Below are 62,695 nucleotides of genomic sequence, written 5' to 3'. Positions count from 1 at the left end.
ATCACTGATATTCTTGGTGTTCAAATCACTGATATTCTTGGTGTTCATCTCCAACGAGATTTATCGGTGTTAACGCAGATTTTTTAAAAAAAATCACCATTTAATGGATTTTAGTGGATCATTGTTATTGTCCAGCCTCCTATGGAATTATCAATGAACTATAAAACAAAAAATACCCTTAATGATGGTTCATACATCTTATAAACTTAGTAACTGATATTGATTTTTTGAATTATATTAGCATTTATGGCAGTTGGCACATGAATTTTGCCAAATGCAATGTATTGTGAAATTTCCTGAAAAGCTCAAAGCTGCTCTAAAACAAGTATAAATAGTGCATGGCGAATACTAATCAGAATTTTGATATTGTGGTTTACTCTAAGGTGGGTATGCCCATCAAGACAGCTATTACAATTGTTGCAAGATAGAAATGACCATCAATGCAGCCCTAGCAGCTTTTCCAATCCTCAAAACGCTGGTCTTCTGGGCAGGGGAAGGATACTAAAATCCAGGAAAAAAAAATTCCTAACAAATTTAGCTGATCTGATGTTTTTCATTCGAAAGACATTGTGGCATAAAGCAACACCTGCACTTTATTTGTATAAATCCAGAAAGTACACACCAACTGATGGATGTGCAGCAATGTAAGTGAAAACGAGGGTGGTGGGAAATGCAACAAAATGAAAAACGTGCGATTTTGATCTAAAATTAGCTTTAAACAATTACCTTAAACAGACAACGTACGTACCATTATTTTTCCAAAACATTTCAGGACGTGAAAGTGTAATGTTCTTTTTATTAAGTAAAATTACAGGTCGTTCAGTTGTGTTTTGGAATGATGTTTTCCATTTATATTTTTCATTTCACTACTTCTGTTACAAGTTTTGCAAATACAAACTTGATAATTTTTTTCTTACCTCATCCGCAAACGTCTATCCCATTCAAGATCGGCCACTGTCGCCAAAGATAAGTCAGATTTTGTTTCCGAATAATATTAGATGCACAAGAGTGGCTATTTAAGTCTTAACTCTTACCGTGTGAGCAACTGGTAATGGGGATACGAGGACTAATAAGGAGTCAGGGCTATTGTCATTCTCATCGAGCCAGTTGGAAAATAGATTGAAACACCACCACAAACTTCGAGCACACAAATCAGGTTACCGTTGCAATGTAGTGCAGAGAATACTGCATTGTCGGAAATGTCATTCAGGTTAGACGTTAAACCAGTTCTGAGGAAGGGGTCACCGGCCCCGAAACGTTAACTGATTTTTCTTCACAGATGCTGCCAGACCTCCTAAGCTTTTCCAGCAACTCCTGTTTTTTTGCGATAACAAGGTGTAGAGCTGGGTGAACACAGCAGGCCAAGCAGCATCATAGGAGCAGGAAGGCTGACGTTTCGGGCCTAGACCATCGGCAGTTCCTACTATTTGGTTTTTTTTTGCCCCTGATTTACAGCAGCCGCAGTTGTTTCGGGACTTTTTTTTAAAAAAAAGACGTTACACCAACCAGCTCTCAAATGAAAGACCAGAATCCCCTGTTTTAAGTAGAGTTTTGCACTTCTCGGAGGTGAGGCAAACCACCTTATCACTCGCACTTCAGTTAAGTGCGAGATATTTTCTCCGCACCGAAGTAAAAAAAAACGCAAAATACTGCGGACGTTGGAGATCTGAAACAAAATGCAGAAAGCGCTAGAGAAACTCGGCAGGTCCCGAGCAGCGTCTGTGGAGGGAGAAAGGGAGTTAACGTTTTGAGTTGAAGCGACCTCCTCGTCGAGCCCATCCCCATGGACAGTGCACTTTCTGAACATTGGTGTTGTATCAGATAAACCCTGGTATCGATTGAAGTGACTGAAACGCTGTATGTTACCAAGACGACAGTGCGTGGTCGAGTCTCCCGCACATGCCCACTAGCCACCGGTTTAAAGGGCAGTAAGGGGGCGGGGCCTCTGGTGGACGCGGGACGTCAGTTCCGGTGGCGCGCGGCGCTCTGGGAAGGTGAAGCGGTTAAGGTCGGTTCCGCCGCCGGTTCGTCCGATTCTCTTTAGTGTTTGCCGTGTGTCGGCAGCGGGAAGCGGCTCCTCTTTCCTGCTTCGCAAGCGAATGGATTGACTCGTTTCTTCAGAAATTCGGCTTCAAGCTCGCTTTTTTGAAGAAAGGAGGTAAGTTTCGAGTGAAAAGTAGAGGCCGGGGAGGAGGCTACGGGGCAGCGGCCCCCAGCGCTCGGTCTGTCCCAGGACTTGGGACCCGGCGGATCCGGCCGAGAAGCTCTGGAGGAGGGCAGTCTGTTGCAGTGAGGATGACCAGGCCCCACTGCCATCTCGTGGGCCGTCTGAGATCCTTGTGAGGATCCTGCTCCTCCTGGGGCAGGCCACCAACTCAACCCGGCTGGTTTCTGAGTGCTGATCTGTCCCATATCACCTGGGCAGTCCAAACTCAGGGCCCATAGTTTTCCAAAATACTGACCATCATGCATCCATATTCCTAAAGTTGGCAAATCCTGTGCAAGTGTTAACACCACCTCTCCTTCCCCCGAGTATGCTAAAGAAATGTTATCTGTCCGAATGAAAATGCTTTAAGTGTTGTCATTGGCTAAATCGTGCTCTACAACTGAGAATATCCTAAAATTTGCAAATTCCAGACTTTTGGAGTGTAAACTTATCACATACCATCATTAGCAAAGTTCTTTACCCCGATAAATCAACCGTTTGTGTCTTTCCAAGCATCCTAATGTGGAAGTTTGGAACACAGTTCCCATCTTTTTTTAAACTTTGCTTACCAGTATTGGATGTCCAAACTGTGTTCCCCTGTTCATGTGCATTCCTGACCCTCAGATATAGTCTCCAAAGTCCAAGCGACTGCTTTTGGTTTTATTACTTCATGGTCTCTCTCAAGTTGTGAGCTTCGTTTTGTTTTAAGACACACCTTTTTAGTAATGCTTTTTTGGTCTGTAAATTATAATTCTGTTTTGGCTGGTTGGAATGTACACAAATTAACAGCTGTATGGATTTAAACTTTTGAGATTTTCTGCTTCAGTGCTGTCCAGATTGTTAATTTCCTGCTTGTGTTGATTTGTATATTGGTTTCATGGTAATTGTCGTGCAGGCATTATACTATAGAATTGTCACAGTTAATGCTTGTGTTAATTTTTCTTGGTATTTTGCAAATGTAAACTTCACTTACAGAATTAGGTAACCAGATGTCCCAAGTTACCATGTGTAGCAATTACACATTAGAAGCTTGTGGAAAGTTGGTGACAAATGGGAAGTTGAACATTATTGTAGAAGTTATGTATTCTGAATTTCTAAAGCTATTTGGCTAGGCTATGTGTCAGAGCCAAAAAAGTGGGATGTGCTCATTAAGTCTGGCTAAGATGATTATTTTAAGAGGCTTAAAGGATATGAAGAAGCAGGAATGTTTTGGGAAGCAGCAGTAAGGGAATGGTTAAATAGTCAAAGGCAGAATTGCTAATGATGATCAAAGGGACCAAAAAAGACACTAAACTAAAATTGGAAACCTCTGTGATGTGTTGCAAGGTTGGTAAGTGTTAGAGGAGTAGGGATGGGCAAAAGCAGAGCTTTTCAACAGTGAGGTAAGATTTTGAATTGTGTTGCATTAGCTAAAGTGTCTATAGATCAGTAAAGGTAGGATGGTATGCAAATAAAGTGGGGGATTGGATGTGGTCAGCAAGGGTTTTGAATAAGCTGAAGTTCTCTGATAGCCAAAATTTGGAGTGACTATGGCATGGGTGGGATTTTTTGAAGATCAAGATTTAGATTTTTTTTAGGTTCTTGCCAAGCATATTAAAGTTACCAAATCAAGGCAAGTGAGCATTGTGGTAAAAGACCAGCTATGATGCTGAATGATGGAAGAAACCTGAGCTGAATAGCCTACTCCTATTCCTGTTTGCTTTAAATACATAACAGGTGGTTGAACCTTTTATCTTGTTTTAAGTCCAGTAGTGTGTTTTTGCCGGCACAATCACTGAAAAAACCAAATTGCCCACTTGTACTTTTGATCACCTGTGCTTTTTATTGATGACTTACTGTGTCTTTTTTTGCTTATTTACTTCACCCCATTTCCTCTTGTAATTTCTAATAAATTTGCCATACCTCTTGGCGAGGGTTGTTCCTTATGCAATCAATTATTTGCATTTGGAGTGAAAAGTTCTAATTTTTGGTACAAAACACAACCATTCTCAGTTGTGATATTAATTAAGGACCAATATGTCATTTCAATGAATAAAATCTCCTGCGACAAAATTAAAAATGGAACAGAGAGCTCTCCTAATGCCCTACCAATATTCCCTTCAACCAAAGCTATCAGAAGTAAATTTAGCTATTCAGTCATTTGATATCTAAGAACATGAGAAATAGGAGCAGGAGTAGGCCATTCAATCGTCGAAGCCCATACAGTGAGATCATCAACCATTGTGGCTGAATCTTCCCCACACCATTTTCTTGCATTGTCCCAGTTTCCTTTGATATCATTAATATGTAGAAATGTATCAATTTCTGTCTAAGCTTCCACAACACTGGGACAGAGTATTCTGAAGATTCAGCACCCACTGAAGAAATTCCTTCTCAATTCTAAATGGCCTCCCGTTATTCTGCGACTCTTGTCCACTGGTTTTTGACCTCCCCTTGCAAGGACAGACATCCTCTTGAATCTACCCCGTCAACCCATGTGTATTTTATATGTTTGTATGAGACCATACTTCATTCTTCTCAATTCCATAAAATAAAGGCCTAGTCTGTTTAATCTTTCATTATAGTGCAATCCCCCATTCCAGAAATTTGGTGAACCATTGTTACACACACTCTTTGGTGAGAATGTCATTGGTAAGAGTACAAAAATGCATAACTACTCCAGGTGTGGTTTCATTTAAAACGTTATGTATTTGCAGCAAGATGTTTTTGTCCTATACTCAATGCAGTTGTAATTAAGGCCAGCACACCATTTCTCACCTTATTTGCTCACTATACCTACATTGTCAACTTTCAGTGACTCATGAAAAAGGATGCTGGAGTCCTTTTGACGTTCTCTACTTCCCAGCTTCTTGCTGTTTGAGAAATATTCTGTTTCTGTTTTTCCTACCAAGTGGACAATAATTATCCATTCCATCTGTCAATTGTTTGCCCATGCATTCAGCCTCTGTTGATGTGTCGTTGCGTGCCATCACGATTCCCAAGCAAAATTTTTGTAAATAATTTTTCTGCTATCAGTCAAAAGTAATCATGGGTTTTAAAATACTTCAGGATGTCCTGATGGAATGATAATTCAAGTTTTTGCTTATCAAGAGATAATCTTTCACGGTAGACTGACTTAGAACACTGGTGGAGGCAGTAGAGTGAAGCGTTGGGATCTTATGTTCGTGTGATTATGTTGCCATGTCAGAGTAAAGGCAGCGTCGTTCTGATTCGCATTTTTACAACTGATATGACTTAAGATATTAAATGTGTTATTTGAAAAGAGGCAGTAGGTACGGAATGCTACAGAAATTTGACCATGAACAGAACTAGATCAAAAACAATTCACTGACCAGAAATATTTGCCGCCGTTCTTTGTAAAAGTTGGTGAAAGTCATAATTGCAATAAAGATAACAGTTGAAAATCAATTTTGCAATGTCACAAACCTGGATTAGCCTTGTACTAAACTACAGTAGGGGGTCAGCAGGGCCACTGTTTCACCAAGACTAAACAAATCAAATTCAGTTTTTGTTGCAGTGTGATTCCAAAATTTTGTCTTTGTTTTGATGCTATATCCAAGTAATTTTTAACATAATTAATCCTACTGAACAGGGCCTACTTAGTTTGCACTCCAGGTCATAGGACTTCACTGCTGGTAGTTTTTTTTGGAGTTTCTTCAGAAGTGTCATCCCTTTTTTTTTCTTTGATGAAAACCCAGTCCTTGATAGTAATTAGTATCAAATCTACAGGAATATGGTGACTTGCCCTATGGATTTATGCTGGTATTTATGGGTCAAGGACTTCAGTGTGTAGAAAGTCTGGACCATCTGGAGTTTTTGTTGTTGGAGCAGAGGAGGTTAAGAGTTGATAGGACTGATCAAAATCAGAAATGATTTTCCTACAGGCAGTTAAAAAAAAAAAAAAAACTTTTGCATGCCAAAATGATCAGTTGTTCAGTTGTGCAGCGTCGTACATGGATTTAAGGTAATTGACCAAATGATCTGAGATGACATGAAATATTTTGTAAACCAATTCTCTTTTGTGGTTGGGAATGTACTGTCAGAAAAGATAGTGGAAGTTGATACGTCAGCAGTGTTGAAAAGCAAATTTGATAATTGAAGCGAAACACATTTGAGTAGTGGTTAATTTGGGTTATTGTACCAAAGGTTCGCAAGGCCAGACCACACCTTTCTATGGTGCAGTATATAATTCTTTGATCAGTCCATTTGGAGAGAAGACTAGATAGGCTACCCTTATTCTGAAAACACAGGAAAGGCAAATTGAAAGCGTATTGATTGCCATAATTAACAAATGATGACATATTGTTAGGTAGCGACCTGTTTTCTGATCTTTGTTTTGCTCCCTAGTATGAGAGCATCTAAGCTTTGATTTAATTTTTTAGCTGTCACTGCCTTGATAGTACGTATGCTGGTGAAGACAGACAAAGGTTCGTCGTGGTTGAATAGATTGCTGTGAATTAGAATGAAATTTTGGAAAAGAATGTTCCAAGTTCATTTGACCCTAAACCTGATCTCCTTACTGAATTAAATCAAGTACAAACAGGATGATGTTCCTACCACTTTTTTGCTCAATTTCTGCCCTTTTCCTCTCCTGAAGTTCCTTGGTATGGTATGCTGGTGCTCAGTACTTCTAGCAAGTGTTACCAGATAATGACCCAAACACATTAAGATCATTAATATCTGACACCATCCCAATTGAAATCCCCTGACTCAGCAAATTAAATCGAATATAACACCTTTATCTGTGGCCTGTTTACATATTGAATATATTTGTTTACTCAGCAATTTGTTTATGCTTTGATTTTTCATTGGAATTTTGTGTCATAGAGGTGTACAGCATGTAAAAAGACCCTTTGGTCCAACTTGTTCAAAGTTGCTGGAAAAGCTCCGCAGGTCTGGCAGCATCTGTGAAGGATAAAACAGATGCTGCCAGACCTGCTGAGCTTTTCCAGCAACTTTGTTTTTGTTCCTGACTAACAGCATCCGCAGTTCCTTTGAGTTTTATTTAGTTGTTCACGCTAGCCAGGTATCCTTAATTAATCTTGTTCCATTTGCCAGTATTTGGCCCATATCCCTCTAAACCCTTCCTATTCATATACCCAACCAGCTGCTTTTTAAATGTTGTAACTTTACCAGCCTCCACCACTTCCTCTGGCAACTCATTCCATACACACATCACTGTCTGCTTGAAAAAGTTGCCGTTTGGTCCCTTTTAAATCTTTCTCCCCTCCCTTTATACCTATGTTCTCTAGTTTTGGACTCTCCCACCCCAAGGGAAATACCCTGCTTATTCATCCTATTCATGCCTCTCATGATTTTTATAAACCTCGATAAGGTCACCTTTAGCCTCTGGTCCAGGAAAATAACCTCAGCCTATTCAGCCTCATCCTATAGCTCAAACCCTCCAATCCTGGTAACATTCTTATAAATCTTTTCTGAATCCTTTCAAGTTTGACAGCACCTTCTCTATAACAGGGAGACCAAAACTGAACACAGTATTCCAGAAGTAGCCTAACCAAGGTTCTGTACAGCCGTAAAATGATATTCCAACTCCTATACTCAATGACCAATAAAGGCAAGCATACCAAGTGCCTTCTTCACCTGCAAATCCACTTTCAAGGAACTGTGAACCAGCACCCCAAGGTCTCTTTGTTTTGGTTGACCTGACATTTATTCTACTTGCAGTATGAGACCAGGGATAAATCAAATCAAATTGGAATTGAGCTACTTACAGTGAATGTTGCAAAGCTTTAAGTTAATTTTTGAATCAGTCAAGCTGAAATCATATTACTACAGTCTGGATCTTGTAAACTGATTTAACATTGCACTTTTAGTGTTTGTAGAATAAATGTGAAATTATAAATGGTGTTTTCTGGAATGAAATTATTGGTGGAATAGTGTAGTAATGGAATCACCTTTCTTATTTGTTAATACACTGTGTACATTACTAAACAATGATATGTTTGTATGTTTTTCAGAGATCCTGCTACTGCATATTTCTGATCTTAACCAGCACCTCTGAATTCTTCCTATAAATCTAATCTAAGTTAATGAGTTGGAAGTGTGAAATGTCTCAAATTCAAGTTCATAACTCATCCTCCAGTCTATCGCAACCTCTTATGGGTAGCAATGTTGGCCAGAGCATTCCTTCTGGTATTGGTTCTCTGCCATCAGAAAATGCTAGTAGGCCCGTTCAAAGCTCCGCTTTACCTTCCATGTCTGCCACTTCCACTACCGCAGCTGCAGGTATGTACATATGTTAGAGTCATGGAGAAAATGCCTTTGGATGTGCAGGTTACTGATGAAAATTGTATTTAGCTGTTTATTTTGTTTTGGATTTGCTTGGTGGCAAGTGATGATAAATAACAGAATATTTTGTTTGCTTTTATGAGCAGTTTTGTGTTAAATATCTACCCGGAGGTAGCCATTATGCCCTTCACCTCCTTGCTGGCTCTCCAAGGGCAACTGATCTGGTCTTGCTTGTCAACTGTTTCTATAAAGCTCTCTTTTGAAGGCTTTGATCAAATGTATCTCCATTAAACTCTCAGGCGATGCATTGATCCTGCATAAAATTGTCTTTGTTTCTGTTGCCACTCACCCTAAATTGTTGTTTTCTGGTTCTCCATCTTTGCATCAATGGGAACAATTTCTCCCTCTCTACTCGATCAAGACTCCTCAATTTTGAACACATCTGTCGAATTTCTTAATTCTGTTCTTCAGGGCGAACATGCCTAGTTTCCCCAATCTGTCCACCTGACTGAGAACCCTGGGACCATTTTTATGAATTATTTCTGTAGTCTTTCTAATGACTTTACATCCTTTCTTCCTAAAGTGAGATGACCAGTACTAGGTGCAACTTGAGCTAAAGCAATATTTTATGCAGGCCTAAGATAATTCCTTCCTCTGCTGCTGTGGGCCCCAACTTAAGAACTCTTGAGATCTCATTTTATTAGCAGCTGTTTTCACCTGACCTGTCCCCTTAAATGATTTACGCACAGATAACCTAATTCCTTCTACCCCTGTACCCTAATTAAAGTTTACCTTTTTATCTTGCATTGGTTTCATCATTATTCCTATAATGTATATATACTCCTGCGTTATGTCTGCATTGAATGTCGGTCCATTCCACCATCGTAAGTTCTCTTGAAGTCTATCACTATCCTCCTCTCAGTTCACAATACCTAACTTGTGGCATTCAAAGGTTTTGGACTGTCCTCTCTCCTGCCAGGCTTGGGTGATCAAATAAATGAAACATTGACTTTTTAGAAACCCCAGTGTATATCTTCCTGCAGTCTAAAGACTAGTCATTCACCAGTAGTCTGTTATCTGCGACTGATCCAATTTCATATTCATGTTGCTGCTGTCTCTTTTATTTCATTGGTTTTACATTTGTTTAAAAAAAACCTGTTGTGCGACACTGTCCGATACCTTTTTGAAATCCGCATGCAACGCCGTTACTCTCATCCCCACCCTGTTACCTGACCAGAGATTTGATTGATTTAATTAAACACAGTTTGTTCTCAGCACATCTGTGCCAAATTTCCTTAATGCACGTTTGTCTAAATAATAATAAATTTAATAAAGTTAGTGTTTGAAATACCACCATGAGGCCAAACTAATTGGCCTACAGTTGCTGGGTTTATCCTCGCAACCTGTTTATTTTGAACAAATGGCCTGACATTTGGAATTCTCTGGTCTTTTGATACCACCTCTATAATCTAAGGAGGATTGTGGCCAATTCTCCTTCCTTGAATGCATATCATTTGGGCCTGGTAACTTATCGATGTTAGGTACATAACTGCTTGTGGACTACCTTTATCTATCTTCTTTTTATACAAAATGGCTAGTCTAACATATATTGTTCTTGAAACAGTGGCATTGAACCAGTACGTTCTGCACTATAATGTACAAGGATGGGTCATTGTTCTCTGGCCTTGTTCACCATATCGCTAACTTTGCTATTATTTTATAGGGACAGGCCCTTCCCCAAAAGTCAGTGTATTGGTAGAGGTTGTTTGGGTTGCTGATATTTGCCTCTCAATAGTGCAAATATGCTGTCCTTTTTCTGTTTTCTTCAAATGCTGCAGGAAATGCAGCATGTAAAGTTTTTCTTTGGAAAGCCAAATGTACTAACCAGTGGAACACTTGGCTGACGTCATGCTACATTAAGTGCAAAAAGCAGCTTGGATATCCTCTATGGTATTGTTTGTTACCTATGTTTTTGTCCATTTAAGCATTAACAATATCGTGGTTTATTTACTTGTGAAGTGATGACGAGGTATCCATTAAGTAATATACGTGTTAGGATTATATGAATTTGCTTAAATTTTAATCAATGAACGTGTATACTGCCTTCAGCATTTTCAAAGACTGTTTCCTCCTTGGGCATCTCTTGTACAATATTCTTTCTGGGTGTCAGACTCTCATTCCAATCTGAGTTGTCATTTCACCATCATTATATTACCTCAAGTAGTTTGTCCTTTTTATTTGTCTGCATGCTCACCTTAATTGTTTATTCCCTCTCCCATGTAACGCTGAATAACTGCTGTCTTTTGGTGACGTCGCCTGAGATCAAATGCACAGCCATGATTGGTTTTTCTGCTCTCCGTCGTCCAGAGCACCCTTTGCTGTTGCTGACGTCTTCAGATGCCTTTTCTGATGAAACAAAACTGAAGTCATTGCCTACAGATTTTGCAAATATTCAAGTACCATCCATGTTGGTTCCATGAATCTTTCCAACTGTTTCCTGCTTCAGTGTTGAACTTCTGTTAACTGCTGAACACGTGGTTCAGTCTCCTTTCTTAATCTACCTTGCCAGCAAAACTACTATTTTCACCTGTAATGTGGCTGTATCACCTTGCGCCCATCCCTGTCTTCCCTGTTTATTCAGTTTTAATAATTTAACTTTGAATAAAAGAACAATTTCTGGTGTACCTGTGTTTGAAGATCGGTTCACCTGAATATGACAATTTTGTTAATGAGATGGCAATTGGATTTTTTTTCAATCTTTTTACATAGTTAAAACTACAGTTTATACTGAGCAGTATTGTTTCCTTTGTTTTGTAATGTCTTTGGTCAAGTCCTTTCATTGGCTCTAATGTGATTAACGTAATCAACTTTATTTAATGTGATTGTCTCATCTAGTTTGTTATCAATGTGTTTGCACTACAGTTTGAACAATTCTATATATATTCATCAATGTGAAAATGTTTTTCAATATTTGAATTTTTAAAACTTCCAGCTGCGGAGATGTGAGCTAAAGTGGAGACAATTCCTTGTGCTGTTAATGGACAGCATAGTTTACTTCCTTTCCAAGAGTTTGTTGAGATAAATTTTGTGAAATTGCGAATTTTTTTAAATAATGGAAATGTAGTATCTGTTGTGTGAATTTGCTTTATTGAGGTGTCCAACCTCTTATTTTTGGTTGAATCAGTGTATACCATTAAATGTATTGTTGATTTATACTGACAGGTCTTAGTGATCTAGTTCAAAGTTAATATGCTAAGGGAGCAAAGAAACTAATGATTTGCCTTTTTCAAACAACCTTGCCACAGACTTCTTCATGAATTAATTTACAGATACGTAGGGCTGAAATGTCTGCTATAAAGGCCAGGTGGCTGGAATTGCTTTATGTGCAGTCAATCAACTTGCTTCCAAGATACCATAAAAATAGTTTGACTTTTATGGCACATTCTGACTGTATTCTGCTGTTTGCACAGCCACATGTTCTCCAGAATGCAATTTTCTCTAATCAGGGTTAATTATTAAATATAGGTTGTGCTCACCTAAATGAACAGAAATAAGATTATCTGTTTTATAATATTCATAATAAACTTGATCTACTCGTGAAAATCTATTACCCAGATGTATATAGGAAGAGTGTTTTGGGGATATGGAAAGGAAAGGCTGAATTACAGTTGTGCTGAGTTTTTGTGGGAGCCAACCCCATCCCAGATCAGTTAAACCAGAGCCAAACTGGCTGTGGTTATGTATCAGTTGGTGAGAGAAGTAAGTATTTTTATTGAAAGCATTATCACTTGTTCGCAAGGTCATAATGTCTTTCTTGGGCATATAAGAGTATCTTGAATATCTTGAATATTGAAGCATTTCACAATTTTTAATGTTTGTAAAATTAATCTGTACTGACAAATGACTGCTGCTTGGAAGATGTTGAGTGTTATAACATTTAGTAGCAATATTAAAATAAGATTGTGACTTAATTTATTTTTCAGTTCCTTCAAACATGGCAAACCCCAAAGAGAAAACCCCTATGTGTCTTGTGAATGAGTTAGCCCGTTTCAACAAGATTCAGCCAGAATACAAACTGTTAAATGAACTTGGTCCAGCTCACGCAAAGGTGAGTAGAAAACATTAATGTTTCTGTCCTCTTGGCTTTGATAGGTATCCATTCCCAACCTTTAAATAGCTTATTTGAAACTAAATTGTGTATTCTGCAAATTTTAAAGTTGAAAATGCTACAATTTCTTCAACTATTTAGGGTGAGAGCAATGCGAAGGCTTTGTGCCTTTTCAAAGTGCTGAAATTAACTTTTTAGCTCAGTTTCTTGTTTATTTTTTGTCCAGATACCCATGTTCTAGGTTGCAATTTTCCATTTTAAAATTTCTAACAATTTAATCCAACTTGGCAGGCTGGAAGATGCACTTACAAAATTTTGAATATTTAGTGCATACCATTGTATCTTGATGAGTCTGTACCTTGTTTATTACTAGGTGAGGTTGAGTGAAATTTAGATTTGAAGTACATTGACCTTTGTGTTGGTGAGAGAGCAAATGTTTAAGTAATCTCAATGTGGACACTGATGATGAGGAAGTACGTGGCTGAATAGACAGCTTTTCAGTACAAAATTGAAATTAAGTTCTCTTCCATCCACTTGGGAATAAAATCTTCCGCTGCTGCCACACCCGTGCGCTCCCCCGCCACCCCCATAAGCCTTTTGTAGTGAAGTCAATTAGAATTTAATGGACCAGACGTTCTTGGTTTCACTCCATTTTCAAAATTGTGGGAATTTAAGATTTACAGCTGTTTGTATAATCCAAATTAATTAATTTCTGAGATAGTAGGAACTGCAGATGCTGGAGCATCTGAGATAACAAGGTGTAGAGCTGGATGAACACAGCAGGCGAAGCAGTATCAGAGGAGCAGGAAGGCTGACGGTTTGGGCCTAAACTCTTCTGAAGAAGGGTCTAGGCCTGAAACATCAGCCTTCCTGCTCCTCTGATGCTGCTTGGCCTGCTGTGTTCATCCAGCTCTACACCTAATTAATTTCTGACTCCTGGCAATGAGCCAAAGTGCTGCTAGTAGGTATTTATGCCATTCATATCACTTCCTATGCATCGGCTACCTGTGATGAAGGGTGAATCAAGAAATATGGAATGGTCCATTATGATCCTCTTGGGGGAGGTAGTGGACCATCCTGTTCACTTCCCCATCAGTAGTTAATTTTCCACCTGTGTAGAATCTCTCTTTGGGGGGGAGGAAAAACACAAAATGGTTACAAAGCTCACCAGCTCTGGCAGCGTCTGTCGGAAGAGGACAGAGTTAATGTTCTGGATTTGGTACTCTTCATCAGGGTTAGCGGACTCAATGATAACCGCGCTTTCTTCCCACAGATACTGTCAGACCTGCTGTGTTTCACCAGCAATTTCTGTTTTTGTTTCAGATCTCCAGCATCTGCAGTGCTTTTTATTTAAATTTTGGTGGGGCAAAGGTTGATGATCTGATGAAATTGATTCTCTAACATATTCTCCTTAACACCGTCTCAGTCCCAGTAGCTCCCAATCAGTTTACAAAACATTCTATTGCATTCTAGTTTTTTCTCTTTTTTGTCCAACCATTTGCTTTTCTGCTTTTTATATACCCAGAAATTGGTCCTGTTGTACAACATAGGGTTGGGAGGGAAGCCTAAGCTTTTGTTCCCAGTCATTGGATTTGTTGGGAAGACAACATGCTGGACGTCAGAAAAATTAAAAGCTTGATGAACGTGTCTCCTGATTTCTGAGACTTGTACTTTCTTTTTCTAAAAGGAGAGAAGAATAAAGTCAGCAAAAGAAATCAAATTACAGGAGGAGTGTTTGGGTTCTGTCATGGCTGAATGGAGCATTCACACTAAGCTATACAGCTTTGCACAATGTTTTATTTAGTCCCTTGATTTAGTAGAGTGTTATCTGGAGAAAGAAATCACCTAAGGTTTCCCAAGTTATATTTGTCTCATGACTGCTGCTGATTGATGAATATGTAGTTCTCATTTCAGGGCATGGATTTGTTATCATGCTCTGGTTGAATGACAGATTGATGTTCATTGCTTAGATTTGTTAGAATTAACAATAGAGCGTTATCCTGAAGGGTCTGTCTCCAGTGTTATTCAATTAAATTGTTCTTTTATTCTAAGTTAAATTTGGGTTTCTTTGCACTGAATATCAAAATTTACTGAATGAGATGATAAGTGGGGTTTTTATCTTTTAAATAGCTTTTGGAAAGGAAGAAGAACATTTTGAGGGGGATTTTAAAATTTAATTGCAAGGAATTATTTTGTGCTAATTGACTACTCTTACTCCAAGTCATCCTATTTGTGTAGCCAAAATCCATCTGTTTTGAAGTTCAGAAGGTTTTTCGGTAATGTTATTGATTTTTGTTTTGAAATGAAACTTCAAATCTACACGCTAAATTAAAATTAATCATAATATGATTTAGCACTGAATTTTTTGACGTCTTGTAAATTTTGCTTTTAGGTTTTTACAGTGCAGCTGACACTTGGTGACCAGCACTGGGAAGCTGAGGGAAGCAGCATTAAGAAGGCTCAACACGCTGCAGCTGCAAAAGCCTTGATGGAAACCAATCTCCCAAAACCACCACCTCGTCCCCCACGTAATGATTCAAAAAATCCTGGTAAAAATTAGTTTTAGTAGAACAGTCACTGAAAGAAGCGATATTGATCACTGTTTTGACAAACCCTGGTAAAAGTCAAGATTAAAATCATTAGTATTCCTTAAAATGTAAAGTCGAAAGTAAAGCTACAGGTGCTTTATTTTGAGAAGTAACATTGTGAATTTGATTTGGTGAATTATTTTCACACTGTCACTTTGTGATAGTTGCTCACAAACCAATAACTCCTTGCCAGATATTGTACAGCAAGTTGAATAGTGTGTATGTAATCTTGAAGTCAGGGGTGACACTAAATTGACAATTTTATTTGTATTTTTAGACAGTGTAACTCCAACAGTAGAACTGAATGCCTTGTGTATGAAAATGGGAAAGAAACCAACCTATAGACCAATTGATCCTTATCCTGGATTAAGGCCGACCTACAATATGCTGAGAAATAATGCATATCCTCAAAGGTATCAATTGCTAAGTTTTGTTCTCTTCTACCTATCACAGCAAGGATGATTTATCTCTTAGTTATCCATACTATACAGTGCTTGAAGGGACAGTGCTATTAAGGTTTCTTAAGGTAGATTAAGGACTTTTTTTATTTGAAAAGGTAGCTATTGTTATCTTTCAGGACGTCCTTGGCCCATAAACTCTTGTGGAATGAATATAATATCAAAAGAGCTCTTCCAATAGCCAGCAGATTTTTAAAAAATTACACCATGCAGGTTAAATACTGCGGCGTTCAGTTCTTGTTCTCCACTGTTCTTGGTTAAGGTGTGATTGGATGTTACAACATGGCTTTTGTGGTAGGGGGATATCAGCTTTATATTTTGCTTTTGAGCATTGTTTGCTGTCAGAAAAAAAGCTGTTGTTTGCCAGATTGCTCATGACCTGTAGTTGTGCTGATCATTTCTCATAACCAGGTGCTTGGCTTGGGGAAGTCCGATTATGTAACACCTGTGGTCAGGGGAGGATACAGTCAAAGAAAATTTTTATCTATGTAAGATAAGAGAAGAAGCTTTGTGATTTAAAAAATCCCATTTTATGCCCTTGTGATATTCCAAAGGGTTTTGCAACCTGTGGCTTTTCAAATCTTGTCATTGCTTTCATGTAAGCAGCTAAAACTGCCAGTTTGTATAATATTTGGTGAAAAATTTGAGTTTTGTTTAGTGTTGGACAGATGAAAAATTTTACTAGGTCATTGGAAAAGCTCACTATTGTTTTTTGAATAGGATTGTGAGATCTTTTATGCTTGTCAGGGATAGTTCAGTTTGGTCCCTTATTAAAGCTGGCACCACTTTTAGATGCAGAGCACCCACTCTTTTTACTACAGTGTAGTGTGTTCAATTTTAGTCAAAAATCAACCAAGGCATTTGAAGCAAGTTGAAACTAGTTTAAGGGGAAAGGGGGAGAGACTAGAGATAGAATGTGAAATGTAGTATAAAGTGGCATGGTCTTTGGTTGAATAAAATCATGAAGTGATTACAGAAAGAGGCCTTTTGGCTTGTCAGGACTGCGCAAGCTTCCTCCTAAAGCTACACTGTTAGTCCTGTTTCCTGATTGCATCCCTGTGCACTAGCATTTTCTTTTCTCCTTCATTTTCCTTTGGAAAGCCTGATTCATTAGATAAGGGTGTGTATTCAGAATCAATACATTTTGGAAAAGAGATTTGCCTCCTCTCTCCATTGCTTTTGTTGATTAACTTGAATCGGTATGCATTGCTCTGAATTCTGAGGATCCGTTGTGATTTTTAATTATCCCAATCAAATCTGCTCACAACTTTGACTTCCATAAGGTGAATACTGCAAATTTGTCCAATCCGTCCTCTTAACTGAAGTCTCCCTTATCTAGAAACATTCTTGTAACCTTAATTGCATTTTCTCCAGTGCCTTTGCATTGTTCCTCCAATGAATTGGACACATACTCCATTTTCGGTGAACTATTGTCTTCTGAAGGTGAACCATAACTAAATTGTGTACCCAGTGCCTCTTTCTGAAAATCCAAATGCCCTGTATGCCTCAGACAGCTTTCCAATCTGTCCTGCTATCTTGAGCAATTCTTCTGCCCCTGAATTTCTGTGAGAATTGCACTCTTTATGTTTAATGTTGCTTCTTCTCAATTTCACTACCAAAATGTATCACTTTACAATTCCCTACATGAAACTTCATCTGCTATGTGACTCCACTTCCACCAAATTGTCTGATTTGAAGTTAGTGCTCATCACATGTCACAATACTTCCAAGTTTTGTCATCTACAAGTTTTCAAGTCATTTGGTACACCCAAGTGTATCCAATTGATAGATGTTCCAAGCAATGGTCAAAAATACTGACCCCGAGGAACCCCAATATCTGCTTTCCTCCACACAAACAATCATTCACCACTAAATAAACACTGAAAGAACTGCAGATGCTGAAAATCGGAAACAAAAACTGAAGTGCTGCAAAAGCTCAGCAAGTCTGGCAGCAACTGTGAAGAGAAATCAGAGTTAATGTTTTGGGTCTGGTGACCCTTCCTCAGAACATCTTTCACCATTACTGTTTCCTGTCAGTCAGACAACCTCTTGCCCATTAAGCTACTGACCCTTTTATCCCATTAGCCTTGACTTTACTGACACAGTTGCGATGTGGCATTTCATGCCTTTTTGAAGTCCACGTACATTGCATCTATTATATTATATTCTTCATCCCTCTGGAATTTGATCAAAATAATTCAAACCTGTTTAAATAAACACCTGTTTTCCTTCACAAATTTCTGCTGGCTTTGCATGATTAATTCATTTTTTTTAAAGTGACTAAATCTTTAGAAATGAAGTTCTGGACCAAATTCACCAATTATTTAAATATAAAAACAGCCATTTGGCCCAACAGGCCCACACCAATGTTTTAACTTGCCATCTGGATCTCTGATCTAACCCCATCAACAAGTTCTCCTATTTCCTATGTGTTTCAGTCTGACCTTTGTACCTATAATTTGCCTGAAATACTTTTCTGTTAACAAATTCAATAGTATAGTCATTCTCCACGTAAATAAACTTGAATTCACTGTTGAATTTATTCACAAATACCTTTATAGTTATAAGAACATAAGAACTAGGAGCAGGAGCAGGAGTAGGCCGTCCGGCCCTTCGAGTCTGCTCCGCCATTCAATAAGATCATGGCTGATCTTCTCATGGACTCGGATCCACTTACCCGCGTTCTCACCATATCCCTTAATTCTTTTATTGTTCAAAAAAAATCTACCTTATCTTTAAAAACATTTACTGAAGTAGCGTCAACTACTTCACTGGGCAAGGAATTCCATAGACTAACAACCCTCTGGGTGAAGAAATTCCTTCTCAATTCAGTCTTAAATCTGCTCCCTCTAATCTTGAGGCTATGCCCTCTTGTCCTAGCTTCACTTGGAAACATCCTCTCTACTTCTATCGCATCTATTCCCTTCATAATTTTATATTTTTCTATAAGATCCCCCCTCAATCTTCTGAATTCCAATGAATATAATCCCAATCTACTCAGTCTCTCCTCATAAGCCAATCCCCTCAACTCCAGAATCAACCTAGTGAACCTCCTTTGCAGCCCCTTCAATGCCAGTACAACTTTTCTCAAGTAAGGAGACCAAAACTGCACACAGTACTCCAGGTGTGGCCTCACCAGCCCCTTGTACAGCTGCAACATAACTTCTCTGCTTTTAATCTCAATCCCTTTAGCAATGAAGGACAAAATTCCATTTGCCTTCCTAATTACTTGTTGTACCTGCAGACCTACCTTCTGTGATTCATGGACAAGGACACCCAGGTCCCTCTGCATAGCAGCATGCTGCAGCTTTTTACCATTCAAGTAATAATCCTTTTTACTATTACTCCTACCAAAATGTATGACTTCACATTTATTTACATTGTATTCCATCTGCCAGACCTTTGCCCACTCACTCAATGTATCTATGTTCCTCTGCAAAGTTTCACAGTCCTCTGCACACTTTGCTCTGTCACTCATCTTAGTGTCATTTGCAAACTTTGACACCCTACACGTGGTCCCTAACTCCAAATCATCCATGTAAATTGTAAATAATTGCGGTCCCAACACCGATCCCTGAGGCACACCACTAGTCACTGACTGCCAGCTAGAATAGCACTCATTTATCCCCACTCTTTGCTTCCTGTTAGTCAACCAATCCTCTATCCGTGCTAATACTTTACCCTTAACGCCATGTATCCTTATCTTATGCAGTAGCCTCTTATGGCACTTAGCTGTGATCAGACCCTCAAATAGAAACATTTTGACTTGTACCTGATCATTCCTCAGTTGCCTTTACTGGAGAAAAGCATCTTTGTCTGTTCTGCTGTTACAGATGGATGTAATCTTGTCATTCTGGTATCATTTTGCATTTTTTTGCTCTTTGTCGACATCCTTATAATATAAAACAGGACTGTTTAGTCCTCCAACTGTGATCTAACCAAGGTTATTTCCAAGTGTAATGTTAAATTCAAGAATGAAATAATTTTAAAAAGCTAACCCCTGTGCTTTTTTTTTTTGCGAAGTCCTCTTGATCAGCCTTAAGGCCTTTATAACCTGCAATGATGCATATCTTCAGAACTGATATAAATGTACAATGATCGCCTTTTGGCTTGGTGTTTTTGAGAATTGAGATTTTAAGACTTTGAGTCTTTCCTCAGGTATTTTTACCCTTTTCCCCCTGTTGGACCAGTCACTTACCAAGTTGAACTTGTAATTGGAAATCAGCAATTCCAGGGAAAAGGAAGATCAAGGCAGGCAGCTAAACATGATGCAGCTGCCAAAGCACTCAAAGCATTGCAGAATGAAACCCTGCCATCCAAATTACCAACTGTAAGTATTTTCATTTTGATTGGAATGTAACTTGGTTTTAAAGAATCGAGTCAATTTAGCTTATATTGTTGGAGAATGTCATGTGAGCTGAGATTTATATTCATATCATTTATTGCAACTTGGATTTGGTTTTTAAGTTAGTAATCTGAAGGTTTTGTATGTTTGAAGTTAATTAATAACTTGTAAGTAATTCTGCAGCCGTGGTGATTTCTTTTAAGACAGTTTTTTTTAATGGTCTGACTTCAGTGTGAATGGGTTTGTGTGCACCGCTAATGGATTTTTTTGTTTTATTTTAGATTATTTTGTGACCTAGAAAGGTAAATAATAAGGTCTCATGGTTTGTTAGAGATTTCTGGATTTTTAAGCTTAAGAGAAGCACTTATTTCTCAAGGGTTGGTTTCAGTTTTTAAGTGCTGTGAATGGGATTGCTGTGTAGACCAGGAAGAGAGGAAAGGATATCTGATGAACTAGGTTGTTAGTGTAGTCCCAGACCAGAATTGTTGATAAAACCCTGAAGCAGTTACTTAAAACTGGGTACTTTTAAACAAGTGTACAATAACTCCAGGAATAAGCCATCTGCAATTCTGGTTTAAAGGTTGATGTCACAAACAGCTTAAACCTACAAAGGTGTTAAATACAGGTACTCTGATGTGAATGTTGAATGAGTCGTGCTTTGGGTACTATACAAAAGCTGTTTCTCTTCTCTTCAATTTATAAAGGAGTTTTGGAACTAATGGGATCTTACTTTTACTATGTTTTTAAAATCTTTAGTTTTGCTTTATAAATGGTTTTGTTCCTTTTACTACTTTTTTTTATTAATAAACTTGTTTTATTGTTAAAGCCGAATCTTATGTTTCCATGAGACCCCATTTCGATAAAACTAAAACAAATAAAAATATGATCTGTCACGTCAAGTTTCAGTCTGTGATCTGACGGGTCCAGTAATAATATCAAATGCTGCATTTATGTTTATAGATGTCAGTTTCCAGTCATATCTGGAATTGAGGTTCCAGATAGAGGCCTGTTTAGCCTATGTTTTAAATGGTTTGTCCAGTGAGATAGATACCCCCCCTCTTGAAATGTTAAGTGTGGGCGAACAGTTAAATCTGTATTCTATAAGCGTTGTAATTAGCTGCAGGTAGGATGTTTGAAAAAGTACCTAGCCACACTTGAAAATAGGAAAAATTCAATCCAGATGTGGGTACATTGTTGTCAAGAGCTCAAATGGATAGCGGGGATAGTAGGATCTGCAGATGCGGGAGAATCTGAGATAACAAGGTGGAGAGCTGGATGAACACAGGCCATGCAGCATCAGAGGAGCAGGAAAGCTGACGTTTCGAGTCTGGACCCTTCTTCAGAAATGGGGGAGGGGAAAGGGATTCTGAAATAAATAGAGGGATGGGGAGGCGAATGGAAGATGGATAAAGGAACAGATAAGTGGAGAGGACACGGACAGGTCAAGGACGTGGGGATGAGACTGGTAGGTAGGAAGTGGAGGTGGAGGTTGAGGTGGGACGCCCACCCCCACCTCTACTTACCAGCCTCATCCCTGCCTCCTTGACCAGTCCATCTTCCCTTGACTGACCAGCCCCCATCCTAATTCCCCACCTACACTCACCTTTTATTGGCTCCATCCCCGCCTCCTTGACCTGTCCGTCTTCTCTCTACCTGTCTGCTCCTTTATCCATCTTCCATCCGCCTCCACCTCTCTTTATTTCAGAATCCCCTGCCCCTCCCCCATTTCTGAAGAAGGGTCCAGACCCAAAACGTCACCTTTTCTGCTCCTCTGATGCTGCTTGGCCTGCTGTGTTCATCCAGCTCTACACCTTGTTATCTCAAATGGATAACGCCTTTCTTTAAACAAAATCCTTCAATTTTGCTATCCTGAAAGACAGCATAGAGCCAGGAAGTTATGTTGAACTTTCCAAAACGTTAAGCTTGCTGTTGGAGTTTCATTTTGAGGACTCAATTATGAGAGTATAATTGAGAAGTGACCTGATAGAAGTTTAGAAAATAATGAGAGGTATAGATAGTTAATGGTAGTTGCCTTTTCCTTAGGATAGGCAATTACAAGACTAGGGGACACATTTTTAAGGTGAGAGGAGAGAGGTTTAAAAAAGGCATGAGACAATTCTTTTGTACAGGGTGGTTTGCATGTAGAATGAATTTTCCTGAGGAAGTTGTGGATGCGGGTACAATTAAAACATTTAAAAGACATTTGGATAAGTACATGAATAGGAAAGATTTGGAGGGACGTTGTCCAGGAGCAGGCAGGTGGGCCTAGTTTAGTTTGAGATTATGTTTAGCATGGACTGGTTGAACCGAAGTGTCTGTTTCCGTGGTGTATGACTCTATAAAAGGAGTGGAACAGGAAAGCTTAGATTCATGAGAACGTCACCAGGTTATATTGAGCTGACAAGCACCTTTTTAATATTGAGTTGTAACTTAGTAGATGTTGATATATGTAGTAACCACTAAAAGGAGTAAGAATGTTTTCAAATCTGCAGCTCGGTGCTACGGCTCTTCATTATTTCTACTCTTAACTATCTGCTTATAGCTGAAGCATCTTTTGCAACAGCTTCTCTTGCAGCCCTGCTCTTTTACCTTTTTTGTCACTCAAGTTTGGTCGGCTTTCACGAAGGCTCAATTCAGCTTCAATGTTTTTGTCAGTACACACCTACTGCCTGTTATCTCATTGTTCTGCAATATAAGCCCTGTATACTCTCTGCCAATCCTTTCTACTCCTCCGATATTGTCTTGGACTGAACAAAACTGGTTGTAATTTACACATCTGATTCCAAGCTGATCTTCCAACTCCATATTCTCTATTAAAAGACTGCCTACCCATCCATCCACCTCTGACTAACTCCCCCTATCTGTCAAGGTAACCCTCATTTCTGCATTTGTCACTTGCATTGTAATAGTGTCCTCCTTGGATTTTCGTTCTCTACTCTAGTCATGACTCAGAAAAGCTGCCATAATCTATCACATGTGCTTGCATCCATTGGTTACTAATTTCCCTTGTGCCATCAATTTAAAATTCTTATCCTTGTGTTTGAATCCTTTATTACATTTATAGCCTTGTATTAAATTACCTTTCAATCTCTCTTTCTTAGCCTGCTGTCCCTTCTCTGCAAACTCCCTTGTCCTCTGAAGAACAAGCAGCAGAGTGAGATTAGATTAAATCTAACATCTTTTGAAAAAAAGAAACACAAATTTGAGTCAAATTGTTGAGTGGTGGCATTCCACGTCAGTTAAGGTAGTTCAGACACACTAGTGATAGTTTCAATATAATATTTTCAGAAAAAATTCTGAGTTGAATTGTAGTATCATAGAAGGTAACAAACTTTAATTAATTCAAATGCTTTTCATGCCCATGATCGTGAATGAAAGAAGTGTTTTAAAAATTTCTGTTATCACATTTCATGCTAGTAACTACAGGAATGTTTCCTTTCAGATCAATGGAAAAGAAACAGATGATGATGATCTCAATAAATCTGAAATAAGCCAAGTTTTTGAGATTGCACTGAAAAGAAATATGCCTGTGAACTTTGAAGTAAGGTTTTCACAAATGGCTTAATCAATTAGCATATCAATTAAACTTTCTGGTTCTTGGCAAAATCTAGCTGCATGAAACCTTTCATAAGTTGATATTGAAATGATTAAATTTTGTCCTTGTAATGTTTTTTTTGAAATGCAATGAAAGAAATTGGACACTACTTGGTTTAGGAAGTGAAAGCTGTGGAAACAATCTAAATGCTTCATAATTAGAGAAAGCATCTTACTGCTGGGTCAGCTCAAAAATTTGTTTCAACTGCCTCTGGAATTATCTGCCAGTGGAAAAATCATGATATTCAGTGTATCACAGTGTGGAATCACTTGCCTTCCTGGTCAATTATAGCAATTACAGCAAGATACAGGATGCCAGAAATGTTTTTTTCAAGGGTACTGAAGTTCCCAGTGGTCCTATGTTATTTGGGCCTTCCTTGTGTTGGTCAGGATTCAAATATTCATAAAAGTAATATGTTGGTGTTTAGTTTTGCTGCTTCTGCTTAGTCGTGTGGGCTGTGTGGTGAGACTTTCAGTACCATGTAACTTTTCCCTTTTGTATAAGTAGAATTCACAACAACAGTGGCTGAGATGTCTGTGTGCTGCACAGTTTCTTGTCTCGTGCCTATCCTCCACATATTAAATCTTTTAGAAGTGCATGGAACATTAACTGAAGCCACTGGACAGAAAGTGTTGGGAAGTGAAGAAAAATATTCCGTTGATACATCAATACTGTTTAGTCAGGTCCAACTGGAAAAGTTAAGCATTTCAAATTCCACAATCCAAATTCAGTTTGCCATTTTGGTTGTTAGATTGCGTCTTACATTGATTGTTTTTATTATTCATTATACTAAATTGAGGTGGGGTGCATCTTTATTGAAAACTCAGTTCTTGCAGCATCTATTAATGCTGAAAGTGGCAGTCTGAGTATTTTCGTTTAGTGAGTTTGTACCATCAAAGTTATATAATCTGACTGCTGAGTCCCATCAATGCTCAAGCTTTAGTTTTCTGAAATTAATGTCATCTTGCAGATTTGATTTTTTTTTGTTTTTTAAATGGCAAGTTCCACGAATTATTCTAAATATATCTGTTAGCATTGCCTTTGGATTTGACGACCTCTGCCTCACTGGTATATCAATGCCTGGGACTAGACTTTGACATGTTGTCCTCAGCATGTTCAAATGCTTTAATTAGATTTAAATATTTAAAGTATTTCTGGAAAAAAAATCTAAGGTTATATGAGCACCTTGCTTTTCTATTTCAAACCCACCTGCCTGTGCAAGGGAGTATACTAATTATATGCTACACTTCGATTTTATCTCCTAAACTATGCCCAACTGAAAGGAAGAAAGAGGCACACAAGTTGCACTTGTATTCATTCTTAATTTTAAATCTTCAGTTTTCAAGAAACTGTTCCCTGTCAATTGGGCAAAAGTGAATAATTTATGCCAGCAAAACCATTTTAGGCAGTGAAAGAGATGACCACTTTGCCTAGTAAATTCAAATATATTTGTCTTAAGCTGATTTTTAAAGTTAACATGCTTCTTTAGAAGGCAAGTTAAATAGAAAAGAGGAGGTAAGTGGAGAGGGTCATTTAATTAACACTTGTTGGTATTGAGAGATGGGGTATGGAGGGGTTATGGATTTGAGTTGGGTCTCAGAAGAAATTGTAAAAATGAGGTGATGAAGAAAGATTATCTTTATGGGACTTGATTAGCAAAGCAAAGGTGAAATTAGAGTACTAATTACCACATTCTGTCTGCAAAATCCCACACCAGATGCCACTAGTGCTGGCGGTGGTTCCTTTACCAGACGCTACTATAATCACCATCCAGTTTATTCTTGAAGGAGACAAAAAAGTCATCTGGGAGGGAGAAGAGACAGCAGAAGCAGTAAAAGTTGGACCATTTTCTTGCCTGCATTGCTGAGGAAGAGATGTGAGGGCATGAGGTATAGATAAGGGGTTTTTGTTTTATGTGAAGTAGATGACTGCATTTATTTCTGTTCTGCTTATCCACACTGCTTATCTATGCATCTTTGTCTCATTGGCAGCTACGCTGATTTGATGATTCTACCTGAATGACATTTTTGAAACCAAACAAAGAATTCATTGATTCAGAGAATGCAAAATTGTGGCCTATGTTGTCATTCCCTTTTATACCCATTAAGTGCAGTCAAAATATTAACCTTTTAGTTTTTAATTTCTCTTCAAGTGGATTTAGTTGGGATATGTTTTGGTACCTTTGATACTTGTCATTTTTTTTCAAGAAGCTGAAGCAGCAATATATTGAATTTGCATTGCTTGTCAGTTTGAATCTGTTATGTGTCATTATGCTGACATTTCTCTCAAATGTTATGAACACTTTGTTTTAATAAATGTACAAGGTCTAATCTGACTGGCAATCCTCCAACTTTGTTTAAATGTTCACAGTTACATTTTTGACTTTTCTATACCTCTACCTCTACTTTCTAAATCTCTGTCTTGCATGATTCTGTAACTCATCACCTGCAGAGGTAAGGTTCTTGTATTGTTGTGCATCATTCATTTTTACGCCACCTAGTATGAAAGTGACCTGCCTTTAAGAAGCATTGAATGCATGTCACTGACTTCCATTTTAGCATCATGGGTTGTACAAATACTTTTGATCGGGGTAGTTCCAAGAAATGTTTTCTGAAGGTGGTTAACATAACACAAAAGAAATTTAATTCACGAATGCATGTATCATGTTGGTTTCCAAAATGTAAATACACTGGATAAGTAAAGATGAGAATAGCTGCAGTGATGCTGAATAATGGCTTCTGGGTTGTACTTGTGATTCTCCACTGAAATTCAGTCATTTTTCAGTATAGGTTATGTAAGCAACCCTGTGCCCTTCTTTTTTTAAAAAAAAATAACATGACCATATTGAACAATGTTGTTAGTTATGAGCATAGGCTGTCTGCCATCCTCTTGCTCTTTTATGGATGCTGAAAAATGGGGATTTGAGCTTTCTATTGATTTTTGACAAAAATGAATGAGTACGAATGAGCCAATGAATTGCTCCCTTATTTCTCATCAGCTGGGTGAAAAAATGTAGGCTGTCGTTTGACCATATTGTGTTGAGTCTTCGCTCTCCCTCTTATGTTGCTAGTATGCAAATAATTAGTGTTCATACACAAGTTCTTGATGACTGCGCAACTGCATGTTTGTTACTATTAAGCTGAATAATACATAATATAGCCGTATCCCCACAGCTAATCCACTTATTGTCACAGTGCTCCCTTGAAGAAAACCTTTTTAAATTAGATGGAAGATGGGGGATTTTCATGGTTGATTGCTGCTGAAAAGTTTTTGAAATTGATAAGCCATCCTTGTGAATAAATTAAACATTACAAATAACTATGTTTAGTGTGAACTGTATTCTGCTAGTGAATTTGAATTTGCAGGTTTTAAGTGTTTAATATTTTGGATTCACAGGTAATAAAAGAAAGTGGCCCACCACATATGAAAAGCTTTGTTACTAAAGTAATGGTTGGAGAATTTTCAGCTGAGGGAGAGGGGAAGAGCAAGAAAATTTCGAAGAAAGCTGCTGCAATAGCTGTTTTAGAGGAACTGAAAAAACTTCCACAGCTTCCAACAGTAGAAAAAGTGAAACCACGCATAAAAAAGAAAACCAAATCAATAGTGAAGGTGTGTAGACCTTTTATCTCTATAAAAGAACATTATTTGCGGGGTTGGGGGGAACTGGGTGTGAAGAGATCTTGTGCCAAATGGAGGTTCATTTCATAGCTATTGCTGGACCTGATTTTCAGCTATACTTTTTCAAGATTCCATTAATTTGGTGACTCTTGTAAGTGGGAAATGGTTATGCTCCACCATAGTTTTGAAGTTGTATGCCACGCTGAGGTTTCTGTGCAGCATTGGAGGGATGGTTCATTATTAGAAAGAAGTCTCAACAAACATTAAATTTCCTGCAGTTTCAATATCAACAATGTCTGTCATCAAAGTAATCTTTTTGATTCATTTTTTTTGCTTGAGGTGCTGCCATACAGTGCCTGTATATTTTCTTTGGGGATCTATATTTTATGGATATAAGACAGGAAGAGTAAAGTTGAGACAAGTTCAGCTTTAATCTTGTGAATCTACATTCCAGTAAGACCATTTTGTATGAGGTGCTGGTGAAATACAAGAATTTTTTTCAAGGCTTAAACTGGTTTTTAGGATGGAACTGTCTGTTGTATTTTCTCATTGCATAGTTATCCAAAAGAAACTATGAAAATTTTTTTCATTGCCATCAAAAGTTTAGGAAAGGGATTTCCAAAAGTCTAATTATAAATGGTTATTAGCTATCAGAAGCTAAATGTATTAGAAGTGATGGCCCATTATTCAGCTTTTGTTTCTGGGACTAGTCTGATTCTTACATTTATATAGAACCTTTTAACATTGTGAAGCATAAAGCATTTCACAGAAGTGTCATCAAACAAAAATTTGATGTGGAATCACCCTCTGCCATTCAGTAAGATTATAGCTGAACTTGCACATCAACTTCACTTTTCTATCCTATCTCCATAACTGCATTTCCCTAAAGTGGAGGTAAGTAAAACAAGTAGGTATGAAGGAGTCTCTTAACGGAGGAGAGTTTGAGAGCAGAGAGCCTAAAGGAGGCAATTCTAGAACTTGGCAACGAAGCATTAACGGTATGGATGCTAATGGTTGGAGCCATTTTAAAATTGGACAGGTACAAGAGACTTGAATTGGAAAGCAGTAGAACCCTCCAGGGATAGAATGGAGGAGGTTAGTATTGGAGAGGGGCTGTGGAGAAATTTGAATGCTAGGTTGAGAATTAAAAACTCTGATTCCTAATCTGGTAATATGTTAAATCAGCAGAAGCTAGGACAGATAAATGAATGGGGCAGTGCAATTTAGAACTAGGGCAGCACAGTTTTTTTGGATGAGTTGAATTTTAAAGAGGATGGAAGATAGAAGGTCAGCCAAGAGAGAATTGAAATTATAGAAGTTAGAATAATTTAAGGTATTGATAAGATTTCCAAAGCATCTGATTGAGAGAGACACAAATGTAGTGTAGTGCAATGTAGGTAGCCAAGGTGATGGAATGGACATTTGATTAGGAGCTAGTTTCATGGTCATGTAAAATACCAAAGTTTTGAATGCTCTTATTCATCCTCAAGGATATGGCAATCGAGATATATGGGATTAGTGTTTATGATGAGGTCTTTAAAAGTACTTTGGTGATTTCAGTATGGTTGGTTCTGCTATAACGTGATCATTGCATTCCTGTGCAGCAACATGTTAAAGAAAATTGCACCATAGAAATAACGGGTCTATGGGAAAAGTGGGGTTAGAACAAAGAACAAAGAAAATTACAGCACAGGAACAGGCCCTTCAGCCCTCCAGCCCTCCAAGCCTGCGCCGATCCAGATCCTCTATCTAAACCTGTCACCTATTTTCCCAGGATCTGTATCCCTCTGCTCCCTGCCCATTTCATGTGTCTGTCTAGATACATCTTAAATGACGCTATCGTGCCCACCTCTACCACCTCCGCTGGCAATGTGTTCCAGGCACCCACCAGCCTCTGCGTAAAGAACTTTCCACGCATATCTCCCTTAAACTTTTCCCCCCTCACCTTGAAATCGTGACCCCTAGTAATTGAGTCCCCCACTCCGGGGGGGGAAAAAGCTTCTTGCTACCCACCCTGTCTATACCTCTCATGATTTTGTAGACCTCAATCAGGTCCCCCCTCAACCTCCGTCTTTCTAATGTAAATAATCCTAATGTACTCAACCTCTCTTCGTAGCTAGCGCCCTCCATACCAGGCAACATCCTGGTGAACCTTCTCTGCACCCTCTCCAAAGCATCCACATTTTGGTAATGTGGCGATCAGAACTGTACACAGTATTCCAAATGTGGCCGAACCAAAGTCCAATACAACTGTAACATGACCTGCCAACTCTTGTACTCAATACAATGTATTTCATTTACTTTGAAGTTGTATCTGCTGCTTTATTGTAAATTGAAAACCTAACTTAAATCCATCTGTTAATGTGGTTTTACACATAGCTTGAAGCAATTTTTAATAGTTGTGTAAGGTTTGATGTGAGAAAGCTGACATTGAAAATTAAACACCATGCATGCAATGGTGAAGATTGGCAAGAGGTTTTATCAGTGCATCTACAAATGTACAGATTTTAGAATGGGTAAACTCCAGGGATTGATGACTTTTTTTAATCTTGCACTGCATTTTTCCCAAACCAATGTAAGCTATGTTCATAGTGCATCATATCAAACAATTTTCTCTTCCCTTCCTCCATTACTCCCATCATGGCTGAGAAACAGCTCAATGGTGATTGCTGGCAGCATACTAGGAAACGTTATAAAACTATGGCAAGGTGAAATTTAATGTCATATCCACATCTGTAGGCTTGATCTGTGCTGGTGGTGATGCGTGGACTCTGCCCGTATGAAAGAAAACTGATAGCATGTCATGTTGTGCTATGTATTTTGCAGAGGTATAGTCTGAGAATTCAATTTGTGGACAGGAAATGTCAGAGACCTCCTGTTTCATGATAAGTAAGCAATGTTTTTTAAACATGTGATCCAGCAAAACCTATCGCGCATGACAATTTACCAACATGCCAGTGCTAAAATGAAGCCCCTGACTTTGAGGCATGAAGATGAGCAAAACTTCCTTTTTGATTTGGAGGTGCTGAGCTGGTTAACTACAAACAAACGATCATGATCTTGGATAATGGAAAGGAATATTGGTTTGATTTCTTGTGCCTGGCTGTTGTTAATTGGTCCCTTGTGGAACCACATAACTGTCTTTCTAACATTTGAGAATAAAATTGAGCTGATGTTTGACCTTTAGTTGGTAATCCAGATTCTTGTGTGGTGACCAGTAGTGTGCCACAACGATCAGTGCTGGGTCCGCTGCTTTTCTTCATTTTATATAAATGATTTGAATGTGAACATAGGAGGTATGGTTAGTAAGTTTGCAGATTGGAGGTGTGGAGGACACACAACCCAAGTACAATGGGATCTTGATCAGATGGGCCAATGGGCCAAGGAGTGGCAGATGGAGTTTAATTTAGATAAATGTCAGGTGCTGCATTTTGGAAATGCAAATCAGGGCAGGACTTGTACACTTAATCGTAAGGTCCTGGGGAGTGTTGCTGAACAAAGAGACCTTGGAGTGCAGGTTCATAGTTCCTTGAAAGTGGACTCGCAGATAGATGAGTGAAGAAGGCATTTGGTGTGCTTTCCTTTATTGGTCAGTGCATTGAGTATAGGAGTTGGGAGGTCATGTTGCAGCTGTATAGGACATTAGTTAGGCCACTACTGGAATACTGCATACAATTCTGGTCTCCCAACTGAAGGAAGGATGTTGTGAAATTTGAAAGGGTTCAGAAAAGATTTCCAAGGATGCCAGGGTTGGAGTGTTTGAGATATAGGGAGAGGCTGAATAGGCTGGGCTATTTTTCCTGGAGTGTCAGAGGCCGAGGGATGACCTTGTAGAGGGTTATAAAATCATGAGGGGCATGGATAGAGTAAATACCCAAGGTCTTTTTTTCTCCCCCAAGGTGGGAGAGTCCAAAACTAGAGGGCATACGTTTAAGGTAAGAGGGCAAAGATGTAAAAGGGCCCTAAAGGGCAACTTTTTCACACAAATGGTGGTACATGTATGGAATGAACTGCTGGAGGCTGGTACAATTACAACATTTCAAAGACATCTAGACAAGCATATGAATAGGAAGTGTTTAGAGGGGTATAAGCCAAATGCTGGCAAATGGGACCAGATTTATTTAGGATATCTGGTCGGCATGGGCGAGTTAGACCGAAGGGTCTGTTTCTGTGCTGTACATTTCTATGACTCTGTCACTGCTGGGATTTGTGTAAGGTACTATGTGCGTGGAATATTAAGCCTGAGGATTTTAAGTGTCAGGTTTAAATAAATCACCTTATCAATTTTCTACGTCTGGTCAGTCGTCAAGGTAATGTAATCTGAAACTTTTTAAGTATCTGGTATATTTCATGCTCCTTCCATTAGACTGTTGCACTCTAGTTAATCTAATCTAGAGGAGTTATGTCAAGATTTCACCCGAAGATTTAGGCAAATCTGATTGCACCACCACATTCTAGCCTGGCCATTGTTTGACAAAATTGTTACTGTGACATCAACAGTCTATGATGAACAGCTTTTGTTGTGTGAAATACTTGTTCTGCTTATCCTCGTCTCAGCTTCCTATCACATTGCTAATTTTGTAGCTATTCTCTTCTCTGAAGAAATGATCAGCACGCAGTGATTGCATTTGAAATCTGTCTGTAGGATTTTTTTTCAGTCTTGCAAGTTTATTGAGTATGTGATTGTTTTCTAATTTTCTGTTCACTGCCCAAATTGAACAGCCTGGTTATGTCCACTATCTCCACTTCTCAAATACCTAGATAGTAACTTCTGTTTCCACATTAAAAGTTTAGATGCAAGTCTGTATTCAGAGCTTAATCCAATTTTTCTTTGAATAATTTCTTTTTATTCCTCTTTGGGCAAAAAAATTGAAATATCTTTTTAATTAATCATCATGCTGGGATCGTCTACTTTTAGCATAAATTGCATGCATGCCAGGTACAGCAATGTACTTTGCCCAAATGTAGGTTTCTTTTGTCCATGTGAGCCTTCCTCAAGATTTCTAAAAATTTTACAGTACAGAAACCAGTTTGTGAAATGGATTCTCACCCATCTCTATATAATGTTTGAGGCAGCTTAAACTCAATGATTCTGTAGCCCTAAAAAGAACACTTTTTTTTTTCCTGAGTTGGATTTGTATTCAGCATGGATAACACACTAACCTGCTAGTGCATCAAACTTTATCTTTATAATTTCTTCATGAATATCTTGTCTACATTGGTATCTTCTGAGTTTTAGACTGTTGGTACACATTTTTACTTGTTTAACAAATGGCCAGTCTTGGACTATTGTTATCATTAATCTAGTTTATTAAATTGAGTTAAGTTTATTGATTGGGAACAAAAGGCATTCTTGTAAATGCTTGATTATTCCTTCATAGATATTTGGAAGACAGCACAGCATCTGATGTGCATGATGAACTCTCAATTCTGTAAGCTAACAGGGAAGTTTTCCAGTTTCCTATAGGGACAAAAATTCTTGAATCCTGTATTCCAGACAACACTTTCTCAGCTTCTAGCATCCAATAGTAAAGTGATTATTGGCAGAGTTCTGGAAAAAGGCCCTTTTGGCCATGAGGAAAATGGGGAATAAAAGGTATTTTAAGGAAATCAAAGCCACTTTTGGTGTTAAGGAAATCTGCAAGATTCAGCACTAATTTTTTTTTTAATTTTTTTAAACATTGGGTCACTCTGTACCTAAACTAAAACAGAATCTGGCTTTTCAAATTTGGCTGCAAAAATTAAACTTTATTCTTCATCTCACCCGGTGATTTAATTTGAATAGTGCTGAAATGCTGAGCTTGCATCTTTTTTTATTTTTAAGCTACAGACAAGTCCAGAGTATGGGCAAGGAATGAATCCCATCAGCCGTCTAGCTCAAATTCAGCAAGCAAAAAAAGAAAAGGAGCCTGAATATACATTAATGGTAGAACGAGGCCTTCCTCGCCTCAGAGAGTTTGTTATGCGGGTGAGAACTGTTACATAATTTATCTGATTATCTACAGATTCTGAAGTATACAATTCCAAATAACCTAAACTGTATTGCTTTGTATAGGTTAAAGTTGGTGGTCAAGTAGGAGAGGGAATGGGCCCAAATAAGAAAGTTGCCAAGCGAAATGCAGCTGAGAAGATGCTGGAACTTTTAGGTTTCAAAGTTCCTCAGCCTCAGCCACCTAAACCAGCTTTGAAAACTGAAGAAAAGGTAATTTTTTTTTCATCAGTCCAATTGAAGTTGGTTTGCTTTTAAGTTCCAACGTAGATTCTGAAAGAATTTTAATTTTCTTTTAAGCCAACTGTGAAAGAACCTGTGAAAGGGCGTAAAGTGACGTTTTTCGAGCCTGGTTCCTCCATAGAAGATACAGCAACAGGTATGTTGCATATAAACAGGCACTGCACCTGAAGTAGGGCAAGTGGAGAAATACTTGAGGAACAGTGATCACAGTATTGGGTTTTGTGCACTTTGTAATGCTGCGAACTGGCCAAATATAAAAATACAGGAGAGTGTCTAATTTCAGTGAGTCTCTAAACAATCTGGCTCACCTAGATCAGAATCAATAAGATATGCAAGATAAGGGAACAAAAGGATTCCTTCTAGGGAATGGACAGGTACAAATTTAACATTTTTCCCACAAAGGAGAATGGTAAGAAATTCCAAGAGCATCCTTAGTATGCCTTAATTATAGTGACAGTAATAACAGCAAAAGCATCAGTCACTTCCATAAGGGTTGTTGTGTGCTGCCTACCTCTGAGCCAGGAGGCCTGGGTGCAAGTCCCACCTGCTCCACAGGTGTGTAATAACAATTCCGAAAAGGTTGATAAGAAAATATCTCCGCCACCTCCAATAAGAAGTAAATAGATAGCAACTTCCAGTATCTGTGCGTGAAAATTTAAATGCTAAAATCAAATGATTTCTATTTTAGTTGGCCTGCTTCTCCAGGAACTTTGCTATGATGGTGCGTTGGTCAAAACATGTCACTGAAGTGCATGTAAATTTTGAGAATGCTTATCAAAAAAGAACACAATCAAAATTGTGTTGATCCATTCAAATTTAAGTTTTTAGTGGTGGTGTATGTCCTAATTACTGCCAAACAATCTTTCTGGACTGAAAAGTAACTTCTTTTTTTTTTGTCTTTCTGAAATTCCGATAATGCTTAAAACTGTAAAATGAATTTTTTTTTTCTCTTTTATCTCTTTTCCCCCCCCCCCCCCACCCCCCCCCCCCCCCCCCGCCAAAAAAAAAGTCCCTATCATCTTTCTTTCTCTAAGGATTCTGCAATCTGGTTAAGGAGAGACACTGTTACCTGACTTGGTCATACAAGTTCCAGTTCCCCTCAGGAGAATTCTGTGCTGTTTTGGCTGCCTAATAATAAGCTCCAGTTCAAAAGCCTGCAAAGTTTAACATGTAATGAATGGTTAGCAATACCTTTTTGTTGACATTTAACTCCAAAATCTAGCCCAACGGGATTAAAATGAAGCGCAAAAAATCTGTGATGAATTTCATCTGTATAAATTCAGTGGCAACCTGAGCAGAATATGGATATTCCAGAGAAGGACTGAGTCTAAAACTCTGAGGATAGATTAGTGAGTTGACATAAAAAGGATCCTGAAAGTGATTTATAAAACTAGAAATTGTAAAAGAGTGGGGCAAATTAAGAACTAGTCCTCTTGTGGAAGCAGGACATGTCCAATGTCCTCAGTTAGTTCTTTGTGTCACTCTCTTAAATTGGACAACAGGATACTGCTAATGTCACAGCAAATGAGAACGTAGTAGAGAAATTAGGGTAAAAATAAATTAAGATTTACTCAAGGAAGAATGTTATTAACTTGGAGCAGATGAGAAATGGAATCTGAAGTTCATCTATGCATAGAGATCTGTGTTCCTGTTAGATCAGGGTAGGTTGAGGGGAGAGTTTGTAGAAGTCTTTAAAATCCTGAAAAGTTTTTTTTGGTTGAGCAAAATATAGAGAAATTGTCATTGGTAGACATCCATAACAAAAGGATAGAATTAAGGTAAGTTCTTGAGAACTAGAGGCAAAATGAAAAAGTGTTTAGAATGAATCCCTAAGATAAGGGAAGTGTAAGAATAAGATATGGAATTGATAGTCCCCGTTGAGGTGGATGGCCTCTTTCTGTGTTGTTACATTGGCTGAATTCTTGCTTTAATGTGACTCCTAAACACTGAATCTGACATTGAATCTTACTGAAGTGAGGAATTGCCAATTTTGTTCCAATGTAAAATCTACCACTTGAGGTGATTTCAAGTTGCTACAATATGAGCAATTTTGTTTTTATAATTAATTATGATAGAGAAATTACAACTTTGCTTTGAAAAATCTCTTAACTAGTCATTTTAAGGGAAACTATGGCTAAATTTTGCATGAGACTCAAAGGATTCTATACCTTTGCAGAGAGAGTTCAAATGTGGAGAGATTTACATCAGGTAATGCTTAACTGCTCAAAACTTTCTTGTTGGGGAAGTAAAGCTTCTGAAAAGAATATTATGAATACTTGTGATGATGATTCAATTGTGTCAGTATGGTCAACAGGCAAACTTGCATTGTCAACACTCAAATGTCCAAGATTCCAAAGAAAAGGAGTGTATGTATATCTGAGCATTCCATAACAAACTCTGCTTTTGTGCTGTCATTGAAGTAATCGTGTTTAAAAACAGTTCTAAATTGTACTGTTTTTCAGTTAAAGATGGCAGCATGCGCTTGGAAGATGAATTCCGAATGCCTTATCCCAGCCACCAGCAACTGCCTGCTGGAATCCTTCCAATGGTTCCTGAGGTAGCACAGGCTGTTGGAGTCAATCAAGGGCATCATACCAAAGATTTCAACAGGCCTGCAGCAAATCCAGCTATGGCCACTTTCACTGCAATGATAGCAAGAGAGCTCCTATATAGTGGGACGTCTTTAACTGCAGAAACTATTTTGAAAAATAATCCTGCAGCTCGCAAGCCACAAAGCACCCTTACCAGACCTTCAGAACAATTGGACTTTTTGGCTACTGTTCAAGCATTACAGGTATGATAAATCTCTTTTCTGAATAGTCGAGGGGTTATCACTGATGAGTTTAGCTGAAATAGCTTTTAAAAGCACTTTCGTTTTTGGTCTTGAGATGGGCAGTGCATATATCAAGGCATTGCTTTCTGTACTGTAATGTTAGCTTGTTTCTTTTGCTATATTACAAATTTATTTAGTACTGATGCATTTAATCTTTTGAATAGTATTGAATGTAGCTCAAAAACACAGTGAATCTGTAAAATTCCTTATTTGTGTTGGGCTTGCTGGTAATTGTTAAGTATAACTTGAAGCCAGGCTAACCTTGCAAGCAGTGTTGGAATGTATTGAGACTTACTCGAAAAATTCAAGCATTAGAAATAAGGCCATAATAAATGTGTAACAAAAATAAAGTGTACATGTTTCATCTGTACTACTACTGATGTGGGGTGGGGCATCAGATTTCTGAGGAACCAATTCTGGAGCAGGTGGGACCTGTACATGCTGAACGGATTTTACCTCAAAGGGACTGGGACTGATCTTGCAGAGATTTCTGCTCGTGGTGGTGGGGTGGGTTTACACTAGCTTGTTGGTGGCCTGGCATCCTGCGGGGAAATCCAAATTGGAAGGAAATGAAGTTGGAAAGATGCTAGGGAGACTGGAAGACAGGAGAATCTAAGTTGAGCATAGAGTACGCTTCAAATGCGGAACTGTGTCAGAAAGACAGAGTTAAGGACGCTCTCAATGAATATACGCAGCATTCACAACAAAGTAGACAACTAATTGCTATTACAGAAACATGGCTACATGGTAACCAGAACTAAGGACTGAATAATCAAAGCTTTTCATTTAGGAAGGACATAAGATGGAATTGCACTGATGAGGGATGGGATCAGTATATCAGTAAGGGAGGATCTCTAATTGGAAGAACAGTGTGAAATCTGTTTGAGCGGAACTAAGGGCAGCACACTTTCGAATTATATACAGGCCACTAAATAGTAGTGTTAACGTGGGACATGTTATTAATAAGGAAATGAGGAAAGCTTGTACCACAGGCAACACATTAAGGGTGACTTCAGTCTGCATATAGACTAGGTAAACCAATTGGACATTAGCTGTGGAGGACAAATTTCTGGTGACTTTCTAGAGGATGAACTATTCCTATGTTGAGGAGCCATGCGGTTTTAAATCCAGTATTGTGAAGGTTCAGATGAAGGGTCGCTGGACTTGGGAGTGTTAGCTGTTTTCTCTCCACAAATGCTGCCAAACCTGCAGAGTTTCTTCAATTTAGATTATTACTTTGCCTCTGTTTTCACCTGAGGAAGATACTAGCAATCTCCCAGAGTTGAAGATGCAAGTGGTTAAGGAGAATGAGGAATTGAAGCAAGATTAGCATTAGTAGGAAGATTTGTACTGGAAATTAATAAATCACCTAACGCTCTACATCCTAGAGTGTTGAAGGAGTTGGCTATAGAGGGAGTTGATGCCTTGGTGATTATCTTCCAAAATTCAGTAAATTCTGAAATGATACCTTTTCAATCTTCGAGAAGTAAATGTCACCCCGCTATTTAAGAAGGGAGTGAGAGAAAACCAGGAAGTACAGACTCGATAGCCTATCATCAGTAGAAATGTTCAGTCAGCCATGATTGTGTTGAATGGCAAGGCAAGCTCTACAGGTTGAATAACCTACTCCTTATCCTTGTTCCTTTTGTTTCAATTCACATCTTAAAGATGCTGACTTGTACAATTTTCACAAGTTACAATAATTGTCTGGTATGCAGTCCAAATAACCTTGTTAACATGCAGACATTGAATCTGAGCCAAGACTGGTCTTGGCTGTGACCTCTCCCTTGAATTGACTGAGATGGAGAATGTCAATCAAGGTGTCTCAAATCTTGTCTAGTACAGTTAATTTAATGGCCGTCGGAAGCAATTTTTCATTCTCAACACCAGGTTCCACGTCATCTGACGTGATTTGACTCTATTCTGTTTGTAGCTATTTGAAAACCAGTGGCTCAGGAAAATATCAAACTGCATTTATTTTACGTATTATTGTAGATAGCCCTTTCTAATACTTCTAATATCTAACTTCAAAGTGTTCAGATTTTTTCACAATGATTCAGTATTTTTTTAATGACTAAGACAATGTGTAGAAATCAAATTTGAAGCAATGCAATCATATACAGTACTAGTATTTTGTTTTGGCACAAGCCTTTGACAGTTTGAATGTGCCTGTCCATCAATTTGTGTTAGTGATGTCATGCCATGTTATGTTATCCATTTTCAGGTTGAATATAAAGATTTTCCAAAAAATAATAAAAATGAGTATGTGTCGCTGATTAACTGTTCATCCCAACCTCCTCTGATTAGTCATGGAATTGGAAAAGATGTTGAATCCTGTCATGATATGGTAAGGATATTTTATGCTTTTCAAACCTTGAGTAATAACCTCATGCTTATTCCTCTGGTACACTGAAATTTCAGCTAAATTACAAGTTCTTTATTAATAGCCATACTTTTTTCCTAAGATCATTACATGAAAAATGTAATATTTTTAAGATCGTACATGTCCCTGTTTCTTTTTCAGGCTGCACTTAATATCTTAAAACTGTTGTCTGAGCTGGACCAACAAAATGTAGAAATACCAAGAACAGGAAATGGACCAATTGCTGTGTAAGTATTAGCTGATGCAGTCAAATCAAAGATATGAATGTGGCATAGTTGGTATATCAGTAACTGGGGGTCACAATTTCAAACTTGTCAGCAAGAGAGCTAGAATTGCGATGAGAAAAGTCTTTACTCAACCTTGTAAAGATTTGGAATCTGCTGTCAGGGAGAACGGCGGAGGCAGGTTTCAAAAGAGACCTGAATATATATTTAAAAGTGATATTTAGAGTGCTATGGCTATAGGCTGGAGACTGGGTAGCTCTTTTAGGAACAGGTACAGACATGATGGGTCGAATGGCCACCTCCTGTACTGTAAAATCCTATAATAACCAGGAGCATAAATAGGCAATTAGGGATTGAACTAAAACAAGAAGGAATGCTTTATTGTTCTGGAGAAACAAAAAAGACTTCATGTGGGGTAGAAATCAAATAATAACAGAGGGAATCGATGCTTGATCGTGAATGTGATGTTCTTTGGAAACTTAAAAATTGTACCTTTTTGGAATTGAAAATGACATACTATTACGTAAGAAGCAATTGATAATAAACAGGTAATTCTGGGCCTGGAAAAAATGCTTTTAGTTGTGTCAACTCCCAAGGGCAGGAATGCAGAAAAACATTTGGGTCTTTATAAGCTTCCAATTGCTGAACATTCAACCAAACATCTTAGCAATTGGCAGAAAGTGGTTGTCCAGCTGTTTAAATCAGTAAATTGCCAGACCAAAAGGAACGTTCTCTAACACAGAGGTTATGGTCCAGGATAGAATCTGGTTTGAGAGGTGGTGGGAAGACCAATGTAGGAGAAGATGAAGCTTTCTATCGGGTCTAGAGGAATATTCCTGCTCCTGGTCTATATAGAAACGTGAAAAAGTTTATTTTTAATTGAACAATTGCCTTGCTCGACCGCTTCTTGTCCTACCATTGTAAATAACTGAACATTAATTTTCCAGATGTGACTTGAAGCAGCATCTCCCTATTTCTGAATTTCAACACTTTGATGTAAAGGCCAACATTTCATCTGCCTTTTTGGTTTGTGTATATTGGGCTAAATGATCACCTGTGCTGAGATTTTGGATTGTCTTATGATCATTATATGAACATAAATTATAATCATAAGCATTTGCAGCTTTGTATAATCCATAACTTACTGTATTTGTTTAAGTTCTGCATGTTTTTGTGGCTAACAGAAACATTCTTGTTTTGTAGAATTACTAAATTTCAAACCAACTGATTCTTTCTTACAGATGTGTGAAACAAGAGATTGATGGCGATTCTCATATCAAACCGGCTAACTCAAACACTTTAGGACAAACACTGGAGGTCACTGACTGAAAGCCTTTTATTGACCCAAAGCGCCAAGCACCAGAGAAAATCGGATGCTTCCTGTTCTGTGACATGTAACTTATGTTTTAGAGAACTACAGTTTGAATCTTGCTGTAGTATCTAAATCATTAAGTTGCTTAACTTTTTAAAATAGTAATGCATTTCAACATTAATTCATTTTTTTTGATGAAGGAAATTTGTTCCTAATGTTTCATTGGAACCCTGTTAACACCAATATCCAGCAGCAAAAAGTTAGAATTTCTGTTGATGACTCTCCAATAGTACATTACATGATGATTGAAAAATTGCTTAACAAAATCAGGGTCATATCCAATGTATGTAGTTCATGATTTGGTACCTGTTTGAATTGGCCGTTAACCACACAAACCGTCTTGGTTTATCAAAACTTGGTGCTAGTTTAAAAAGTAGTGTGCCTGCATTTTCGTAATTATATATCCAACAGAAGCAAGTTGAAACTCTAAATTAAATTCAGTTTGAATAAGTTATAAAGACTGCCTCCTTGTTCACCCTTGAAAGATGGTATCAAGTAGAATGTTTGGTCTTATAGGTTAAGTTTGTATTTTTAATCTAATTTTTTTAATTTGGTAATTCTGAAGGACTTTGCTTTTTGTTTTTATATTAAACTTTGTTTATATTAAAGTAATTTTCAACAGTGTACAAGAATTACATTGTTGGATATGATCTGTTACCTAGCTTATACCAGAAATTGCAGATTACTGTAAATCTTGGTGTAGGGTAAAATGTAAGATGTTGTGTTGTACTTTATTAATGCTTTGATGTAATGTTCCATGTGATGTACACAAAGTGTGTACAGTAAACATTTTGCTTATTGTCCAAGTAAAGCACGAATCCCTTGCCAACTCAGTCAAAACTTTGTTACTTTACTTTTGGACTTTTTTTTTCCTTCCCATGTACTGTACCTATGGAATGGAGAAGTAAAAATTGGTGTTTGTGCACAAGTACTGGTGGCTTTTTTTGGCATAACACATTATCAGTGTGAAGCTGAGTTAAAGGAGTTGCCGGCCACCGTTAAATTGTTAACATTGATTTTCTCAACTGCCTCAACAATTTTGAAAAGATTGTGTTTTGTAGAAAAGATCTTGGTGGTTCTAATTTGTCTTGGAATACATTTTTGGGTATCTAACTTTCAGGCAGCTAAACTACTCCAGTACATATTTTCTGGATCACAATTCCCTTCTTTAATAACATAGAAGGAAGAAGCTTGTAAAATTGCTGGAAACAAGCCAGCGGATTAACTCAAACCCTTTTGACTATATCAAGCATTTAACTCCTTTAAGTCATGCTGCACAACCTTTTCTCCATTGTGTGTGGTAGAACAGCTAACCTTTTAAAGGATTTTTTTAAACCAACCAGCATCAGTCTGAACGAGAACACTGTACTCCAGAGTTTTACTTGGATGGCTTTGGGTATCTACAGTAGATCGACTTTTAAAATGGCTCAGATTTGAAGCTCTGAAAAATTACTCAAGTACAAACTATGGAGCTTTACAATATTAAAAATTCTTTTTGACTAAAAACTAAATTGTTTAAAACTGTTTTAATTCAAATATCGGTATGAAGAGTAAAGCATTCCAGAGTTTGACACCAAATGGAGTTAACTTAAGCGCTGACCAATCTTGATTGAAATTGTTTAAAGGTTCCAAGTAACTGTATGATCCTATGAAGTGTTTTTATGAAACTAATAACAATTTGGCTGGGAATGGAATAACAGACTTTCTGAAAATTGCATTTAGTGCATTTGGAATTCCTTCCCTGCCAATAGGGTGGTGCTATTGAACTTTGAATTGGAGCTTGTTTAACATATTTTATTCTGGAACTTCTTGTAGTTGTGTTCACTTCTCATTAATTTGACTTTTTCCTGAGATGCAAAGTCCATTCTATTTTCAAGAACAGATCTGATAGTATGAGCAATTCGCATCTGCAAATTGTATGAAAGGAAATTTGTTATTATGGATATATAGTTATGTTACTTTAAGACTAAATAGACATAAAACAATACAAAGCTGATCGAAACCCTCATCAGTGTAGTTTTTTTTTTTATTCATGTGATGTGGGCATCACTGGCTAGGACAGCCTATACTGCCCATTACTAATTATCCAGAGGGCAGTTAAGATCAACCACATTCCCATGGGTCTGGAGTCATATTTTTAGGCCAGACCAGGTAAGGAAGCTAGATTTCCTTCCTGAATTAATGACATTAATAAGCTGGATAGCTTTTTTTTTAAATGATTGGCATTGGCTACAGGGCCAGATTTTTATTGAATCCAAATTTCATTATCGAATCCCACCATGGAAGTCATGTTCCTGCAGCATATTAGCCTGGGGTTCTTGATTACTAGTCCAGTAACATTATCACCACTACTCCACCTCTTTTATTTGATGATCTTGAACTTTAACACCGAATCAAGTGTCACTACCATTGGAAATGCAAACAATGCTGTGCAAACTGAGGTCTGGTGGGATCCATGGAGAGAAAAGAGTTCATGATGAAGAGACATGCTTGTTTCTCTCTCTCTACAGATACTGCCAAACCTGCTGAGTTTCTACAGCACTTTTTATTTCAAATTTCCAGCACCTGCAGTAATTTGGTTTTATATCGGTCAGCCAGCAGAACTTTGTATGGATTGTAAGATTTGAATTTCATCATAGTGAACACTTCTGAAGTTATGAGCAATGTTTCAAAACAATTGGAGCAAAAATATTGCTATTTCTGATAGACTTGCATTTATCATGTTCCTTAAATACTTCCAGTTCTTCATATACAATTGCTTTTGAAATAGTGGTGTTGCAGCCAACTATAGAAGACATCCATGCACATCAAAGTCTCAGAAATCACAACATATTACCAGTGGATGTATTTTCATGAAAATAGAGAGGTTTAATATCTCAACCAAAGGATAGCATCTCTGCTGCAGATAAAATGTTGTTCGAGATTTTATGTAGTAAAAGATTCATCTTTGTATTCCCAGTGAACAGCATTTATTGGATGATTGCTATCTTTAACAAAAAGTAAATAAATGTAAATACTTTCAAGACTGACTGTTCGATAGATGCCAGTATACAAGCCGATGCATTTCTGCGACAAACAACTGCTTTAAGGCCATTGATACGTATCTGGTTTTTATTTAAAAAAAAAAAAAAAAAAAAAAAAATTCTTGGCTTGAGTTTGAGAGTTAGGACAAATGGTTCAAGAGCTATCTTATGATAGTTGTGAAACCCTTCTGAATGACAACATTAACTGATTTAGGAAGTAATATTACTCCCTAAAACTTTCTCGTGTATGCTTATTAGACATTTATCTGGTTTTAAGGAGCCTAATGAACTACCATTTTACAACACAAACCTGCAGCTTTCTAATACTTGTTAATGATGCTGATTCATGCTTTTCTGTCTTATTTGTGGATTCATCTTAAATGTAGCAGAATTAATTAGTTAGATTTTGAACTGGGATGGCTTCTGCTTAGTTATTGGATATTCATGATAATACACCTGTGTAACTTGGCAATAAGAGGAAAACAGTAGGATTACCTCAGTTTCAGAGCAAGTTATTTAATCTGTTTCTGTCTAGTTTTAAACACTGAAATTATTTACTTAAATATGAATCTTGTCAGCATTCATTGACTGTGTTCTTTAAATTAGATCTTAAATAGCTGCCTGTTGAATTCCTGGCATTAACCTTGATTTTGAATTGACTTAGATTGGAAAGGAGAGTAATGGTGTATTGATTTAATTTCCAAAAGTTAATCAACAACCAAGAATTCCTTGTCTCTTTGTGAATTCTGATGGTAACTGTCCACAGTACTCTGCTGTGCTGTAAGTAATGGGTCATGCTGCTATTGAATTTTCTCAATATTCTAACCCTTAAAGACTGTTGCTTCTAGGCTATTTGGGTTTCTGTTGCTTGGGTTTCCTATTTTACTTCTAAGTATAAACTCAACTTTCTACCTGAATATTGCAGTTAGAACATTGATGTTTTGCCATATCTTGCGGTCCATTTCTGTTCAATCTGCTTATTCTTTGACTAAAGTTGCAGAGAGATGAGGTTTGCAAACATTCCTGTTGAAATGCCTTGATAATCTTCACTGGTATTCAAAAATGCATGGCATAAAAATGAAGTTTGTTTCCATAAAGATTTTGTAATTTTTTAAAACAAATTCCTCCCACATTTTGGGAAACTGAAAATCTGCACGAAAATCATTTTTTCTTGAAAGATGCTTTTGTTTATGAAATCTAAATATATAAAGAAACTGTTTATAATCACCAAAGTTTGCAATGGCCCTTCATGAATGGCATGTAATTATTTCAGTGAATGTTTGCATTGAGTCTCTCCTGTTTAGTATTTAAATGCTACAAATATCTCTGGCCAACATTTTTAAAAATATTTTTCAAGTTTGGAGAATGTAATGCAGGCTACATTTATTGCCCATTTGTCAGTTTCTCTCAGAAGGTTTTGGTGTGGACAGTATTGAACTACTGATGCAAGTTGTGAAACTCAAAAACACTGACCCTGTGATCATTGTCCAAATCAGGACAATGAGGCAAAACTGTGATTTCAACATTTCCTCTCTTGTTCTTGTCGAGCCCAAAAACTTCTTAAAAAGGCACACAAGATGTTTCAGTTAACAAATGCCCTTATTCCTGGTTTCCAATGATTCAGTTTTGACCTCATCTTTTCTTTTAATCAATTAAATCCAGACTATTTTGTCATAAAGAATAGATAGACATTCAAAGCTTCTGCCTTTGCAAAGTATAACTATGTTAAGTAGCACCTGCTTTCACGTTTACTACTGGGATTATCTTCTACACGTGCAATTGAACCAAGTTGAATCCCTGGGTTTAAAAGCTGAGGAATGTTCCAGGCTATGAAGTTACAAATTGTGATGGTAGACATTTCTGCTTTTTATCAATTCTTTCGTCAAGCTGCATGTGGAAAGGGTGAATTGGGGTAGATGTTTTAACGGGTCATGTTTGGACCGCTTAAGGTGATGGAGGAAGAGGCTTTAAATGTTTTTTTTAAAAGGTAGAAATTGGTAATTATTTCATAGGCGGGAACGTGGAGTAATTAGATTAGCCTTTGAATGACAAGCGTTTTTGAGGGACTGAATGGCCTGCTTCTCATTCATATCAAAGATTCTACGCATGAGGCAGGAACTCGAAGCCCACAAACTGGGCAAGAAAAGAAACAGCCCATCATAGCAAGTATTGAATAGTCAGCCTGTCAATTGAGATGGTCTCCGTACTGTCGGCTGATTTGGATCCTGATATTCCCCTACCTCCAGCCGTAGTGATGGGTTACTGAGCCAATAAGCATTTGAAACGTTTTACCAAAACACCAAATTGCCTTTTTAAATTATCCCAGTTTTGCGAAGCATTTTAGTATTTCCCTGCTTGGAGTGTCTGTCAACGAGGTCGATCTCTTCAAATGGCGAAACAAGACGAAGAATTCCGGATTCTGGAATTTGAAACAAACGCTCTATCCGTAACTCCCTCGTCCGCTCCACACCCGACACCTTTTCCGTGCAACTGCAGTAAGTGCGACATCTGTCCGTACATCTCCCCCTCACCTCCATTCAAGGTCATCTCTGACTCCAGCAGCTGCAGTTCTTGATATGTCTTTCTGCCGATTAATGTTTCCACTGACCCTTTCTCAGAACCCTGTCACCTCTGCTTTCTCTCTACAGAAGTTGAGACATACTGAATTTCTTCAGCGATTTCTGTTTTTGTGTCCAAGGGCAGAGCGTGCTCGCTTATTGACTGGCAAAGGAGAGACCTACAGGCATGGGTTAACTACGATAACCGGAGTTGTTTGACTCACTTGTTAAATCATCCGCTTTTATCTAAAGCTACAAGTCCATAAGCTGTCGATTACGATCCTCTTTAAAACATCCAATATTTAAATAACCCCATTTCTTTTTCTTCCTGGCTTTATGTTACCAGTCCTTTATTAAGAGTAAACTCTCTGAAACAGTACGTTTTGATTTTTCTTCCTGGTTGCTGAGAATTTTCAGTATCTGTAGTTGAAACCACAATTGAAAACTGCTACCTTAAATCCAAAGCATCGTTACAAACAGCAAATAAAGAAGAGGCTACTACTTGATCATACATTCAAACTTTGGACAAATTATCCAGAAGAGAAAATTGGAACTTTCAGTATCCTTGGTCTGCCTCCGATCTATTCAAGCAAATAACTTTATGGTGCCCTCACTTTATAAAGTTTGCCCTCAATGCAGAGGAACTGTTTAAAAAATGGTCAACAGATGATTGGCGATACAATAAACGCGCACCTTTGCATTGAAAGAAATGTGGATGGATTTAGGGAGGTAGAGGCGATAGCCCAGCCACTATGCAGTCTCAAATAAACAAAGATCTGGAGGTGAAAGCCCAACTCTTTCCTCTGACATTATATAAGAGGTGGCGTCTCACTTCTGATCCTCTTCTGCAGCGGTAGTTGGTTTTCCTTTGTGTACTCTGGTAACGTTACGTGCGTGATGTTGTGTTTATGTGTAGGCAGCCTATTCCCCAAAAATTGAGATCAAAAAAGTGTTGGAGATGGCTTATTGTGAAGGCGGGACAAGTTTTGGAAATTGGAAGCAAAATGGATTAATTTTTCCATCTTTAGAGAAGAGCAATTATTGATGCACTACAAAAAGAATGGGCAGGTGTAGAACAAGGTATGTTCATGCGAAAAGACCGGCATAACTAGGACATTTTCTGATGAAGGGTCTAGGCCTGAAACGTCAGCCTTCCTGCTCCTATGATGCTGCTTGGCCTGCTGTGTTCATCCAGCTCTACACCTTGTTATCTCATAACGAGGACGCTTGTAGTTACCTATAAGCGCACCATTTATTCGAAGGAACAAAAACAAAGTTGCTGGAAAAGCTCAGTAGGTCTGGAAGCATCTGTGAAGGAGAAAACAGAGTTAACGTTTCGGGTCCGGTGACCCTTCCTCAGAAACAGAGTTCTGATCCGAAACGTTAACTCTGTTTTCTCCTTCACAGATGCTGCCAGACCTGCTGAGCTTTTCCAGCAACTTTGTTTTTGTTCCTGATTTACAGCATCCGTAGTTTTTTTGGTTTTTATTTATTTGGAAGAAGTGGACAATGCAATTTCCATTTCAACATGCCAGCAGGCGTGGTGTTAACTGAGGTGGGTTACAGTTCATGGAATCATAGAATCCCCACAAGTGTGGAAATAGGCCATTCGGCCCAACAGATCCGTACCGATTCTCCGAAGACAATCTCACCCAGACCCACCCCCATACCCTATCCCTGCATTTTCCCGTGGCTAACCTAACCTACACATCCCTGAACACTATGGCCAATCCACCTAACTTCCTAAAACCTTCAGACTGTCTTTGTTAGGAATAGTGTAGAGAGATTGGATGTCCCTAATGGAAGAGGAGATGGGATCAGAAAACTGGAAATTATTCAACTACCGAAGTTACGGAGGGTGGTGGGAAGAGATTGGACACAGGAAGAAAAATTAGTGTCAACATTGAACCTCCATGAAGAACATATTTAGTCACTCGAATTCAATTTTTAATGTAATAACGTCAGCCTCTGAACTCTGTTCTCCATTTTGGTTTATTTCTTGCCAGTATAGATCTTATTTTTCATGGTTTTGCTTTCGGACAGAGCTGTTTGTATGTCAGTAACGTTCCTTCTGGACCAATGCCTCGCAACTTTAATTATTACCACTCCCTTTGCTTTTCGTTTAATGATAATCTTTGTCTATTAATTTATTTACATTTCCTTTATTTTCCGGAAGGTGAATTTTGCCCTTGTTCTTCACAGTTGCTGTTGAATAGCGGAGTATTTCCAACACCTTATTTCAGATTTCCAGCCTCAGCAGCGTTTTGGTTTTACTTTTCTATCACTGCGCATGGGTACAGTGTGGTAGGTGTGCCCTCACTTGAAAGATTTCCGCCTTGTTTGAAGGCACATCCATTAGAAACAAGAAAATGCTGCAAATTCCCAAACAAGTTGATAGTACCTGTCCTGTGCAAATCAAAGTGTCAGCTCGAGGACCTTGATATAAATTCTGATTTCACCCCGCTTCCTGGGCATGCCCCTTCGTTCGTTGCGGTTTCTTATTCGTCCACCGATTGCACGTGATCGTTTGATGCCGGCACCCTCGTCACGATACGCATGCGTGTGGGACAGGCCTGCCTATATAAGCGGCTGCACGGCTCTTTTCGGTCTTTCGGTGCCGGGACGGAGTGAGGTTTGCGTGCAATGTGTATGGGCTGAGGCAGTGACCGAACACGCGGTGGCGGCCTACCGTTTGTAGAGCCTTGCTCACGCGGTCCATGAGGCGGTGTTCGAAGGGCACGGTCAGCGGCCCCGACCCCGGAGCGGTTTGGCGGCGAGGGGGGTGATTGCTCCTTGTCCTTCACCCCGTTCCGGCAGCGCGTGTAGGAGCAGGGCCCCTCGGCCTGGAGTGGGTCCGCCATGCAGCGTGAGCCCGCGGCTGCACTTTGCTGCCGTCCGGATCGTTCTGAGCATACAGTCAATCCCACCGTTTGAGGGCGGCTGAGGAATTTAGGGAAGGAGGGACAAACATTCCCCGGGAGCTGGCAGCTCACGTGTTGTGAAGGCGGGTCACATCTCGAACTGTAATTCTTTGTCTTCGAGGTCTCTGTTTCTGCTGGTGTTTGGTGATGACCTGAACTTTTTTCCCCATCAGATCGTTCATGCTGATTATGGGTGTTTTCAAGTCAAACTCTGTCTGATTAAACCAGCTGGTTAGGTTATGATGTAACATGTCTTACTAATTTCTAAGTGAATAACAAGTTAATATTTCTTCTAGGCTTATATGTACAGATGCTGCCACTAACGTTGCTGTACCAAACCCTTGTATGCAGGATGTTCCAGGTTGGTCAAAGTTTTTTTGCTTTTCAAGTTTGGCTTCGTATTTGAATGTCTGTGCAAGGATTATTGTACTAGATTAGTGATTTGCAGAATTTGATTTTGCCTGATGAAGGACTAACGAGCTGAAATCTTGAGACTTCAAATAAACCTGTTGGACTAACCTGGTGTTGAGTGACTGCTGACTTCATCCATCCCAGTCCAACAATAGGCGTGTCATTAAAGTCAAAATGTTTGGGAGATTTGAATAGACTATAGTATACACCTGTAGCATAAGTGTTGTCCCATTGTATAGGAACTAGTACTGATGGGTACAAGACAACTGGAAAGTTGCTGTAAATGTGGAGTTAAAATACCATGTTTGGTACGCCAGTTAGTTGAGGAAATTGAACGCAAGGGTCTGGGAAGTTCAAGGAGGAAAGGAGGTGTTTTATGCTTCTTTTCTCCTCCTTGTAAGTGTGGTTCATGCTCAAAAAGGCAAGGAGTTAGCTGAGTATCTAGTAATTGGCTATGATCTTTTCCTATTTCAATTCTTACTTAATTTGGGAAGGTGAGCATTACCTAGCGTGGGAAATGAGGGTCAGAGAAGAGATGGGGAAAACATTGAGTGGGTTCCGAATATTTGGGATTGTATTGCATTCAGGGATTCTAGGAATATTAGGAAGTAGAGGTTAATGACAATTCTTTAATATTGTCTAGTTTCAGGGATCAGGATGTAAAGCCGGTAGTGGTAACTTTCCCTCCAGCAGTAACATCTAATAGTGCTTTGAGTTTTAACTGTTTGGGCACGAAACCATGGGACCTAACCATGAAACCATGAGAGACGATGTGGACTTATTGGGCCAAATGGCCTGCTCCCACAATGTAGGGGTACTGTGATTCTATGATTAGATTCTGAAAAAGCATGGAACTCCAGTAATGCGTTGCAAGGTAGATGATTTTTCTGAAGAAGAGTCCCGACCCGAAAAGTAAACTTTCCTGCTCTTCTGCTGCCTGGCCTGCTGTGTTCCTTCAGCTCCACGCTGTTATCTCAGACTCCAGCATCAGCAGTTCTTACTATCTCCAGATGATTGAATTGAGAACAGCGGAGCACAATTTTTCAAGGAAGCAATTATTTATGAAGAACCTTGTGGCGAACTCGAGTCCTAGCTATTAGTTTGAATTGAATTAGCCTTTATTGTCACATATACTACATGAGTATAGAACATTACAGCGCAGTACAGGCCCTTCGGCCCTCAATGTTGCGCCGACCTGTGAAACCAATCTGAAGCCCATCTAACCTACGCTATTCCATTATCATCCATATGTTTATCCAATGACCATTTAAATGCCCTTAAAGTGGGCGAGTCTACTACTGTTGCAGGCAGGGCATTCCATGCCCTTACTACTCTGAGTAAAGAACCTACCTCTGACATCTGTCCTATATCTATCACCCCTCAATTTAAAGCAATGTCCCCTCGTGCTAGCCATCACCATCCGAGGAAAAAGGCTCCCACTGTCCACCCTATCTAATCCTCTGATCATCTTGTATGTCTCTCTTAAGTCACCTCTTAACCTTCTCTCTAATGAAAACAGCTTCAAGTCCCTCAGCCTTTCCTCATAAGACCTTCCCTCCATACCAGGCAACATCCTGGTAAATCTCCTCTGCACCCTTTCCAATGCTTCCACATCCTTCCTATAATACGGCGACCAGAACTGTACGCAATACTCCAAGTGCGGCCGCACCAGAGTTTTGTACAGCTGCAACATGACCTCATGGCCCCGAAACTCAATCCCTCTACCAATAAAACCTAACACACCGTACGCCGCCTTAACAGCCCTTTCAACCTGGATGGCAGGTGGACATGGACACCGAGATCTTTTAGTGAAATGTTTATATGTTGCAAGTGTAGTTGACTGTACAGTGCTTTTAATATAGTCCAGCATGCAGGATGTCAAGGAATTGCAGTTGTTGTAGCTCTTTTTGAATTAGTATTATTAAAATTGAGTGCATATCGTTTATTGTTTTCTTCATCAGAACAGATGCTGCAATGAATATTGGTACGCAGAGAGGCCATGTGGATAACTATGGTATGTAGATAATTTAGGATTGAGTGACTATTTGTATGACTCAGTGAATGATGTAAATTTCTTTCCCCGTCTTATCGATCATGGTGATTTGTACAAATAAGCCAAATACTTCTGACACTGAAAAAGTTGTTTATATTTTGAGCCAGTGCATCATTCCACTTCTCTCAGTGTGGTGTTTCTTCCTCTAGGAACAATGTTTTGCAGATCTTAATTGAAATTGGTGTGCATTGAAAGAATCTTAGAAAGGACCAGCATAAAGAGGTGGTTGTGGAGAATGAAGTGCCGTTAAGGTATATGGATGATTTGAGTGATTTTACTTTTTTAATTATTTGCCTATTCACTGTGTTATTCAACATGTATTTTTCGTTCTGTTTACAGGATTTAGAGAAACCTGAGTGATGTTTAATCGTCATTAATAAGCTGGAGAGTTGCCTCTAATGACACCTTAATGCAATTATCACTACAACAGCATTCTACTGTAAATTTTGAAAAGTGAAACTTTGTAAACATTAATTAGTATAAGATTGAGCTTCAGTGGTAAAAGTTTACTTTTTTCTGAAGATTGTATGCTTTACCTTAAATTGCCTAATAAATACTCATTAAACTAAACTAAATTTGCTGCATGTATTTGTGAAAGTAGGTTTCAGTCTGAGATCTGACTTGTCCAGTCATAGGTGAGCTGACATGTCAGCTCCTACTATTATTTAATGAAACAAACTTTTATGTATGGCTACATGAAGTTGAAACACAAGTACCAAATGTCATTTCTTGCTGGCATTATATTTGCATGTGCCACATTGAAGTCCATTATCAATCAGTCAATATGGGTAATTTGTTCATGACTTTTAATTCTTCCCTAAAAATACTAATTTACTCAAGTTTAGATGAAAATGAAAAATTGCAGATGCTGTAAATAAAACAAAAATGGGGAAATTGCTGGAAAAACCCCTTGTGTTTTGAGTTCCAGTTCTAAAGAAGGGTAAGGGTCATTACCTAAAGCATAAACTCTGCTTCCTCTTCACATGGTGTCAGACCTGCTGAGTTTCTCCAGCAATTTCTGTATGCCTGTTTAAAATCTTAGTTTCCTTTTCTGTTCTGTTGTTTGAGCTCTAGGTGTGATAATCAGTAGGGTTGAGAGAAAAGGAAACTTTAGAATTAGTTGTGCCACTCAAAAGTTGAGTGCCTTGGGATGCAAGAAGTGTGTGCAGAATCAGTTAAGCTTTAAGATGCTAGGTAAGCATATTGTTGGATGCAAGCCAAAGGTGTGTAAATGAAGGTGATGACACAAAAGAACTAACTGCTGAATCTTGGAATCTGAAACCAATTCAGCGGTGTTCTTTTTCCCTAGCGGAGACTGAAATTTAAACTGCAAAGTGATAGATTTCTGGCAGTGAGAGGAACAAGATATGCATTTAAAGGCAGTCTGGTGAGGGAATGGGCTAAACTGGATTGCTGCCAAAGTGCTGGTGTAGGTGAAATGATGAAAACCATCCCAGTTCTGATTCTAAAATTGCAGCTGTTTATTGGTGTTAAACCACTGAATTTACTTCACCCATGTGTTAGTAATTTTGGCCATCTGAAGTTTTTTCTTATTTTTCCATGTAATAGTTGGGCATCAAAAAGCAATTGTTCAACACCGCTCTGCTCCTATCACATAGACAAATGTCTTTAATCTCATGGGATTTAATTTTGCTAATATTGTTAGCGCTAATGCATTTTTTGAAATTCCTATTGCTGCAGTTTCAGTGGAGAAAATGATCTATATATTAGAATAATTCAAGCATCTTCTAAATTGAATTTATTAATAGCATGCCAAAATCTCTATCTGCTGTAAGTATATTGCAAGACCATTCAATCTCAATTGAAGTACTTGGGATGCATTTGCAGTTCCAGGCTAGTTGTCTACTTGCCTGAGCTGATAGTTTTGCATTTTAAGTTTACAGTACATTATAGCACTGAGTACAGCATCACTGGTACACGAGAAATTAATGTGCCCTCTGGTGGTTGAAATCAGATATGCAATCCATATTTTCCTTGAGTGTCCAAAATAAATTATGCTGTTTGAAGTTAAAGAAAGAAGATAAATATGTTTGTGAATCATGAAAGTTTACGCTCAAATGTATAACAAGTAAATAGGACAGTAAATATACTGGTGGCTTTTGTTGCAAGGTGACAGTATAAAAGTAGTGGAAGTATTGGCTTCACTGTACAACAATTTACAATAGATCTAAAGTATTGCATTGGAGGAGGTTTGCTACATTGATTCCTAGGCTGAAGAGTTTTCATGCAAGGCAAGATTCAGCAGCTTGGGCCTATGTTCAGTAAATCTTAATTTAACAAGAAAAGCTTAGATTTTGAGTGGGTTTGACAAGGTAGATAGTGAAAAGATGTTTCCCCCATGTTGTGGAAAACTGCCTAATGCAAAATATTGTTTCATTTTAAGATTTGGTATCGGTCAAGCACCAAACTCCCCTGTCTAAAGGATATTTTGTTCTGCACAGTCAGAACAAGTGCTGATTTCATCTGAGACAAAGGCAAGTGAGTTTATCTGAGATAACAAGGTGTAGAGCTGGATGAACACAGCAGGCCAAGCAGCATCATAGGAGCAGGAAGGCTGATGTTTCATGCCTAGTCTAGGCCCGAAACGTCAGCCTTCCTGCTCCTATGATGCTGCTTGGCCTGCTGTGTTCATCCAGCTCTACACCTTGTTATCTCATTCTCCAGCATCTGCAGTTCCTACTATCTGAGTTTATCTGAAAAGTTGGATCAGTGGGAATTCCGTGCTTGGGACAAACATGTTTTATGTAAGCCTTTCTACAAATAGTGGCCTCTAGAGCGAGAGGACCATTGATCAAGAGGCAGACTACCAACAGTGTGATGCCATGAACCATAAGGTAATGCAAATGTAATGAAAGAGGTTGTTTGGGGAGTGTGATTAATGAAAGTTCCTAGTGTTGAAAGCAAATGTTAGGTCTTCAGTTTGTGATTTGTTCTCTTTTTTTTCTCAAAAGTTTGTCAAGATGCATCTGGTAAGCAGCAGGGATTCTGGAGTAATTTTATTTAAATATGATATGATACTGATGGTGGGAGAGTGAACTAGAATGAACACCTATAGAAATCATTTCAGCTCAAGGAATTTTTAGATCTGGGTTGAGTTGAAGTCTGAGCTGCAGACAATGCACATGGTGCAAAGTTACATGGACGCCTTGCTCCAGCAGATGGTCTCTCACTTCAGACTAATTCATCAAAATATATATTTGATCAGGGTTAAGATGGTGTGACTGAAAGTGAGGCAGCTATGAGGACCCAGGGAACAGCATTTGAGGAGCCTTTCCATCTCTAATTGTGCATGAACCTCAATGTGTGAATGAGGTTTGACATTGCAGAGAACATGAGTGAATAACAGTATCATGGTACAGGGAGCTATTCAAGTTGGGGGAGGAAAGTGGTAGGGGAAACTAATGAATGGGGAAGATACTGTTACATGAAGCTTTGAGCTTAACTTCTTAAAGACCGTGTTGCCTGCTTAGTGCTAAGATTAAGGACATTGCATGCAAACAGGCATTATGGTAGAGTTAAGGAGTTCAGTACATTGCTTAAAGATTAGTATGGGAGGAATGAGTTTCAGTTCATGGGGCACTGGCACGAGCCTGGAGTAGAAAAAGCTGTTCAATGGATCAGGCTTCACTTGAACCATGCTGGAATTAGCATCCAGATGAATTGAATAACCAAGGTTGTAGAGGGGTGTTAAAACTAATTAGCAGGGGAAACATAGGCTTACAAAGCAAGAGGATGTGGCAGTATTCTAGCAGACATTTTGATAACAGTACCCACAGTGGGACATGAATTGTCAGTGTACAGCAACAAACAGGGTCAAAGAGTGGGGGGGGTGGATGGTGAGAAAATTGTAAAGGCAAAATTAATGTCCCAAATGGTTTGGGAGACAGTTACCTTAGCTGGTTCGCAATGCCAATGGATGGGTTCAATTCATGCACTTGAGGTTACAAAGAAGAAATCTCAACCTCTCCCCTCACCTGAGGTGTGGTGACCCTCCAGTTAAAACCACCACCAACTATCTCTAGTGGTCCTATCTCCTATGGTCTGAGTCTTTATGTAGCATTCAAATCAAACTAAATGAATTAATGGCGAAAAAAAAGTTATAGGGCATGCTCTTACAGCCGTTGTGAAGACATTGTTAGAAGATGCTGGAAAAGTAAATATTCAGGGGCATGTCACTTTTTGAAGAGATAGACAGGAAGGAAAGGATAATCAGGTAGCTTTGTACGTACAATAGTAATAAATAAGAGAAAAGAATCCATATGGATGGACTTAAGAACTAACGAGGGATAGAAGACTGGTGGGTGTAGCCATATTAGAATCAGAATTAGCTTTACTGTCACGTGCGCTTGAAGAGTGCTGTGAAACGTTTGCAACATCGCTGCTTGTTCACTGTGTTATTCAACATGTATTTAGGTACAAGGTACCTGGGTACAGATACGTCTGTGTTTGGTACAGAGGTGGAAGAATAATAAAAGCCCAGCAGAAGAATAAACAGGGAGCCCATTGTCAATAATAAAGGGATGTTGTAAAAGGTAGTATATTAATCATGGTTGACTTTAATCTTCATGTTGATTGGGAAAATCAAACTGGCAGAGATAGCCACAAAGAAGAATTCACAGTATATTTGGGGCAATTTTCTATGTTACCATATGATGAGGGATTAAGTTATTTTGAAAGTGGTAGTGTAAAATGGAACAGGTTTAATAAATGTTTTTGAAGTAAAAGATCACTAAGGAAGTATTGGCAAACATGATAGAATTTTGCGTTTAGATTTAGACTTTATTATCACTTGTACTCCAGTCTGACAGTACGGGAGTACAGTGAAAAATGTAGTGTCAATCTTAGGTACAAGTACGTAGGTACAAAACGTTAAGAACAAAGTAGAAATAAACAACAAAGTTAAAAATTAAACATTACAGACCTTCAAACTATTAAGTAGAAAAATAAAGTAGTAAGGCTAAATGTTTAAACATTAGAAAGATGTAAAGTGCTTAGCCATGTTGGGACTGCCTTCCTACAAGGGTTCAGTCTCCTCCACTTTGGCACACTTGCCCCACACAGTCCTTTTAAGGAGTCCTGCTTCAGGGTCACCACGACTGTGCCACTAGATGAAGCACGCTGGGCTTACCATGCTGCCACTGAAACAACTGACGTTCCCATCAGTCCGCCAGCAGTACCAAGTTGGGCCTACTGCATTGATGCAGCTGTCTGACGTCAACCACAGATGTGCCTTTCTGCTGACCATATAGGCTCCTCTGCCATTGTTTCTGTCTTGCAAGCTGGTGCCACTGCCTCTAGTCATGTGCTGGGCCCACCAACATCCAAGTTGCCACGTTTCAGCACCATCTCACCACTGCACCCACAATCGTTGCTATCACAAACTGTCTTAAGGGCTTGCTGTCCTCTGTGCTGGGCTCATTCTCCCTGGGGAGCCAATTGCTGCCACTGTTGATGCATGTGCTTGGGAGGTTGGACCTGTGTTCACCCTGCAATGATGCCAAAAGGGTCTCCAAAGAGGAAAAAACAGAAAAATAGAGGAGAGCAAAAGCAAAGAAATCAGAAGAAACAGCAAGCAGATAGTAGCAGACGAGCCCTGGGCCAGGAGCTCAGAGGCAGCACCGCAACTCCACTGCTGCCATCTGTTTATGAGATTTGGTATGACCAGGAGAAACTTAGGTTGAAACAACAGTCCTAAACATGAATAAGGGTAATTACCAAGGAATGTGGGCAGTCCAAATTAAGTTTGCTAGGTTGATTCTTAGTATGAAGGATTATCTTAAAGGTGCAGTGGGTAAGGTCTAAGATTTTTCTGTTTGAGTATAATGAGGGTCCATTGCATTGTCACATCCTCTCAAAATGAATGTCAGTAGTTTCCAGCGAGAGTAGAAAATGCCTTGTTTTGCAACTGGGGAAGCTCTGAGGAACGTCAAAGTCCATTGTGCTGTTTGTTTTAGGACTTTGTATGCATGTATAGATAATTTCTATGAATAAAGTATATTATTGAAATTTAAAAAAGGAGGAGGGATTGTCTTATGCGGAGTGATTGAGTAAACTGGTCCAGTACTGTACTCACTGGAAGAATAAGCTACAATGTTATTGAAACATACAAGATTCTTAGGGGGCTTGAAAGGGCAGATGCAGAGGAGTTATTTCCTGTTGTGGGAGAGTCTCGGATCAGAGGACATAATCTCACTGTAATGGGCTGCCCAGTTGGGCAGAGATAAGGACGAATGTTTTCTCTAAGAGCGTAATGTATCCGTGGAATTCTTCCCAACAGCAGGCTGTCAAGGCTAAAATAAATGTTGATTAAGGGAACCAAGCACTCCCTAATGGGACTTATAAAACTAAAGCTAAACAAGTGGCTTGAGCTTTCAAAACAAAACCAGGTGATCAAGATGTTAGGCTAGATTCCCCTACTGCATGAAAAGTGATCTTGAAGATCTTATCAGATCTCTTAGCAACATACTCCTGGGAATGCAAATTAATCAATCTAAAAGCCACATGTTTGCAGAATGAAGAGTTTCAAAGGGAAGTATTTTTGAAATGACCTAAAGAAGAAGGTACTGCAAATGGGAAGCAATGGCGATTCAACAGATGTATTTGCATGTCGAATGAAATGGTGCAGGAATAGTATTTCTTAGTTAGGCCCATCTTGCTGAAAGTTGGTTTGATTCAACTTAAAGCAGATCCAACAAATGTTCTACTGGTATCACAAAGGAAAACTACAGATATCAATGATTTACTGTGGGGAGGTGTTGCAGAAGTTAAGCAGAATTTATCATGTTCTTGATGGAAACGCATAATAAATGTTGTTCATTGACAAGGGAAGAGAAGGAAATAAAAAGGGCGGTTAAAAACATCCTACACAAATACAACTTGGGAGCCAAATGAAGCTGCTCAGCTATTTGAACTGACCCCGTCAGCCAATAAAATCACGGCTGATGTTTGTTTCGAATACCACATGCACATTTACCCGTTTCCCTTGCTTGACAAAAATCAATCTACCTCTGCCTGAACAACATTCAATAACCTCACTTCCACTGCCTTTCGAGTTCTAAAGTTGCATAAAATTTTACTCATCATCTCTGTCCTTAACGGGCAGCCCTAATTTTTAAACTGTCCCCTAGTTCTGGATCCACCCACAAGAGGAAATGTCATAACCGTGTCCACCTTGTCAAGACCATTCGGGATCTTATATACTTCAATCTTGGTGTTAAAACTCCGGTAAAGACAATGAAAACAAAGTTGCTGGAAAAGCTCAGCAGGTCTGGCTGCATCTGTGGAGGAGAAAACAGAGTTAACGTTTCGGGTCCGGTGACCCTTCCTCAGAACCAGTAAAGACAAAACCAGTGTGTCCCACCTTTTCAGAACCTCCTCTAAACATGCTTTATCTGTGTCTTAATTATGCTATCCCATCAAGTTAGACTGTGCTGGAAGTGCTGATCCATAAAGGTTTACTTATTAAAATATTTGTATTGTCTGTGAGTTCTTGTGAGATCAGCAGCAATTCATAAGTAACACCTAGAGCTAAGAAGTTAGTATTGATAACTACACTACAGGATATACTAAATAAAACGATAGAACTGCAGATACTGTAAATCAGGAACAAAAACAGAAGAAAAAGTAGGAGTCAACCCTTCCTCAGAACTTCAAAAACAGAACTTCTGTTTTTGAAGTTCTGAGGAAGGGTTGACTCCTACTTTTTCTTCACCGGAACTGCCAGACCTGCTGAGCTTTTCCAGCAACTTCAGTTTTTGTGTCTACAGGATATACTGTCTGTGAATGATGAGGTTAAGTCACTTACGAAGTAAATTCCACATCACGATGCTTCTTGCTGTCTGAAACAGGAGCAGAGCTAATTCCTCTTTTTTTGTTTTAATTATTAGCACAACAACGTAAGCTAGGAATAGTCCTTCAAAGTTATGTTCTTATGACAACAGGTTGCCATCAGTATAAGGTGACATTGTTTTAATCCAAACCTCCTCTGTATAGAATCCCAGTCTTTTTAAATATTTATCAACTGCACATAGAATGGTGGAGCATAACAAATACTGTCACACTTTCTTAACTTGATGATCAGAGAGGGATATTCAGTCATTTTATTTACCAACTTCCAAAGCTCAGGACAGAATGACTGAATATGTTTCCTTACTCTGATGATGCTAACTGGTATTTGGTGCACCGACAGTGTTTGGTTTGAGCCAGTGCTTTTCAAGCTGTGGGAAAGATTTTCTTGTTAACTCAATAGCAGGAGCCCTCGGTATTTCAATCACTTCTGTGTCAGAGTTTAATTATTGATTAACTTTGCAAATAGTTCTGAAAAGTCTGTATATTTTTAGCTGGAGATGATTAAAGGTATACTAATTAGAACATGACAAATTAAAAACAACTACCATGAAGGCCAGAAATTATACATCTACTCTCCTGCTACCACTGTGCCATTGCCTGGGGAATTTTCCAGGTAAAGCCTAGTTAAATGTTCTGCCAAGATTGCCAGATGACTCATTGGAAGATGAAAGAAAATCCCTTTTGTTAGAGCCACACCAACCAACTGTCAACCATTTCTCTTGAAGTCTGAAAGTGGATCAACAGTGACCACACCATTCCATATTTCCTGCCAGTATGCTTTTCAACTGGCCCTCCTTTATCAATGACATTGCCCATGACCCTATTGACATCATGGCTTTGATGAAACTAGGCCCCAAGAGTGGCCATCAATGTTCCCTTTAAAGTATAGATGTTTAACTTTTTTTCCAGCACACAAGATTATTGCAAGGAGGGCCTTAGAGAGAACATTGCAGGTAACACACAAAACATTTGCAGTGACAATAATCAGTCAAACCTGTAACTGTGCAGATCCTATTTTTCTCACTTCTCCTTTGTCTCCATGATGTTATTCTTCTTTTTCTGCAGCTTCTGCAATTTTCACATTTGGTAATTTCAAACTGTCTTTCACCTCTTCTTACCCTCTTCTTTTCCTAAATTGACCGCCTCCTAAACCTCCATCCACGTAAACGTTCCTATGCATACTTATGGCGACCCTCTGAGTTATCCACTCCCAAGATCATAATCGTTGACAAAACCATCTTCAACGCTTACTTTAATCCTTCATTAATCTCGTTACACCAGACATTTCTGTTGTCACTTCTTTCTGCACCTATTCCTAGATTTAGAATGCCCTCTCCCAATTGGCTATGAACAGCCATCTCAACTGTCCATCCTTTGGTCTTCTGGTCCTCTAAAAAATTGTTGGGTTTGTTCGACCACTTTCTCACTTCATTTCTACCTCTTCCCTTATTGCTTTTCTCACAAACAGATCACTTTTATTCCAGCCATTTCCCCGGTACAGATTCCATCTTCACTCTGTTGTCCGGGCATGAGAATAGGACTCTCACTAAGAGAAAGCTAGCTTATCCAGCATTGTTGGTGTGGGTAAATCACATTAAGCTCTTCTGGGCTTCACCTCCTTTCTTTAAAAAGTGCCAAATGCCCTCGGATCATCACAGGAAGGAAATAAAATCCCATCCCTTTTTCTTCCTGTGCGAATTGCCTCTTCAAATCTTTCTTCTCAGCTCCCTTATTCTTCAAGTCTAACTGTGAGAAGTCTATGAACTTCCTTGTGACTGTGACAGAGACTATCCCTTTAACAGGACACAAATAGATCATTTTAGTCACTGTCAACACTTTTGACTTGTTCTTTTTTAAGATGAAATGTTAACCCAGTCAGTTTTCTTCTTTTGGGATAGGATCATTGCCTCAGGTAGTCTAATTGTCTCTGTTGTGGCTAGCTACACTAAATGTCTCACTGAAACAATATTTAATTATAAAATGGTAAACACTTGAGTAAAGTTATGTGGTGAAATATTTACATATGAATACTGACGGAATTAAATCCAGGAAAGATACTAAACATTCTACTCAGACAGCTGGTTGGTTTAATTGCGAACCTAACACTGCTCCCATCAATGCACTACAGCACTCTGTATTTACATATAATTAGGTCATGATGTGACTGACAACAGGTTAAGTATGAAAAGGATCACTTGGGTTACAATTTAGTGCTACAATTATGTTTTTGTTGAAAGAATGTGCATTCATCACTGCATGAAAATAGGCCAGTTGAGAATAAGGAGTTTGTTTAAGTTCTGTGAACTTGGTGGCCTCTTACTAATCAGTTCTTACATGAGGGACACTTTAGAAATGAACAAATCCAACTCACGGCAACAGCAGAATAAGGAGCTCACAACCAATTTAGATCTTAAAATTTTTAAGTGCTATGCTGTACTTGTCAAAGACTTCATTGTGATCCAAATAAAATTTTCAATTCATTAATTTGTGCCCTTCGTGCTAATACGCAGATGACGAATGATGATGCAGGCTAGTAAATTCCTAGAATCTAAAACCACGTGCATTGACGTGAGTTTAGTGGGTATAGCTCCTAGTTTCTTGAGCATAGCAGTACTTATACAATGCAGTATGAGGGAGACCATCTCATATCTCCCGTCTGTTGCCACATAGGCCACATTGAGCCAAGATTAATAATAATTAGCAAACTGTTCTGTAAAGCAAATAGGTTTTTAGTTTTTTGGTCACTTTGTGAGCTGCTGTTGATTTTAGAAATTCTAGTGGTGTCAGATCTTCTGCACTTCTGTATATTATAAAGCATATTTTAATTGTGTTTTTTAGATGTAATTGTGTTCAGGAATTTCCTGCACTGTGCATTTATGAGTTAGTTGACTAAAATTGGAAGAGACATTTAAAACATGGACATGATGATAACAGCAAATCAGTGAATAATTCTGTGGATGTGTGATACACAAGTCTTATCAAAAGCAAGTGTGCAGGACACTATTACAAAGTTTGCAACTGTCAAAAAACTTGGCAGCATTGTTGTGAGCTGTGAGGAGGACATTGTAGAAAGTTAAAAGGACATTGGCACATTGTAGCATGGGTGGATAAGTGGCAGATGCAGTTCAATGCAGTGAAGTATGAGGTGACACATTTATGAACAAAGACGATGCAAGGAAAGGTCAAAATAAAGGTTACTATTCTAAAGGGTGTGCAGGAGCGCAGAGACCTGGGTGTATATGTGCATGTCATTAAAGGTGGCAGGACAGGTATAGAGAGTTGTTAATACAGCATACAGTATTCCAGACTTCTTAAAAAGGGACATTTTTTTCCCTTTATTCATTCATGGGACAAGGGGGTCGCTGGCTATGCAGCATTCATTGCCCATTCCTAATTTCCCAGATGGCAGTTCAGAGTCAACCACATTGCTATGGGTCTGGAGTCACATGTAGGCCAGACCAGGTAATGATGGCAGTTTCCTTCCCTAAAGGACATTAGTGAACCAGATGGGTTTTTCCTGACAATCGACATTGAATTCATGGTGATCATTATATTCTTAATTCCAGATTTTTTTTATTGAATTCAAATTCCACCATCTGCCATGGCGGGATTCAAACCTGGGTGCCTGGAACATTATCTGATTCTCTGG

The 62,695-nt window shown here is 38.6% G+C and overlaps 1 protein-coding gene and 2 non-coding genes across 8 annotated transcripts; all 3 read left to right on the top strand.

The window, feature by feature from the left end:
* Nucleotides 1-1,973: 1,973 nt before the first annotated feature.
* Nucleotides 1,974-41,717, top strand: stau1 (staufen double-stranded RNA binding protein 1). 6 transcript variants are annotated; one of them, XM_048608084.1, is made up of 15 exons: nt 1,974-2,158; nt 8,185-8,452; nt 12,439-12,563; nt 14,956-15,091; nt 15,429-15,564; nt 19,768-19,939; nt 23,397-23,495; nt 26,946-27,158; nt 32,998-33,135; nt 33,223-33,369; nt 33,457-33,535; nt 35,862-36,193; nt 38,457-38,579; nt 38,757-38,842; nt 40,081-41,717. In XM_048608084.1, exons 2-15 carry the CDS (start codon nt 8,257-8,259, stop codon nt 40,166-40,168), a joined length of 2,070 nt encoding a protein of 689 aa, XP_048464041.1. In that variant the 5' UTR covers nt 1,974-2,158; nt 8,185-8,256; the 3' UTR covers nt 40,169-41,717. The 6 variants fall into 6 exon arrangements, with proteins under 6 accessions (XP_048464041.1, XP_020383338.1, XP_020383337.1 ...); XM_020527749.2 differs by having other exon boundaries at nt 32,992-33,135; XM_020527748.2 differs by having other exon boundaries at nt 14,956-15,112.
* Nucleotides 41,718-48,846: 7,129 nt separating this feature from the next.
* LOC125485535 lies at nt 48,847-48,942 on the top strand. Its single transcript, XR_007264247.1, has one exon. It is a non-coding gene; the product is annotated as a small nucleolar SNORD12/SNORD106 (small nucleolar RNA).
* Nucleotides 48,943-51,175: 2,233 nt separating this feature from the next.
* On the top strand, nt 51,176-51,262 carry LOC125485536. Its single transcript, XR_007264248.1, has one exon. It is a non-coding gene; the product is annotated as a small nucleolar SNORD12/SNORD106 (small nucleolar RNA).
* Nucleotides 51,263-62,695: the final 11,433 nt, after the last annotated feature.

Source organism: Rhincodon typus, chromosome 19 (assembly GCF_021869965.1).
Source record: "Rhincodon typus isolate 14 chromosome 19, sRhiTyp1.1, whole genome shotgun sequence".
NCBI classification, from domain to species: domain Eukaryota; kingdom Metazoa; phylum Chordata; class Chondrichthyes; order Orectolobiformes; family Rhincodontidae; genus Rhincodon; species Rhincodon typus.
This window is presented reverse-complemented; position numbering and strand designations above follow the sequence as displayed.

Excerpts from the sequence above, each read along its gene's own strand:
- stau1 (XM_020527747.2), top strand. The coding sequence starts at position 8,257 with ATGAGTTGGAAGTGTGAAATGTCTCAAATTCAAGTTCATAACTCATCC. Across the intron at positions 33,136-33,222 it reads TCAGAGAGTTTGTTATGCGG|GTTAAAGTTGGTGGTCAAGT; the intron begins GTGAGAACTGTT and ends TGCTTTGTATAG. Across the intron at positions 36,194-38,456 it reads CTACTGTTCAAGCATTACAG|GTTGAATATAAAGATTTTCC; the intron begins GTATGATAAATC and ends ATCCATTTTCAG.